Below are 72,089 nucleotides of genomic sequence, written 5' to 3' on the forward strand. Positions count from 1 at the left end.
GCAACAAGAGCTAAACCAATTTAAAAGAAATAATGTATGGACACTAGTTGCTAGACCTAAAATTTATCCCATAATAGGAACTAAATGGGTATATAGGAATAAATTAGATGAAGATGAAAATATAATAAGAAATAAAGTAAGATTAGTTGCTAAAGGATACAATCAACAAGAAGAAATTAATTTTGATGAAATATTTGCTTCTGTTGCTAGACTAGAAGCCATAAGAATGCTGCTTACTTTTATTTTTTTATGAACTTTAAATTGTTTCAAATGGATGTTAAGAGTATTTTTCTAAATGGTTATATTGCTGAAGAAGTATATATAGAATAACCTTCAGATTTTGAAAGTCATAAATTTTCAGATCATGTATTTAAGTTAAATAAAGCATTATATAGTTTAAAACAAGCTCCTAGGGCTTGGTATGAAAGATTAAGTAAGTTCTTATTAGAAAATAATTTTTTAAGAGAAAAATTGATATAACTCTATTTATAAAAAGAAAAGATAAAAAAATTCTAGTTATACAGATATATGTTGATGATATTATATTTGGGTCTACTAATGAAGATTTGTGCCAAGAGTTTACCAAGCTCATGCAGGGGGAGTTCGAGATGAGCATGATAGGAGAACTTACTTTCTTTCTCGGACTCCAGATTAAGCAAATGAAGGAAGGTATCTCCATCATCCAAAGTAAGTATATAAGAGAACTATTAAAGAAATTTGAAATGGAGAGCTCAAAAATTGTAAGTATACCTATGACCCCTTCCTGTAAATTAAAAAAAGACGAGCATGGTAAAAATATTGATTCAAAACTCTATAGAGGCATGATAGGCTCTTTATTGTATCTTATTGCTAGTAGACCTGGTATAATATTCAGTGTATATATGTATGCTAGATATCAGTCAAATCCTAAGAAATCTCACTTAAATGCTGTTAAGAGAATTTTTAAATACTTAAAAGAAATACAAAACCTAAGACTTTAGTTCTCAAAATAATCTTCTATTGACTTAATAGGTTACTCAGATACAAATTTTGCTAGATGTAAACTAGATAAAAAAAGTACTAGTGGAACTTACCAATTTCTTAGAGTAAACTTAATCTTTTGGTTTAGTAAGAAGTAAAATTCAGTAGCATTGTCTACGGTCGAGGTCGAATATATTACAGTCGGAAGTTGCTGTGCTCAAATCCTATGGATTAAGCAACAACTCATAGATTTTGGTATTGAACTTAAAAATATCTCCATAAGATATGATAATACTAGTGCCATTAATTTGATCAAAAATTCAATCCAATACTCTAGATCAAAATACATTGAAATTAGATATCATTTCATAAGAGAACATATTCAAAATAATAATATAACACTTGAATATATAAATACTGAAAAATAACTAAATGATATTTTGACCAAAGCACTAAATAAAAATAAATTTTATGAAATAAGAAGAGAATTGGGTATCTTAGACCCTTCTGCTTGATCTTCAATCATATTTTTACTCTCAAAATCTTTCTAAAATTTTTTGACTTCATTATCTTAATTTTGAGAGCCATCTATCTTTTTTTTGAGATTTTTTCAAGATAATTAAAAATCATCAATGCTATTTAGATACCTTCTCAAATTTTTTTCGTTGAAATATTCAATCAAAAATCATACCAAAATTTATTAGACTTCTCATGATCATCTCAACTCGATATGACCTATTTCAAATTTTTTCTCTTGAATTTTTTTATTTTTAAATTTTTTTCTCATCATTTGAACCTTTCTTAGATGGGACGATCCATGTGGGATGTCCCAATTGATCGGGCAAATGAATTTCATGCGAACCGATCCGTTTAAACTCCTTTCTTAAAAGTTAAGTGGGGCGACTCAATTACTATGCTTCTTCCTCTTCTTCTTATCCCAAACCAAAAACTCTTCCTTTAAATCTCCACCGACCACAAATCCATCCCATTAACCATCCAAAATCTTGGATCTCCATCTCAAACCCTAAAGCAAACTCTCTCTCTCGACATACCCTCTTGCTCTTCATCAAAATCTCAAACCCTAACTTGCAAAATCCATGACAATCAACCCGAAACCCTCTTCTCCTCCTCATTTTCATCCATCTCTCATCCCTCTCTACCCTTTCGATCGATTTTTCTCCTCTCCTTGGGATAATGGCCCCTAAAATGAGGTTGCCACAGAGAAGAAAGTCGGTTAGATCTTTGGAGGCTGAGGAACGGAGGAAGAAGGTAGCATAAGAGTCAACCCAAGCATCTCCATCAGTCACTCCAAGTAAGATTCTTCTATTTGCAAGGAAGGTTGCTTTGGGAAGAAATGTAGATTTCAAGTTTTTGAGGCATGATGGTTTTTCAATTGGAGAAAAATTAATTAAGGATGGAAATTTTTTCTAAGTTTGTCTGAGCCGGTTTATATTGATTTGGTCAAGAAATTTTATTCAAATTTGGTTTTCTCTGATGGTGTTTTGAGGTCTGCTTTGAAGGGAATCCAAATCATTTTAAATGTACCTAGGCTAGGTAAACTCCTTCAGATGCCTTATGAGAGTAGTTGCCTAGATGAGCTACCCAAAAAGAAAATTGGGCTTAAGACTATCCTTGGAAGAGAGGATATAAAAAGATTTCTAACAATTGAAGCTAAGGATCTGAGTGTAGAAATGAGGTTGCTCCACTAAATGGTGTCTAGGATTTTCTTCCCCAAAAGGAAAAGATATGATTTGATGATTGGTAGGGATATTTGCTTGATGCACCATGTTGTTTCTGAAACTCCCCTAAATCTATCTTTCCTGATGATCGATGCCATGAGGGAGGCCTTGAACAGATCCAAGGCTCTCTCGCCATATGGCATGGCTCTCAATGTGATTTTTAGGGAGTCTGGAGTGAGTTTTGAGGAGGAGGTACTATCATACATTGACACCTACAACAACCACTCCCTTCGACGTATGGGGTTTGTCAGAGTTGATGGCCGTTGGGCCAAGGGCCGTGCAGCTGTAGTTGAGAAGGAGAATGATGAGGAGGAGGAGCATGCTGAGGGGGAGGGTTCATCTTCACCTATGCCCAGGCAGAGTCCAGTTGATCATCCTGTATCATTGTCTGAGGCAGGATCCTCGGTCAGAGTACCCCCATCAAGTTGTACCATGCCATCTTTTAGTTTGGGGAACGATGAGATGGGATTGTTAGCTGAGAGAGTGGTAGGCATTCTATCTATTTAGTAGCAGCAATTTTAGGATCAATTTCTTTAGTAGTCTCACCAGTTTCAGTAGCAGATCCTCCAGCTGGTGCAGCAGCAGCAGCAGTATCGCTAGGCTCCATCGAGTTCTTTCTCTAATCCTTCCTTGGATTTTTCTATCATGCCACACATATCTTCATTGATGGAGCTCTTGTCTGATCTGAGTACTAGATTGGAGAGTGTAGAGAGCTCCCTACTCAGGTTCAATGCAGGATTTTTGATATTGAGAGGGAGATTAGATAGATTTTAGTTTCTCTATCGGGAGGAGCGAGCACTTCGACCTTCACTTTACCTCAGCTAGATGATTTAGCTCGAGAGATAGAGAGACTCCACAGCCAGCTTCATTCTTTTCTTGAACTGATTCAGATAGATATCAGAGACCCCAAAGACTTCGTATATGCTGATTTAGATGGGCTCCAACTTACAGTGAGGAGGATCTTGTCCCAGCTTGATGTCATTAGGACTCAACTTCAATCTAGGCCTTTCATATCCAGTGAGCCAGCCTTTGTTCAGTCCATTGCTTTCCATCCTCCGGCATCTTCCTCTCGGACCAGACCTTTCAGTCGAGGATGAGACTAATCATGTTTCACCAATCTTGATCTTAAGCTCGATGTCCATTGTCAGTGATTTCATCATTTCGTATTAGGTTACTTAGTTGTATTTTGTAGATTGGATGTATGAGAGCTTTATGCTTATTTACATATATTATGACTTTTGTAACCTCTCTTTTTGTTGTAATTAATGAATGAGATTATTGTCATGGCTCACTTCTTTTTTCTTGGATAAATGAATGAATGAATGACTATTATATTTGAATGAATATACTATTACTCTGATACCTGATATAAAACCATGAAAAATCTTACTCCTTTTAGTTCATTTTTTTTGATGATGTCAAAAAAGGAGAGAAAGTAGTGTATTATCTATCTGATTTTTTTTAATTTAAATATTTTTTAAATTTTTTGCTCTGATACATTATTTTGCACTGATATGCCTCTGATACGCCTATTTTTTACTCTGATACATCTATTTTTTATCTTCATTTTGATACTATTTAAAACATTACTCTGATACATCTATTTTTTTTTTGAGTGCTCTGGTATTTCTGATAATTTTATTTTTGCATGAATACCAAAATATCTTGATACATTTATTTTTGATTTTACAAAATACTTCAAATTATTCTCTTTTAATTCTTGATTTCATTCTTGCTTTGATATCAAAACGAGAAAAGGGAAAGAAATATATCTTTCATATTTATTGCTCTGATATTAAAAATAAGAAATAGAAGAATAAAATTCTTTTATGAACCATCTTTGCTTCAATAAGAAAAATTTTACAAATTGAACACTGTTTATATAAGAAAGGGGGAGATCTTTTTCAAAATGATCAAAATGATTATTTTTATTTGTTTCATACAAGAACGGAGAGGATTTTAACTGACTAAGAGCAATCCTTAGAAAAATTCTAATACTTTCATAAATGAGTTTCAGCAAAATGAACTAAAATATTAAAATTATTGAAAATATGTATCTCATGATTTTCTATCTTTGGCATATTTCTACAAGTGCTTCAATAACCCAAATTTCTTGAGCTTTAAGGATTTATTTTATGAACACTCAAATATTTTATCATCATAAAAAAAGGGAGAGATTATTGCTTCAAAAATTGATTTTGATAATTGCAAACCATTTGAAGAGACTACTAATGTATTTCTTATCTTTGAAGAATATTTTTGTGATGTTTTAGATAGTCTAAAAGATTAGATTTGAAAAGCTTCATCAAGTTTACTAAAATTAAAGTTTCTATAACTTGAAGAAGTTTTCGAAGCCTTCTGAGAGTGTCCAATTGATTTGAAGCTATTTGAGAGTGTTTGAAAGTTTCTGATAAGTTTTGAACCTTATATATATGAAAAATTGGGTTGCAACAAAATGAGGCAACCCATCTGGGTCATCTCTTTTCATTGAGTAGCCGGCATGCATTGTTTTAACTTGTGGCACACAGTGGGATGACCCACCTAGGACGACCCCTGAGACCTTGAGATCAAACCAAAAAGTCTAGTTTTCAGATTGACCAAATGAGACATCCCATGAGACTTTCTAGTCACAGTGGGATGACCCATATGGGACGTTCCATTCTGGGCGAGTTCGTAATGGCTAGTTTTTAGCTCATTTTTGATGCATTTAATGTAATTAAACACTCTCTAACGGCTCTAAACCAACTCTAAGATATTCTCAAGGGTAAATGGTGACTATAAATACTCTCTTGAAGTAAAAAATCATAAGTTTTGCAAGCATTCAAGTTCATATCCGAGAAAAGCTCAAACAAGATCTAAAGAGAGGAAAAGAAGCATTTAATCACTTTACCAACCACTCTCCAGCTGCAATCAAGTGTGTAATTCATTGAGGGTGTTCAGCAAAAGCTTCTTCTCTTTAAGTATTATATTTCTATTGTATTTATTATATTTATTTAAGGAGATATTGTGTTGAATTTTTGTACCTTATTTTTCTCATATTGTATTTAGATTTTTGAGTTTTCGGAGGGTTCTAAAACTCGGTTGGATTGATCTGAACCTTGAATCAGATTATTGAGGGTTGATTTGTATCCAAAAAATAAGTATTCTTGCTTGGATAGCAACGGTCGGAGTTGTCCGATGTGTTGTAACTTTAGAATCCATTTGATGGATTGAATTCTCAAGTAAGGACTTGGGAAGTGGATGTAGGTGCAAGGTTGGCACCGAACTACTATAAATTTTGATGTTTGTTGTGCTTGCATCTCTTTACTTGCTCTTTCTATTCAATACTTATTTATCTTTCATTTATGTTTGATTTCATCTTTATTGCAAATCAACTCATTCCACTCAATACCTTAGCACATTATTTAAGTGCACTAATCTTGAAAATTTTAAAATGATCCAATTTACCCCCCCTCTTGGGCTCCATATTTGGGCAACACAAGTAATCTCTCATATGGTCATGCTTAGTACTAGTTATCTTCTAACAACTATTCACTCGTCTCTTAGTGTCTCTACACTATAGATCAGAGACTTATCTATCCCGAAGAACGTGATCTGTACGTCAATCTATTGGATCGATCACTATCCTCATGATGATACTATGATCGGGAATATTTTGAAATTAAATTCATATCTCTAATTCTCAACACTTTGAGAATACGTGTCGAAATATTAATTTCATAGATGATTCAAAGACACATCACACTTGAATGAAAAATGAACTTATCCTTTTTTTGATCAAATCAATATATTAAGTATAAAATTATATCCTAGCCTTATTAAATGTATCAGCTATATTGGCTTTCAGGACATATATCTAACAATCTCTCACTTGGATTAAAGCCAATTGGCCACTAATCTAAGTTCCATCCTCTCAAGATGGACTTTCATTTTTGACTGGCTCAATTGCTTTGTCAGTGGGTCTGCTATGTTGTCCGCGGAGTCTACTCTTCACACCTCGACGTATTTCTTTTCGAGGTAGTCGCATATGATATGATATCATCACTCGATGTGCTTTACTTTCTGATGAGATCTCAGCTCGTTAGCAAATGCCATGGCTCTATTGTTGTCATAGTAAAGTGGTATGGCATCCAATGTCATAATCCCAAGTTTCACAATAAATTTTTTGAACCAGAAGCCTTCCTTTGCAGCATTCGAAGCAGCGACATATTCAGCCTCTGTGGTCGAATCCGCTATGATGGATTGCTCGAAACTCTTTCAATTGACTGTACCACCATTGCATATGAATGTATATCCTGATGTAGACTTTCTATCATCAAGATCAGACATGAGGTCTGAATCAGTATACCTCTTGACTCGTAATTCAGAACCTCCTCCAAAGATCAAGAATAAATCCTTAGTTCTTTTCAAGTACTTAAGGATATTCTTCACAGATATCCAATACTTCTCATCTGAATTCGACTGATACCTGCTTGTAACACTCACAGCAAGGGTAATATCAAATCGAGTACACAGTATGGCATACATGAGGCTCTCTATGGCTGAGGCATAAGGAATCCTACTTATGCACTGAACTTTCTCAGATGTGGTCGGACACATCATTTTGGAAAGATTAATATCATGTCTAAGAGGTAAAAGTCATCTTTTAGAATTTTTCATGCTGAACTTCTTCAGCACTTTCTATATGTACAGCTTTTGTGATAGGCCTAGCATCCTTTTAGATCTATCCCTATAGACCTTTATTTTAAGAATATAGGATGCTTTTCTTAGATCTTTCATGGAGAATTTTTGGACAATCATCTTTTGACCGTGGTCAACGTGGGAATATCATTCCCAATGAAGAGAATATCATCCACGTACAATACAAAGAATGTTATTGTGCTTTTACTGATCCTTTTGTATACACAAGATTTTTTTTCATTTTTGATGAAATCAAACGATTTGATCGCATCATCAAATTGATGATTTCAATTTCAAGAAGCTTATTTTATCCATATATGGATCTTTATAGCTTGCAGACTCTGTAATCACCATCATCAGATGTGAAACCCAAAGGCTGCTCGATATAGATATCTTCTTCAAGATATCCATTCAGAAAAGAAGTTTTTACATCCATTTGCCAGATTTCATAATCATAATAAGCAGCAACAGCAAGTAGAGTGTGGATGAATTTTAACATGGCTACAGGCAAAAAGATTTTTTTGATAGTCAATGTCCTCACGCTAGCTATATAATCTTTTGCTACAAGCTTAGCTTTATAGATCTCTACCTTACCATCGGCATCTATTTTTTTTTTGTAGATCTATTTACACCCAATGGATATTATACTCTTAGGTGGATCCACTAAGGTCCATACTTGGATCGAGTGTATTGAGTTATGTTGATGCAAAAATCCACCGGCGTCGGAGAAGCTGGAGTCGAGGGAGCCGCGGTCACCGCCGGGACCTGCAAAGGAAGTTTAAATCGGAGTTGGGGGTACTCCGGCAAGACCCTTCGACGCTCAAGTCAGTTCTCTGCCTCAACAAGAATGGAGTGCTCGAACAAAAATTTTAGTAGAGTTTTGAGATAGAAATTAGAGCTTAGAGAATAATGTATCTGGGGTCCCCTTTTTATAGGCGGAGAGTGCAATAGACTGATAGCAACATTTGTAACCGTCTGGAAGTGGGCCGTTCGGGGCCAGAAAGAGTTTGTTATGAAGAGTAGTGGAGTGGAATCGTGGCCATCACCGTGACCTGCCACATGGGGTGTGTTGCGGGGAGTGGAGCGGCGTCTGTTGTCGTGACTTGCCAGAGAGTGGAGGGGCCGCGCGGTATCCATCGCAGGAAGTGGAGCAGAGTTGTGGCCATTACTGTGAACTGCCAGGGAGTGATGGAGCCACGCGATATCTATCACAGGAAGTGGAGCAGAGTCATGGCCGTTACTGTGGCCTATCAGGGGGTCCAAGCCTGTCGCCGAAGCTCGGTTGAGGTGCCTGGCGGAGAGAGGTAGCTATCCATCTGAGAGGAGCTCGAATGTTGTTGGCGAACCTTCTACCATTGGGTGCCTTGGGTGTTGAGGCTGCAGGCGAGGGCACTTGCGTAAGAGCTCGGTCAGAGGCTTTCCGCAGATGCAGTCTGGTTTCGCACAGAATTCGACAAAGGGTCGATCGACGGTGGATGTCGGATGGCGCTGGAGGGGTTCATCCACTGGAGGGGTCTAGCTGCTGGATTTCGTGAGGCCAAATTTGTCCGCTATAGAAGTTTGATCAGAGTCCGATCTCTGTAGAAGCCCGGATGGGGATCATTCGTCGAGGAATCTCGGTCGAGGCCTGTCTGCAATAGAAATCCAAAAGTAATTCATCCACAATGGAAGCTCGGGTGAAGGCTTACAGTGGGAATTCGGCACGGATCGCTCGTGGTAGAAATTTGAAGTAGATCATTTGTAGCAGAAGCTCGGAGTGGGTCACTTGCAGTAGAAGCTCGGAGTCCGCCCTTGTAGGAGTTTGGGTGAGGTCTACCTGCAACAGGAGTTCAGAGAAGAGGTCCGGCTCCCGTAGGAGTCCGGACGAAGTCTACCTGCAGTTGGAGTTCGGGGAAGAGGTCCGGCTCCCATAGAAGTTCGGACGAAGTCTACCTGCAGTTGGAGTTCAGAGAAGAGGTCTGGCTCTTGTAGGAGTCCGGACGAAGTCTATCTGCAGTTGGAGTTCGGGGAAGAGGTCCGGCTCCCGTAGGAGTCCGGATGAAGTCTACCTGTAGTTGGAGTTCAGGGAAGAGGTCCGGCTCCCATAGGAGTCCGGATGAAGTCTACCTACAGTTGGAGTTTGGAGAAGAGGTCCGGCTCTCGTAGGAGTCCGGACGAAGTTTACCTACAGTTGGAGTTCGGGGAAGAGGTCCGGCTCCCGTAGGAGTCCGAACGAAGTCTACCTGCAGTTGGAACTCGGAGAAGAAGCCCAGCTCCCGTAGGAGTCCGGACGAAGGCTAGAAGGTGGTCGACCATCGTAGACACTTGGATGGGGTCCGTCTGTCGTGGAGAATCCGGTTGACACTGGTAGGGGTTTATCCGTCGGCAGAACTCAGGGGCGTTGCGGAGGCTCGATCGTCGGGGAGGTTCGAAAAGATGTCGCAGAAGGTCGGACGTCGGCGAAATCCCCGGAGGGTCACTCTTGACACGAACTTCGGCTGGGGGGTATTTTATACCCAACACCAGTCCTCCTACTTTCGAGTTCGAGTTTCGAATGAAAGAAGTATAGAGAAATTTTTACAGCCGAAGTTGCTCCCTTGAAGCCCGCACATGACCGCCCTCGAAAATCCTGGCATTTAATGCGCACGTACTGGAGTCTTTTCAAATCGGGGCGATCCTAAGAGACCTTTCAAAATTCTCGTCGGAGCATAATCCCAAGCACCAGCCATAATGGTCCCGCCAGCAGTTAGCCCTACACCACGGTGAGTGGGACACCACGTGGCAGGCATTGGTTGACCTAGGGATATCTGCCACCATAACTGCGCCAGGCCCCGTTGCTTATTTGAGTCCCCTCCTTCCCTCCAGGGACTTCATTTCGCCTGAGAGTCCAGACAATGCCTTTCTTCTGTCTGAGAATTTAGCCACCCATCAGCGCCCCTTTTCGACCCCAAGCATTCTTCGTGCCAATCTTCGCCATCTCCGCCGGCCCCCCGCCGTCTTCAGTCTTTCGAGCCCTTTCGAGGAGTTCTCCCATCGGGGCTTCTGCCCCGAAGGTCAATCTCGAGAGGATGCCACGGATCGAGAGGAGTAGGAGGGGGGAAACGGTGGCCTGTAAGTTCAGCGGCTGTCGAACTGCCACCGAGGGCTCCCACAGCTTCACAGGGGGCTCGAGGGAGAATTTCTTCAACAACAGAGATTTAATAATAGAACCAGCCAGTGAGCGCATCCTGCCCGAGAATTTTGAGGTAGTTGAACGGGGTGGCACCGGTCAAGGGGGTAGAGTTGCCGTCATAAGCTGTGGCGGGTTTCCTGACGTCGTCGGGTTCGAAGGACCAGAGGTGGTCGGCACTGACGGCAGGACAGTAGAACTTGTTGTGGGGGCGGTGGAAGTAGCACATGCCGACCTTGCCGAAGTACCTAGGACGGCGGTTGTCGGGGAGCACAGGTGATGGTGCATGCCTCCGGTGTTATCGCAGCCTCTAGAGTACTTTCGGTTCTTCCCGATACAGGTCATTACCGCCATCACCCCTTGAATTCTATCCCCCCCCTTTTCCCCCTAGGGTTGGGGTTTCGACAGTGGTGCAGAACGAGGCGGGGGCGAGAGCCGATGGATTCATCACACGGCTGGGAGATACTGCTGAGGAAGATGGAACCGGAAGGAGAAGTCGAAAACTTGGAGCGGTTTCTAATGTATTATTTTCAAGTCTTGTAGTAATGTTCTTTTTTCCTCATCCTCAGGGCTTTGTACCGTACCCCTTGATAATCAAGAATGAAAAGAGATTTTTGTTTCCTTGCCCGTACTTTACATCAAATTGTCGCCTGCCAACTTCTTTCATTCACTATTGTTAGTGTGGTATTCTCTCCTCTTTTTTTTCTTTGATGCCGACGTTGTCTGGAGGTTCCTGGTCGTCGCCATGTCGGCCTGCTTTTTTTTGTCATCTTTCTTCTTCAGCCTCAAGGGCTCTGTAATGCTTACTTAGTCAATGACATGAGAAAAAATTTTTCGTTACCTCTTTTACTCACGTGTTGAATTGTCATTTGTCGAGCTTCTTTTGGCTTTTGCCTTGCTTGATATCGATGCCGTTCGGAGATACCCGATCGTCGTCGCATTGACCCATCCTTTTATTTATGGCCGCAGGTTTATCTGGGACCATTCGAGTTTGACGCCTCCTTTCAGAGTTGAGCTCGGAGGTTTGAGTTTCTCATCGCTCGAGGAAGCCGTTTTATCCTTGGCCTGCTTTGAGAGCTCTCTTGGAGACTGGGGATTTTGATAAGAACCCCAATCCTCGCTGAGATGAGGTTTCCTGTATCTTTGATGTAGTTTGTTTTCCATTTATCGCCGATGTGGTTCATCGCTTTCCTTTTTAACCCCCCTCCCCTTTTTCTTTTCTTTTCTCGAGTGAGGGTTTTCCCTCTGCTCTTAGTGGGGTCCGGGAGCGTGGAGGGGCCGTGAGAAAGTTCTATTTTTCCTATCTGGTCTTGAATGATCGGACCTTAGTTGGTGTCAGGATGAGGTTCTTCCCCTATTACCGATGTAATTGGTTTCAGCTCAGGTTAGGATGAGGTTCTCCTTCTGTTCCTAATAGGACTATGGGGGCACACATGGGCGTCGCAGGGCCTCTCCCCCCATCCGATCTAAGAGTAATCGGGCCTTCAACTTTGCTCAGGTTAGGGTGAGGTTCTCCTCCTGTCCCTAACAGGGCTGGGGGGCACATATGGGCATTGCAGGGCCTCTCCTCCCATCCGGTCTAAGTGTAACCGGGCCTTCGACTTTGCTCCCGTTAGGCAAGGTTCTCCTCCTGTCCCTAACAGGCTGTGGGGGCACATATGGGCATTACAAGGCCTCTCCCCCATCCGATCTAAGTGTAATCGGGCCTTCGACTTTGCTCCCGTTAGGGTGAGGTTCTCCTCCTGTCCCTAACAGGGCTGTTGGAGCACATATGGGCATTGCAGGGCCTCTCCCCCCATCCGATCTAAAAATAACCGGGCCTTCGACTTTGCTCATGTTAGGGCGAGGTTCTCCTCCTGTCCCTAACAGGGCTGTGGGGGCGCATATGGGCGCTGTAGGGCCTCTCCCCCATCCGGTCTAAAAATAACCGGGCCTTCGACTTTGCTCCTGTTAGGGCGAGGTTCCCCTCTTGTCCCTAACAGGGTTGTGGGGGCACATATGGGCGTTGCAGGGCCTCTCCCCCATCCGGTCTAAGTGTAACCGGGCCTTCGATTGTGTGAGATGAGGTTCTCCTCCTGCTCCCGACATGGTTTGTTTCGAGTCCTGTCAATATAGGCTCGTGCCAAGAGAGAAGACATGTGGATATAAAACTTTCATTTAAAGTAAAGTTATTGGTAATACATTCGTAAATTTTTTAAGCTCCATGGTCGCGGAAGGTCTGCTCCTCCGAGCTCCTTAAGGTAGTAAGTTTCGGGTCGAACTACCTCCTTGACTTTGTACAGGCCTTCCCAATTTGGGGCAAGCTTTCCTCGATCCTGAGGTTGCGAGACAGCAGCTCGTCGAAGCATCAGGTCCCCTACTCTAAAGACTTTGTTTTTGACCCGGGAGTTGTAATAGCGGGCGACTTTCTGTCTGTAGGCTGCCATCCGAACTTGAGCTGCCTCCCGCTTTTCTTCTAACAAGTCGAGGTTGGCTTTAAGGCCTTGCAGATTGTGATGTTCGCTGAATGCCACGACTCATGCCGACAGGAGTTTGAGCTCAATTGGGATAACGGCCTCCGTTCCGAAGGCTAGAGCAAAGGGGTTTCCCCCGTGGGTAACCTTTGGGTAGTTCGGTACGCCCACAACACATGATAAAGTTCGTCTGCCCAAGTTCCCTTCGCTTTTTTGAGCCTTGTCTTGATTCCTTGCAGCAGAGTTCTGTTGGTCACTTCGGCTTCGCCGTTGGCCTGAGGATGGGCTACCGATGTGAAGTTGTGGGAGATGTTTAGGTCTTCACAAAATTTGGTGAATCTCGATCCCACAAATTGCTGCCCATTATCAGTAATTAGGGTTCTCAGCAGGCCGAACCTACAAACGATGGACTTCTAGATGAAGTCTTGCACTTTAGCTTCTGTGATTTTCGCCAGCGGTTCGGCTTCAACCCACTTGGTGAAATAGTCAATTGCTACCGGGAGGAACTTCCTCTGCCCCGACGCCACGGGAAAGGGTCCAAGGATATCCATTCCCCATTGCGTAAACGGCCATGGGGTGCTCAAGGGTGTAAGCTCGGAGGGGGCTATCTCTGGATGTTGGCATATCTCTGACATTGGTCACACTTTCTGACGTATTCAATGGAGTCACGATATATTGTCGGCCAGTAATACCCTTGGCGGAGCAACTTGTGGGATAAGGATCTAGCCCCCAGATGGCTTCCGCAGATTCCTTCGTGCACCTCCCACAAGGCATAATCAGCTTCCAAAGGCCGAAGATATTTTAAAAGGGACAAGGAGTATGACCTCTTGTACAACTTGTCCTCATAAAGGATGTATTGAGAGGCTTGATTTCTGAGCTTCCGAGCCTCTTTTGCATCATGAGGGAGAACCCCGTCTCTGAGATATGCCACCAATGGGTTGATCCAACTGGGTTCATGGCCAACTTCCATCACGGACTGTGATTCTTCCGTACTTGGGCACTTCAAAACTTCAAAGAGAACACCATTGGGCAATTCAGTCGGAGCCAGCATAGCCAACTTGGAGAGAAGATCGGCCCTTGTATTTTTCGTTCTTGGAATTTGCTTGATATTGAAGCTACTAAAGGTGGAGACGAGCTCCTTTACCTTTTCAAGATATTTAGCCATGCTGTCCTCCCGTGTTTCGTAGTTTTCGCTGACTTGTCCCACCACCAATTGGGAGTCACTGTAAACTTGGAGCCGATCTACTCCTAATTCTTTGGCGATCCTCAATCCCGCGACCAGAGCTTCGTATTTGCTCCATTATTCATTACAGGGAATTCGAAGTGCAGCACGTACTTCGCGACGATCCCCTCCGGACTGTTCAAAATCAGGCCCGCACTTGCACCAACATGTTGGAGGATCCATCCACATAGAGGGCCCAAAAGCAACCAGGGGGGTCTGTTTCTTCTTCAGAGGAGTTCAGTCGGGACTTCAGGCCGTCAGCTTCACCTTGTTCAGGTTCGGCCTCCTCTGAGATAGTGCATTCTACTATAAAATCTGCCAGTATCTGGGCTTTTACTATCGGCCTAGGTTGATAGTTGATGTCGAATTCTGTAAGCTCGATCGTCCATTTCGCTATTCTCCCAGAAGCATCCGCCTGGTGCAAAACTGCCTTAATCGGCTGGTCAGTGAGCAACGTTACGGTGTGCCCTTGAAAGTAAGGTCGGAGCCTTCAGGCTGCAATCAACAGGGCGTAAGTTAGTTTTTTCAATTTAGTATACCTGGTTTCGGTGTCTCTCAACGCGCGACTGATGTAGTAGATCAGCCATTAATTTTTGCTTCTTCCTTGACAAGAACTGCTGCGAGGCATAGGGGAGACCGTCAGGTACAAGAACAACTCCTCCCTAGGCTCGGGCTTCGCCAATAGCGGAGGCGAGCCGAGGTAGCTCCTTAGTTCTTCGAACGCCTACTGACACTCAGTGATCCAACAGAAGTTCTTCGGCCACTTGAGGGTTTGGAAGAAGGGTAAGCACCATTCGACCGACCTCGCAATGAAGCGATTCAGGGCTGCCACCCTCCCTATAAGGAGTTGAACCTCTTTTATCGACTTCGGAGCGGTCATCTCCTGGATGGCATAAATTTTCTCCGGATTGGCTTCAATTCCATGCCCTGATACCATGAAGCCCAGAAACTTCCCCGAGGTCACTCCGAAAGCACACTTAGTCGGGTTTAGCTTCATCTTATATTTCCAGAGGGCACCGAAGGTCTCCTCGAGGTCGGCGACGTGGTTCGTTGAAGATTTACTTTTCACGAGCATGTCGTCCATGTAGACCTCCATGTTGCAGTCGATCTGTTCCTTGAAGATTTTGTTCACGAGCAGCTGATAGGTCGTACCTGCATTTTTGAGGCCGAAAGGCATGACGCTGTAACAGTAAAGACTACGGTTAGAATGAAAGTAGTCTTTTCTTCATCTTCTGGCGCCATTCTAATTTGATTATAGCCGGAGAATGCATCCATAAAGGTGAGAAGTTCATGGCCTGAGGTTGCATCCACCAGTTGATCAATCCTGGGCAGAGGGTAGCTGTCCTTTGGGTAGGCTTTATTCAGCTTTTTGAAATCTATACACATCCTCCACTTGCCGTTTACCTTTTTGACTAGGACAACGTTGGAAATCCAATCAGGATAATTGACCTCTCTAATGAATCTGGCTTTCAGGAGTTTATCCACTTCCTCAGCTATCACTTTTTGCCTCTTCAGTGCATGACCTCGAATTTTTTCTTTCATCGGTCAATGCTTTGGATCAACGGCCAGACGATGTTCCATGACCTCTGCGTCAATCCCCATCATGTTCACTGAAACCCAAGCAAAAATATCCGCATTCTTTCGTAGGAAATCAATGAGCTGCGTCCGCATCTCTTCCCCCAGGTTGGAGCCGATCTTCACCATATGCTTTGTATTCCCATCGTTCAAAGGGATCGAAACCAGATCTTCGATTGGCCCGCCCCTTTCCTCAGCGAGATCGTCGCGGGCATCCAATCCATCGACTGGACAGAGGTCGGGGTGGTCACTTCCTTGCAAAGCTATGCTGTAGCAATGTCTGGCCAGGCTTGGTCCCCCTTGACTTCTCTAACCCCCTGGTTAGTAGGGAATTTCAATTTCAGATGGTAGGTCGACACCACGGCCCGGAGGGCGTTGAGGCCAGGTCGGCCGAGGATTGCGTTGTAGGCTGACGGCGCCTTCACCACCAGGAAATCCACCAAAGCCATGGATTGTCTTGGATATCGATCTACGGCTACAGTCAAAGTTATTACCCCCTCCACCGAGATAGCATCACCGGTAAACCCTACCAGAGGGGAGCTAATTGGCCCCAAACGACCATCAAGGATGGATATTTTTTAGAAGACGTCGTAGAAAAAATGTCGGTCAACTTCCATTGTTGACAAGAATGCGGCGCACATCGTAGTTAGCTATACTTAAAGAAACTACAACCGCATCGTTATGGCGGAATCGAACTCCCCAAGCATCTTCCTCAGTAAAGGTTATGGACTGCTCAATCCTTTGTCGCTTAGGAGGTTCGGCCAATACACCGGTTGTTCCCTATCGGGATTCTCTCGAGATGATGTTAGTGAAATTGATCGGAGGCTGATCATCGGACTGCTCCATGCCGACTGCCGTCGCCGAAGGAAGAGGAGCCTGAAAAATCGGGGACAGGGTCGGGGCTTGCGGAGCCCACTGAGATCTGGCCGCGGAGGCCGTCGACCGCCTGGAGGATGCCCTTCGGGGAGGCATCAAGTGGAGATCAGGCAGAAAACTGGAGGAGAGGATGTCGGAGAAGACGACTGGAGGTGGTCCCGTTGAGCACTCCTTTAAGAACAAGGGTACTGCGAAGACATGCCCCCTTCCTCTAGTGCCAATCCTGTTGATGCAAAAATCCGCCGGCGTCGGAGAAGCTGGAGTCAAGGGAGCCACGGTCACCACCAGGACCTGCAAAGGAAGTCTAAACCAGAGTTGGGGGTGCTTCGGCAAGACCCTCCGATGCTCAAGTCAATTCTTTGCCTCAACAAGAATGGAGTGCTCGAACGAAAATTTTTGCAGAGTTTTGAGATAGAAATTAGAGCTTAGAGAATAACATATCTGGGGTCCCCTTTTTATAGACAGAGAGTGCAATAGACTAATAGCAACGTTTGTAACCGTCTGGCAGTGGGTCGTTCGGGGCCAGGAGGAGTTTGTTATGAAGAGTAGTGGAGTGGAATCGTGGCCATCATCGTGACCTGCCACGTGGGGTCTGTTGCGGAGAGTGGAGCGGCGTTCGTTGTCGCGACTTTTCAGAGAGTGGAGGGGCCGCATGGTATCCATCACAGGAAGTGGAGCAGAGTCGTGGCCATTACTGTGGCCTGCCAGGGAGTGATGGAGCCGCACAGTATCCATCGCAGGAAGTGGAGCAGAGTCGTGGCCGTTACTGTGGCCTGCCAGGGGGTCCAGGCCTGTCGGTCGAAGCTTGATTGAGGTGCCTGGTGGAGAGAGGTAGCTATCCATCTGAGAGGAGCTTGGATGTTGCTGGCGAACCTTCTACCATTGGGTGCCTTGGGCGTTGAGGCTGCAGGCGAGGGCCACTTGCCGTAGGAGCTCGGTCAGAGGCTTTCCACAGATGCAGTCCGATTTCGCACAGAATTCAGCAGAGGGTTGTCCGGCGATGAATGTCGGATGGCGCTGGAGGGGTTCATCCACTGGAGGGGTCCAGCTGCTGGATTCCATGAGGCCAGAATTTGTCCGCTATAGAAGTTCGGTCGGAGTTCGATCTCCGTAGAAGCCCGGATGGGGATCATTCGTCGAGGAATCTCGGCTGAGGCCTGTCTGCAATAGAAATTCGGAAGGAATTCGTCCACAATGGAAGCTCGGGTGAAGGCTTACAGTGGAATCCGGCACGGACCGCTCGTGGTAGAAATTTGAAGTAGATCGTTTGTAGAAGAAGCTCAGAGTGGGTCGCTTGCAGTAGAAGCTCGGAGTCCGGCCCTTGTAGGAGTTTGGGTGAGGTCTACCTGCAACAGGAGTTCAAAGAAGAGGTCCGGCTCCCGTAGGAGCCCGGATGAAGTCTACCTGCAGTTAGAGTTCGAGGAAGAGGTCCGACTCCTGTAGGAGTCCGGACGAAGTCTACCTGCAGTTGGAGTTCGAGAAAGAGGTCCGGCTCCCGTAGGAGTCTGGACGAAGTCTACCTGCAGTTGGAACTCGGGGAAGAAGCCCAGCTCCCGTAGGAGTTCGGACGAAGGCTAGAAGGTGGTCGACCACCGTAGACACTTGGATGGGGTCCGTCCGTCGTGGAGAATCTGGTTGACACTGGTAGGGGTTTATCCGTCGGTAGAACTTAGGGGCGTTGCGAAGGCTCGGTCGCTGAGAAGGTTCGAAAAGATATCGCCGAAGGTCGAACGTCGGCGAAATCCCCGGAGGGTCACTCTTGACACGAACTTCGGCTGGGGGGTATTTTATACCCAACAAGTTAATTTTTGACTTCATTGCATTTAACCATTTTTCGAAATCGATGTTAGACATTACCTCATCAAAGGTATTAGGATCATCACCATAACCTTTATCTCTCATAAGAAATATTTTCTTTATTTCTTTCATAAGCATACCCATGTACCTTTCAGGAGGTCAGGAGACTCTGCTAGATCTACGAGGTGGTAGAGGAACGTCAACTATTGAAACATGAATAATGGGTTCCTGAGGATCTATAGCTCTTTACTCTTCAGAGACCTTCTCTTCGAGCTCAATTAACCTCCCACTGCCACTATCCTGGATAAACTATTTTTTTAGGAATATGACATTCCGACTCACAATCACATTGTGATCTTGTAGAAAGTAGAAGTAGTATCCCATTAATCCTTTTAGATACCTTATGAAATGAGCTATTACAGATCTATCCTCTAATTTATCAACCATCTGTCTCATGACATAGGCTGGACATCTTCAAGTCTTAAGATAACCTAGACTCAGTTTCTTACCATACTATATCTCATATGGTGTGGTAGAAATAGATTTTGATGGAACCCTATTCAATAGGTGAATGGCAGTTAATAAGGCATGTCTCCAAAGATATAAAGGTAGATCAATGAAGCTCATCATGGATCTAACCATATCTAATAAGATCATATTCCTCCTTTCGGATATCCCATTGAACTGAGGTATTTTGAAAAGAGACCATTGAGAGACTATGCTGTTGTCTTTGAGATGTCTCAAAAATTTTTGACTAAGATATTCACCTCCTCAATCAGATCGAAGAACTTTAATAGGCTTGTCTATTTATTTTTCTACTTCATTTCTGAATTCTTAAACTTTTTAAAAGCTTTAGATTTGTGTTTCATCAGATACACAAATCCATACCTAGATAGATCATCGGTAAAGATAATGAAGTAGCTATAATCATCCCTGGTCTGCACATCAAATGGCCCACCCACATCGATGTGTACCAGGGCAAGCAACTCAATGTCTCTTTTCCCAAGTCCTACAAAGGGTAAATTGGCCATTTTTCCTTGAAGATAAGATTCACAGGCTGGATACGACTCTAGATGAAGAGAGCCATGAAAGAATAGTCCCTACAAGCCAATCGCATGGGTGATGTGAAGGAATTTTTCTATATTTTTTCCTACTCATTTACAGGTCATTAGTTATTTTATTTATGAGGTATTGTGTTTTATCATTTACTGCATCATATTTTTATGATTATGATAAACCCCATAGATTAGGATAATAATTTTAAGACCATGATGAGATCATGCCAGTGAGACTTAAAATCTTGATAGCCCTAATCTAAAATATTCTCAGTCGTTGGATCATTGAGTCGGAGATCGATGATGTCAGTAAGACTGGTACATCCTATGTATGCTTGATGGAGAGGGTGGTTGATCTCATAATCACTTATATGGTGATGCTAATACAAGGATGAAGGTGCTTATTAGAGAATGAGTTCACTAAACTGACCTACAGAAAAAATATCTGATGGAGCCTTACAGCATATCGATAGATGATTCTCCAGTGAGAGTAGTGCATGTGATCCTTTGACCTGAGATCACTCTGGTATCTTGTGTATATGGATCTTTACTTTGAATTATTCCTTTGCATGCTACTTTGAGATGTGTTTGGGATATTCTGGGTATGGTGAAGTATGCATGAAGGTTGTGAGTGGTCAACAAGAAATCAGTCACTCCTTATAGGAGGAAAGAACATCCTATGTGATCTCATAGGATGTGACTCTGAGAATCTCTGGTCAGAGCAGGGATGAACAGTAGAAAAAGTTTCTACTGGTTCATGAATTGAGTCATCATCAATTAGATCGAGATATATATGGATAGGTATTTGGGCTTGACATATTTTCATTTTCATGGTCTGTCTGCGATGTTGTGTGATCAAAAGATTGAATTGCACGATAACTCACCACGGAAGGATAATTTTGATATTTTTATCAAATTTCAAATCTTTCAGAGAGTCATGACACGTTGCTAGATGTTAATCTTGACTTATGGACTCGTTAGAATTAAAAAAATTTAATTTAAAAATTAATTAGGAAGAGTCCTAATTGATTGGGACTCTTGAGCTAACCTAATCTAATCAGATTAGAGTTACATCGAGAGTCTAGGTCCACTGCTGGCTATATTTGAAACCCATTGGGTCACACACAATAGGGATAAGATCTTGATCCAATCTATTTGGATTTACTGTAAATCCAATAGGTTAATTAAATTACTAGCACATGAATTGACCAAAGTTCTATTAGGAATTATATCCTAAAGTCAATCATTTGACGATTGTGCTAACTATAAATATATATAATTGATAAATAATAAAAAATATTTGATATTTTTTTATCATAAGATTTTAGCTTCTAACAAACTTCTATGTTGTGATGAAGTCCTTAGGACTACTTTGATCGATAAAGGAGGATTTATCACGTAGTCCTTAAACTGGTTCGTGACCAAACGATACACTATTACTAAGACGATAGTGATATCAAGTGTAGGTCATTGTGTGCCATATGCATTGGTTGTCCTCGTAACAAATGGTATGGAGATACTGGTACAGCATGCAGGTGAGATATAGGAGTACATCGTTATAGAATTTGACCAACTGTGGAGCACTCTGCTGTCAATAGTAGCTCACGAAGGGTATGGGTATAAGTGTCTCTCTGACCTGAGATCACCATGATGACTTGCAAGTAACTCACTGTACTTTAATATCAGACTAACTAAGTTTTTAATTCAGTGATGAAAGATTTTTGGATGCAGTCAAGTACTTGTCAAGTCGGTGCATGAGTCAAGATGGGATTGACCCCTTCGAATTAGTAGGAGATATGCATCAGTGTATTTCAATTTAGCAAAACCTGAGTCCGGATAATCTATGTGATGGATTTGAAAAAGATTAAAATATAATGTGGATGACTTATTTAGGATTGATAGTTAAATCCTAGGTCATCCTCGAGCATTGGAGTCAAAGAGATGAATTATACGATATCCATATATCAATAGGTTCTTGAATGTTGTTTTGTCATCATTCGATCTATCAGGATGTTGGGTCATCATTGCTAGATGGTTACATCGATTGGTTCAAAAGTTGCTCCTATACTATTGATTTAGGTTCGAACCTATGGGGTCACACTCAAAAAAAGTTTCTGACTGATCATGTGGCTGATTAACGATTGAGAATCGTTCAAGGGCTTAATCGTCAATTCGATTGATGATTAACCTTATGCAAAAGTTGTAATAAATTAATTTATCAAGTGTTAGTGAATTAATGAAAGATTAATTAGCAATTAGATTATTAATTATCTCAATTTGATTGGAAAAAAAGAATTAAATAAAATCTAATTGAATTAGATTCAATTAGGTTTGATTCGATTAGATTATGAGATGATCTAATCGCTAAGAAAGAATTATCCCTGATTTGATCAAGATTTTGGTTCAATCAATTTTTAATTTAATTAGAATTTGATTAAAAATTTATGAACTAATTAGATTAGATTTCATATATTTTATTTGGGCTAAACCAGATGTAATTTGGTTTGGATTCAAATAAGAAAACCTAGAGTCGTTATTGGAATAAGACTCTTCTCCCTGTGCCAACCTAGTTTGCATGTCATATATCTCCACGCACAAAATTGTTTTGTGTGAGATCTTTTTACACCAAAGAGCTATTTCTCTTATTTATCTCACATCCAAATGTAATTTGGTTTTGACAAAAGAAAAATTTTAAAATTAGATTTTAAAATATTCCTTATCTGGAAAATCTGTTCTCATCTAGATCAACCTCTCCATGCCAATAAATTTTTTTCTCTTTATTTGTATGATATTTTAAGAAATTTTTTGTGAAAGATTAATTAGAGAACTAATTTACCATAAAAAAATATGAAAGGGGTATCTCATATTTTTTTGGCATATTTTGGGATGTAAAATTGTGAAGGGAGGTAGAATCCTGTAAGAGTCCAGGATCATTAGGACTCTTCACCCCACCTCCTTACATGCCTATAAAAGGGGATTTTATGGTTTTTTTTATGTGTTCAAGATACTAGAAGAGAGCTCTTCATATGGTAGAAGTTTGGGCATGGTTCATGGCATAAAAAATAGAGAGAAGGGTCCTCTCTTTTGGGGTGTGTGCAAAAAAAAATTGAATTTCAGGTTTTTGGTTCTAAGGATTTGGAAAGAGAAAATAAATTAGAAAAAAATTATTTTCTTCTCTATCTTTCTTTCACCTCTTCATCTCCTCTAGAAGTCCATCTTCAATCTCTAAAAAAATTTTAAAGATTTGAAGAAAAGATCCAGATCAGTCAAGAAAAAGGTCTTCGTGCGAGCTAGCACTCTCAAGAAGATCGATCAGATCGGGGCTTCGAGTGGATTTTCTGTAGAGACCGGATGTATGTGCGGCTATAAGCAACTAGCAAGGATCCTCCCCACCATATTCTCAATAGTGATGATCATCAATCCGTGCTCAGGTATCGAGTTCTAAACTCAGATTAGAAGTAGATATGATCTACTGCTCACATGCATGCACGCTGTTTTTATCTTCAGTATTTTTTAGATTTTATATGCAACATAATATGTCATAGATTTTAGAGTAGGTTGATTTGATGATTAGATCATATGCATATTAGATTAATTTGATTAATCTAATTATCTTTCACTGTAATTTATTTTCAAAAAAAATTTAAAATACATGCATGAAATCGCCTACGCATTCCAACAGTGGTATCAGAGCCTAGGTTCGTTATAACATGATTTATGTGCATATTAAATCTAAATTTTAATTTTATTTAGATTTGATATATGATATTTTGATCTAAATTTAATTAATGATTGATCGCACAAACTGATATAAGATTGTCCTACTGTCGGATTTATCCCTTACAATGAAAAAGTTATCCTAGTTTGTGCTGATCATTGATAAAATATAATTTTATGTCATGTATGTGATATTTATGATCTAATTTAGATGTAATCTAAAATTATAATTAAATATAATATAATTTAGTTTAGATCTAAATTCAAGCATATATGATATGTAATTAGATTAGATGAACCGATTAGCAAGTACTTGGATTGAGTTGATCACCAGGTCGTTCGGTCAAAGGAGCAAGAAGGATTTAAAGACCCTTTCATCCTATTTGATGGGCTGCTCTTATGATGTGTAGGGGTGTCATGTGATTAGATCCCATGAAGAAGAATGTGAAAAGAAGAACTTACTTTTCTGTAAAATCCTAGATCTTGAAATCCTAGATTTGTTGTATGTGATACAAAGTTGTATAAAAATAACGTATCTAATCTATATGATTAAAATTATTTTAATCATGACAAAATAAAATTTTGAATCATAAAAGTTTTAGATATGATCTAAAAGTGTTATGATTGATTTTATTTTAGAATTATGCAAGATTTTTTAGATCTAAAACTCTTTGAATCATGCTTACAAAATTACTGAGCCGACTCAATTTTGAACTGAGTTGACCCAATCTCTTTGTGTAGTCAGCTCCATATTGATTGAGTCGATCCAATTTCAAATAAAAAATTTTTATATAATATTTATTATAAATTATTTATAAAATAAAAGATTGAAATTATTTCAAACCATAACCTAAACCCATGTTGATGTTGAACTTAATTGAGAATTAAGGGTAGAATCGATTAGATCTAGAATTATGAATTAAAGATCTAATATCATTCACATAAAAATGGAGGCATGGGTTAGCTTAAATCAAGTCCTCTTAATTGGGTTAAACCTAAGGTTAGAATCAAAGAGTTAATGGACTGACTAGAGAAATTGATTAAATCTAACCAGATATTGAATTAGATTAAATCAGAATTTTTTTAGAACCAATATAATAGTTGTAGATGGCAAGTCTATATCTTTGATTAGACCAAATGAACTTTGATTATGGCTTAGTGGTTGAACCTGAATCATTAGGTTGGTCAAATCAAAACTAATTAATCAATTGATGTCTAAGGTAAGTTTGACATTTCGATCGATAATTTTTAATTGAGAGCGGCTTACCTGGCCATGTCGATGGTGTCTAAGGCAAGCTTAGCAAACCATCCCTCCGATCTCACTTACCTGACCAATTTAGTGAATTATATCTTGATTAAATTACTAAGTGATTCGAGTTGACCCATATCATTAAGGTTGATCGGTGTGACTGATCTATGTGCCATTTCAACCAGCATGATCCTGATCCAATTCAATGACTTAGTGAAATCAGTGGGAGGATTGTGATTTACTGGTTGATCTCTTTTCATCTCTTCTCTAAACTGATTCTTAAATTTTAAATTATTAGGTCCATAAAATGAGCTAGTTATGAGGATCACTAGATCATAACCTCCTATTAAGATAAATGATAATGGGTCCATTATTTCTGATTGATATTGTAGGCACCATCCGTCTGGTGTTCTCTCTGAATGATGGAATTATCATTCATTATATGTTGACTCTATTGTACTATCTGATGATGGTCGGGTTGACCGAGCCATCCTCGAACCTATCATTCATTAGTTAGAAATACTGAGTAAGTTAATGTTAATGGTTTGACCTAATCGAAACTTTTAATGGAGGCTCGTCACCTACTGAAATAAAATCTGGAGCAAAATTAATTACTAAAAATTATTTTAAAAAATAATTGATTGAGAATCTACCCATAGATGTATATGGATTGATCGAGCCATCTTCAGACTTGTATGCAGTCTATATGGATTCTAGTACCTGCTAAGAAATTAAGGTAATTCTTCAGATTAGAGATAGAGGCTATCAATTCGACTAAAATAGTGGGAGAACTTTTAAACTAAAGTCCAAATCTTTTGGCTCAATCAATTCATGAATATAGAGGTCTTGTATTTTTCTTTTAGTTATGGCTAGATGTATGTTGCTCCATTCACTGTTTGACAGTGACTGATTTATAGGACCTAACTTCGATAATTGGTATCGAAAATTATGAATAGTTCTAGAGCACGAATAGATCTTACATATGATTATGCATCCAGCACCTAAAGTTTTCACATCCAACTCATATGATGTGATCAAAGATACTTATTAGAAGTGGCCAAATAATCATATCACTATGTGGTATTATTGAGAGCAGCAAAGAACACGAATTTAGTTGTAAATTCGATGATGCTTAGTGGAAGAAAATTCTTCAAATATTGAAGGAGTTCTTTCATACCTCTGAAGATGTATCTTCAGTGGGATAATAAATCTTTGAGAAAGAAAAAGAAAAAGAAGGTGCAAAAGAGTCATGCTTAGGCTAATGAGTCTAAACTGACAAAAGAGTCTAAGGTTAACTAAGTTTGGCAGAGTTCTTTAATCCGAACAGACAAAGAAAGAGAAATCAACAAAGGATTGCTGGACAAGATACTTATATGATAATATCTTGTGATTTCTCTATCTTTGACACTACTACCTAGATATTAGATATCGAAAGTCCATGCAAATTGTTACAACGACTTCAGCTTAATAGAAAGATTGGAAACAATAAGAGATTTCTGAACGTTGGAGATAGAAGTTATATTCCAATCTTGGTTTTAAAAATCATCTAGTTTATTTTCAATTTCAAAAATATCATTTTAGTGATTGTCACTACTATCTAATAATTTTGTGATATCATTATGAATGATGTCAAAATCTTGGGGATAACTGAGAAATGATATTTATGAATAGTCATAGCCTGTTAGTGTATTGTACACAATCAAACAAACTCTCTAAAGTAGATAATGTCATAAAAGCCTACCTTTGATAATTAGGCTCAGTCATATAAATAAGAATAGGATCAACAGGCAATAATTCTTGAGGTTAATGATTGTGAATCATTGTCAACCTATCAATCCTATCTCCTTAGTAAGATGATCAAGTTACCTTTTGCTGGAAAAGATGAATGAGCCAATGATATTCTGAATCTGATATATACTGATGTATTAGATCTACGAACATGTTTGCCATAAATTTAGATAATTTAAAATGTTCAAAAAATTCCATAATAAGGTAGAGAAACAAACTAGAAGAGTATTGAAACTCTTTGGTCAGACCAAGAGGAGTATATCTTTTCGATAAGTTTTGACATATCTAGAAGAGAATAAGATTCTCTCCTATTGGAATCAATTTTGTTAAATATAGTTCAATCCATGATGGGGTTTATAAGTCTGCCAATCTCTTTTTAGGATTATGTTCTTAAGACTACTTGTTATATTCTGAACTGGATTCCAAATTAATCAGTTGCAAAGACTCCATATGAGATATGGACTAGGTATAAATTGATACTTTCTTACCTTGAGATTGGGAGTGTTTGTTTTATGTCGAGCATTTGCAGATCGATTAGTTTGAATTTTGATCCTATATATATTATTTTATAAGGTAACCAAAGAATCTAGGGGATATAACTTCTACCATACTAAAGAACAAGAGTTGTTCAGCATTTCTTTCAGAAAAAAGAGTACCTTGGTGAAGGTACTAATGCATTTAATATGAAACTTATGAAGTTCGACAGATAGAAAAACCGACATAATCTAATGAACCCATAGAATCAGATTTGATTAGATCAAACTCGAAACTCATTGTAGAGGCACCATTAAGAAGATTCAGTAGAGTACCACATTCATCGGATAGATACTTTGGTATCTAGATTCTAAAATATGATCCTATTAAATTTGATGAGAACAACAAAGATTTGGTCACCTACATGGATGTCATGCAGAGGTTTGACTCTGATTAATGGCTTGGGCTATAGATCCGAAATGGAGTCCATGAAGGTCAACGGTGTATGGACCCTCGTTGATTCACTCAAAGGGTAAAGTCTATAGAGTGTAAGTGGATCTCTAATAGGATTAGAGTAGCGCAAACGAGAAGGTGGAGACCTACAAAGCTCATCTAGTTGCCTAAGAATATTATCAACATTATGATATTGACCATAACGAGATATTTTCTCTTGCGGTAATGCTAAATATTTCAGAGTTGGAACGTGCATTTTGATAAGTGATCAAAATACATGGCTTCGTTGAGAACGAAAAAAAATCCTACAAATATAAATGGGTTAATAGTTCTATGAGTGTATTTCTTGTCTTGTATGTGAATAAAATTTTTTTAATTAGAAATGATATTCCTTATATTACAAAAAATAAAGGTTTCACTATTATTATTATTCTCCATAAAGGACTTTAGAAAAAATATCTCTCATCCTAGTGATGAAGATCTATAGAGATAGATCAAGAGGCTGCTTGGGTTTTTCCAGTCCAACGTACATAGAGTGTTTATGAGTAGAATTTGTTCTATCATATACACCATGTATGAGATCGGATATGATATACTCACTATGGTAGTGAGTGGATACTTGCAAGATTTAGGTGAGAATTACTGGAAGGTCATCCTTAAGTATTTGAGAAATACTAAGGATTGGTGATTCGGTTATGGAGAATCTGACTTAAAACTTGTGGAGTATGACTTCAGTTTTCAGTTGGACATAATAATAGCAAAAATATATCGGAATACATTCTTACTTTAAATTATGGAGCAATCTGCTGGAAAGGTTCCAAGCAGAAAAATATAGCCAAATTCAAATTGTGAGGCAGAATGCATTGCAGCATTCGATGCTTGTAAGAAAGCTATGTGATTATACAGATTCACTGGCAAACTAGGAGTGGCATCCTCCAATAATAGTCCTACTGTAACATACAGCATCAGAGCCATAGCTCATGCCAAGGAGCCGAAGTCCCATTAGCTTACCAGGCATTTTGCATCACTACCACCTTATTCGAAAAATCTATTAAGGTGATGTCAATCTTTAGAAGATCGATAGAAAGGAGAACTTGACCAACTAATTTACTAAAGCCTCAGTATTTAGGAGTTCTAAGATGATAAATTGAAGATGGGTATATGATACTATACTGATTGGCTTTAATCCAAGTGGGAGTTGTTAGGAATTGTATCCTAAAGCCAATCGTTTGATGATTGTGCTAACTATAAATATATATGAATTGATAAATAATAAAAATTATTCGATATTTTTTCATCATAAGATTACATCTTTTAACGAACTCCTATGTTGTGATAAAGTCCTTAAGACTACTTTGATCGATAAAAAAAGATTTATCGCATAGTCCTTAAATTAGTTTGCGATCAAAGGATATGCTATTACTAGACGATAGTGATATCAAGTGTAGGTTGTTGTGTGCCATATGTATTGGTTGTCCTTGTAATCAAATGGTATGGAGATATTTATATGGCATGCAAGTGAGATATAAGATTACATCGTCACTGAACGTGACCAACTACGGAGCACTCTGTTGTCAAGAGTAGCTCGCAAAGGGTATGGGTATAAGTGTCCTTCTGACCTGAGATCACCTCGAAGACTTGCAAGCAACTCACTGTACTTTGGTGTCAGACAAACTAAGTTTCTAATTCAGTGATGAAAGATTTTTGAGTGCAGTCAAGTACTTGTCAAGTCAGTGTGTGAGTCAAGATGGGATTGACCCTTTCGAATTAGTAGGAGATATGCATCAGTGTATTTCAATTTAGCAAAATCTGGGCCCGGATAATCCATGTGATAGATTTAAGAAAGATTGAAATATAATGTGAATGACTTATTTAGGATTGACAGTTAAATCCTAGGTTATCCTCGAGCGTTAGGATCAAAGGGATGAATTATATAGTAACTATATGCCAATAAGTTCTTGAATGATGCTTCGTCATCTTTCAACGTATCCGGACGTCGGATCATCATTGCTAGATGGTTACATTGATTGATTCAGAAAGTTATTCCTATGCTACCAGCTTAAGTTCAAAACTATGGGGTCACACTCAAAAAAAATTTCTGACTGATCATGTGGCTGATCAATAATTGAGAATCGTTCAAGGGCTTAATCATCAATTCGATTGATGATTAATCTTATACAAAAGTTGTAATAAATTAATTTATTGAGTATTAGTAATTAATAGAGAATTAATTAATAATTAAATTATTAATTAACTCAATTTGATTGAACAAAAATGATTAAATAAAATCTAATTGAATTAGATTCAATTAGGTTTGATCCGATTAGGTTATAAGATGATCTAATCGTTAAGAGAGAATTATACCTGATTTGATTAGGATTTGGTTCAATCAATTTTTATTTGATTAAGATTTGATTAAAAATTTATAATTTAATTAGATTAAATTTTATATATTTTATTTGGGCTAAACCAGATGTGATTTGGTTTGGATTCAAATAAGGAAACTTAGTCCTTATTGGAATGGGACTCTTCTCCCTGCACCAATCTAGTTTGCACATAATATATCTCTACACACAAAATTATTTTGTATGAGATTTTTTTACACCAAAGAGTCCTTTCCCTTATCTATCTCACATCCAAATCTGATTTAGTTTTGATAAAAGAAAGGTTCTAAAATTAGATTTTAAAATATTCCTAATCAGAAAAATCTGTTCTCATCCAGATCAACCTCTCCATGTCAATAATTTTTTTTCTCCTTATATGTGAGATATTTTGAGGAGATTTTTCATGGGAGATTAGTATGGGAAAGGGTATCCTATATTTTTTTGATATATTTTTGGATGTAAAATTGTGAAGGGAGGCAGAATCCTGTAAGAGTCCAGAATCATTAGGACTCTTCACCCCATCTCCTTACATACCTATAAAAGGGCTTTTATGGTTTCTTTTGTGTGTGCAAGATACCAGAAGAGAGCTCTTCACATGGTAGAAGTTTGGGCATGGTTTATGGTGTAAAAAATAAAGAGAAGGTTCTTTTCTCTTGGGGTGTGTGCAAAAAAAATCTGAATTTCAAGTTTTTGGTTCTAAGGGTTTGGGAAGAGAGAATAAATTAGAAAAAAAATATTTTCTTCTCTATCTTTCTTTCACCTCTTCATCATCTCCATAAGTTTATCTTCAATCTTTAGAAAAATTTTAAAAATTTTAAAAAAAAATTAGATTAGCCAAGAAGAAGGTCTTCACGCGAGCTAGCACTCTTGAGAAGACTGATCAGATCGGGGCTTCGTGTGGATTTCTCATAGAGGCCGGACGCATGTGCGACTATGAGCAACCACCAAAGATCCTCTTCACCATATTCTCAATAGCAGTGATCATCAATTTGTACTCAGATATCGAGTTCTAAACTCAGATTAGAAGTAGATTGATCTACTGCTCACATGCGTGCATGCTGATTTTATCTTCAGTATTTTTTAGATTTTATATACAACATAACATATCATAGATCCTAGAGTAGGTTGATTTGATGATTTGATCATATGCATGTTATATTTATTTGATTAATCTAATTATCTTTCACTATAATATTTTTTCAAAAAAATTTGAAATACATGCATGAAATCGCTTACGCATTCCAACAAGTTCTCAATTTGGTTCAATGCAAAGGTGTTTGTGCTAAACCCAAGCTTGTTGCTTTGACCTAATGTGATTAGGTTTAAACTATCTAATTGTTAGGTAGTTTATCTGGTTTTTAAACCTCTTCCATGTCAAAACCACATGCCATATGTTTGTCATGCCCCATTTATTTTTGGCATTCAAGAGGAGAAGTCCTTCTTACTTACTTCTCTTAAATTCCTTACCATATTCCATGCATTTCTTTTATTATCTCGTGTCATGTGATGACTCTTGGATTTATGGGTGTAGAAGAGAAGGAAGAGTCCATCTCTGGCAAGGAGTTTGAACACCAAAATTAAAGGGACGCCACCTTCTTTTGTGCGTTGAATGGAAGAGTCCATCTTATCTTGGACTTGAATTCTCATGCGTTCCCTTAATTCCAGGCACCACAAGATGGTATTTTATTTTTTCTATGCAGAGGAGGAGTCCTTCTACTGTTAAAACACCTCTTATTCCACACCTTGCTCTTGAGATTCCATGCTAAAAATTTATGTTGTGGCGTGTAAGAATTAAGGAACGCCAAGAGTTGGCACCCCTTAGGAAATTATGTGGCGCCCCTTCATTCCTTATTAAGGGGCACCCCATAAGGGATAAAATTTAATCCAAGATGGCTTTACTTGTGGGATTAGATGAGGAAAAGATAGAAAAAATCTGAAAAGAAAAAGACAAGGAAAAGGGAGAAAAAAATAGAAAGAAAGGGAGAAGAAAAATAGAAGCATCAGATGCTTGTTCTAAAATCAGATTGTTTATGTGTTAAATATTTAATCTGATTTTGTGTGGTGTATAATTGTAAGAAAAGGTTCTTATAGTGGTTCTAGTAGAGATCTTGAAGGCATACAAGTGGTGGTGAAATCCATTCTTGCAAAGGATGATCAGCAGTGTATTTGCGAAGAAGGTTGCAGCACTACAACGAATTAAGAAGGGCCCTGATCAGTCTCGTGTGGATCACCATTGGAGAACTTCTACTTTAAAGTCTTATGGAGATCTCACGATTACCAGATAATCATCTTCATATTGGTATATGGCTTCTGATCTTTTCTTGTTATACATGCTTATGTTGTTTGATTGTAATCATCAAGGTATTTCTAAGGTTTTGTGTTTTGATAGTTTAGTTTAACTGTTAAATATGTTTTCAATTATTGAATGCATATAAAAGTTTTTAAAATTTATATTTTGCTACATCACTGAAATCCAATAGTGGTATCAGAGCCACTCTTGATTGATTCAATCAAATATCATATTATTATTGTGATATGGATTAGATCCAGTTCATATTATATCAAAATCAGATTTTTTGATTGATATTTAGTTGATATTTTTAATATATTTTTATTAATAATAAATGTTATCAATCTATGATCGAACTTGGATATCAAATTTCATGATCTTTAGACTTGTGAGACAAGTTTAAATTAGATCCTATGATTTGATGGAATTATAAATCCAGTACATGTGATGTGTGAAGCTTTGGAATGATCCATTGGATGTACATTATCAAGACATAGAATTTTTGGATTTGATGCATTCACCAAAGATCCAAGGGCTGACTACCATGTTATTGGGAACTCACCATTGTGGGTCTTCCATCTTGGTTGTTGTCCAAAGCATGTGTGGAGTCAAAAAATTATGATCATGGAAAGGATGCCTTAGACATGCATTAGGATTTTTGCCGATGGTTTTGATTTAACTATAATTCATTGATCTAATGTGATTAGAATTTATGATTGTAGATTAAATCAAATTTATAGTTCTAATTTGATTAGAAGTTATATTTATTTTAGGTTGATCAAATTGTCATTTACCTAATTTGATTAGGATATGAGTCATGGTTGACTGAATCTACAGTAACCTAATTGATTTAGGTTAATCTAAGAATTAGTCAACCCAACTCAAAAATGATGACATATGATTGATTTAAAATTATAAATTGGGTAAAGTGTTGAATCTGAATAAAAAATCCTAGATGGGTCCTATGCCCATATATTTAAACATTTTCATTGACATATTTATGAATGATATCACAATTAAGATAACATGAGATGTTAATTATCATATTTTATAATTATTATAAAATACATATTGAGTGGTTATGGACTATGGTACATCCATGTGATGGATGTATGCATGAATGCTCCTCTATTGGCTGATTAAATAAATACATCTGTAAGAGTTGCAATAGGGGCTGAGTGCCCCTGATGCATTGAATAATCAGTCATATCTTTCTTTTGTATGTTCTCAACTGTGAATTGAGATTTTTACATATTGATATAAAATTATAAAAAAAATATTTAAAAATAGATAAAAATTATTTTTTTTTATCTTTAGATAAAGATAAAGTATTCATAAAAGTCTTCATGGGGATAAAGACTGGACTACCAGATATTTGTAAAGCAGAGATGCATTAAGATTGATCATGAGATGATTCAATCTAGAATGCACCTAGGATTCGACCCATAAATCATCTTATGGCTCAGATGATTTTTCAAAAATCCATAACTATTAGATTTTCTTTATTTGCTCTTACATGCTGGTAGTTATTATTAAATTTGTATATGATGCATTTATATATATATATATATATATATATTTTGGATATACATAAGACCTAAGTTCCTTATTTAAATTATATTAAGTCATAATAGTGAAGTATTAAGAACACTACCCATGCCTTCATGCTAAGCCAATATTATATTAAGAACCATAGTAGGCTTATTGTGCTATCCACAAGGCTTGTTGTGGGGACTAATTTGATACTGTCTTGATGGCTAATGGTACTTAGCTCATACTAAATCAATAAAATATATCAAAAAACTATAGTGAGTTTGTTGTGTTATCCACAAGGCTTACTATAGAAATTAATATGATGTTGACTAAGTGATGCTCATAGCATATTCTGGTAGTGCTGTCTTGTTATGCTATCCACAAGGGTAGTATTATTCAGATATGATCATATAAGTTGAAAGGTATGATTTAACTAAAATACTATAGTTTGTTGTGCTATCTACAAGACTATAAGTATTTTAGAGGCAAAAGTTATGTTGAGTGTTGCATAAGATGCAATTGGTAAACAGTTACTTATCTTTGACTCATAGGAGCTTGTTGTGCTATCCATAAGATTTTTTATAAGAAATTAGGATCTCAACCCTACTAAAAAACTAGATGATAAGTTTTTTCATTTTTTATACTTGAGGGCTATGAAGTTCGTTAAAATAGTGGGAGACACATTTAGATAAAAATCTCATCTAAATTGTGCATGTCATCATGAGTAATCCTTGTATGTTCTTATATATTAATCTGGATCTTCACTATCACTGTATGGCATATTTGATATTTTTAAATTGATCGAACTTCATGGAATGGTTGAGGAACCAGAGAATAGATCTCACATAGGAGATAGTCTCCTATTCTCTTGATTTCGATTTGATCGGAGATGATATTATAAAGAAAAAAAAATTGCATATATGATATGGTGGAGATGACAGTATGACTGTCAAATATATTCTGATTAACTTAATCATGCGATTAAGTCAATATCATAGATGGTGAGATAATTCAGGATTAGATCCTGCTAACTCTCCCAAGTTCCTTCTTTAGCATCTCCCAGGAGAAGAAAGGTTAAGATTGTCTTTGCCATGGGTGTCTATTATCATTACAGTAATAATGAGCATTAGAGATAAATTATAAGAGTTGTCTTGCAAATGTGAAGCAGTAGTAGGATGCATAAGTTACATCTACTAATAGTTTGTATATGATACAAACTAATTTTATCGTTTAGTGCTTTAGAATTTTGGGTATGTGATACCTTATATAGGTTTCATTTATACAAACCAGTTGTTGGACCTATAAAGCTGAAGAGAGGTGACTACATGCTTTTTGGCAATGATGGACAGTCTATTCATGCTAAGGCTGTAGGAGCCTACTAGCAAATTTAGAAACTAATAGACCATTATTATATGCCTAAATTTATCAGAAACATTATTTCAATTCTTTTATTATTGTAATATGATTTTGAAATTAATGTAAAGAGTAAAAGATGCTTTTCTTCTGGTAAATTTTATGAGTACGGATTTATGATAATGGTTTTATATTTCTGACACTCAATGATATTATTTTTTATATTGATGAGAATAAGAAAAGAATATGTGATGGTTACATATCTCTGGCATTGCTAACTTAGTCATTTTTGTGAGTTAAAGATACATAAGTAATACAAAGAAGAGTTCTTAGTCTGTATGATTTTGAATCATATAGAACTTGTAAATCTTGTCTCATAGATAAAATGATCAAGATCTCATTTACTGGATATAGAAAAAGGTAAGCAAGGTATTAGGCCTTGTACATATAGATGTTCAAAGGCTAGTAATATCTCGACCCAAAGATGGACACTTCATATGAGATATGGTGTGTTTCTTAATTTACTTCACAAACCTTATAATCTTATTCTAGAGATATGCCCTAGAAATTGCTGCATATGTTTTGAATTAGATACCGTAAAAATCTATTTCTAGCAATTCATATGAGATATGGAAAGAGGTAGGTTGCCTAACTTATGTGAAAAGAGTTAATGTACATTAATTTTATGCTAGATCAGGTTTATATAAGTTTATAGGTTATCCTAAGAGTAGTATGTGATACTATTTCTACCACTCTACTAACAAAAGGTATTTTGTCATAGGTATGCTAGCTTTTGAAATTTTTTTTTTTAAAAAAGTGGATAGTGGGAGGATAATTGAATTTGAAAAGTTCAAGATCTATGAACTATCCTATAATAATTTGTGGAGTATCCACAAGTTAATCCTTGATCAGATTACCCATTGATGAGGCACAACCATGAAATACAACTCCTCATCGAAAGGTCAATCTGAGTGCATAATGCACCACTCAAAATATAAGTTTTATCATTGAAAATGACGATACACCATACATCATTGTGAATGATATTTTTTGACCTATTCGGAGATAGTCATAAGTAAAGACTCTGACAGTTGGCTTGAAACCATGATATCCAAAATGAACTCCCTGTACATCAATCAAGTATGGACTATGGTTGAAGCACCTATGAGTATGACCCAATAAGTTGCTAACATGAATGTCAATCTGGATTTTTTGCTTGCTATTGCCACATACCATCTAGAGAGTTTGTCTCTAGTGGAAGGGCAAATCCATTTATGGATTAAAGTAGGCATTGAGGAGTTTGTACTTTTATTTTTGATGAGATAGTCAAAATATTTGATTTTATCAAAATATGGATGAACTGTGTATGTGCGAGAAGATAAGTGGGAGTCCCATTAACTTCTTATGTATGTGGAAGACATACAACATATTGAGAAGGTAGTCTCAATATTATACTCGATCAATGACATGCTTATCACAAAAATTTTCATGAAAAGACTTAGGTGTAGCATCCAATATACTTGGCATCTATAATGATAGATGTAAGTGGATGCTAGGCTTGTCTCAGTCTAAGTACATGGATTTTATGTTGAAGGGGTTCAGCATGAATGGGTGTAAAAGTATTTACTTATCCATATATTCAATGTATCAAGCCTGATGTGATTTATACCTTGTGCATAATTATTGATTTCAGGCAGATCCATGATAAGATCTTTTGAAAACTATGAAAAATATTCTCAAAGTACTTGAGAAGTACTAGAGGAGCAGTTATTTGGAAGAATTCCAAACAGCAATCTGGGTTTGACTCAATTATTTACTGTGAGTGAAGATTGCTAAAGAAAGTCACCTGATGAAGGGTTCATCATTGAGTTGGGTGTGATCTCACTAAGAACCCATGCACATCCTATGGCACTTTCGCCTCATTTATGATTTGATCATAAAATCAGTTAATATAAAGAACAGCATAATGGACCAGTTCACTAAGTCTTTACACAGTAGCAGTGTGTTCGTCACCTTGATTGCGTGGGAAACAAGTATAGGGGTGATTGATTTTAGTGCAAGTGAGAGATTGAAAGAATAATGTCCTACAAGCCAATCACATGGGTGATGCAAAGAGAGTTTTCTGTATTTTTTTCTACTCATTTGTATGACATTAGTTATTTTATTTATGAGATATTGTGTTTTATCATTTGCTGCATCATATTTTTATGATTATGATAAATTTCATAGATTAGGACAATGATTTTAGGACCATAATGAGGTCATGCTAGTAAGACATAAAATCTTGATAGCTCTAATTTAAAATATTTTCAGTCGTTGGATCATCGAGTCGGAGATCGATGATCCCGGTAAGATTGGTACATCCTATATATGCTTGATGGAGAGGGTGGTTGATCTTACAATCATTTGTGTGGTGATACTAATATAAGGATGTAGGTGCTCATTAGAGAATGAGTTCACTGAACTGACCTGTAGGAAGAATATCTGATGGAGCCCTACAGCATGTCGACAGATGATTCTCCGGTGGGAGTAATGCATATGATCCTTTGAACTGAGATCACCATGGTACCTTGTGTATACGGATTCTTACTTTGATTTTTTTCTAGCATGCCACTTTAAGATGTGTCTAAGATATTTTGGGTATGGTAAAGTATGATGGAGGTAGTGAGTGGTCAATAAGAAATCAGTCACTCCTTGTAGGAGGAGAGAACATCCTATGTGATCTCATTGGATGATCACTCTGAGAGTCTCTGGACAGAGCAGAGATGAACAGTAGAAAAAATTTTTACTGATTCATCAATCGAGTCATCATCAATTAGATCAAGATACATATGGATAGGTATTTGGACTTGACATGTTTCCTTGCCATGGCCTGTCTGGGATATTGTGTGATCGAAGGATTGAATTGCACTGTAACTCGCTATGGAAAGATAATTTTAGTATTTCTATCAAATTTTAAATCTTTTGAATAGTCATAACACATTGCTAGACGTTAATCTTGATTTATGGACTTATCAGAATTAAAAAAGTTTAATTCAAAAATTAATTAGGAAGAGTCTTAGTTGATTGGGACTCTTGAGCTAACCTAATCTAATCAGATTAGGGTTATGTTGAGAGTTTGGATCCACTGTTGGCTAGATTTGAAATCCAATGGGTCACACACAATAAGAATTTAATCTTGATCCAATCTATTTGAATTTATTATAAATCCAATGGGTTAATTAAATTGCTAGCACATTAATTGACCCAAGTTTCCAATTTGGTTCAGTGCAAAGGTATTTGTGCTAACCTAAGCTTGTTGCCTTGACCTAATATGATTAGGTTTAAACCATCTAATTGTTAGGTGGTTTATCTAGTTTTTAAACCTCCTTCATGCCAAAACCACATGCCATATATTTGTCATGCCCCATTTATTTTTGGCATTCAAGAGGAGAAGTCCTTTTCTCTTACTCCTCTTAAATTCCTTACCATATTCCATGCATTTTTTTTATTTCCTCATGTCATGTGATGACTCTTGGATTTGTGGGTGCAGAAGACAAGGAAGAGACCTTCTTTGGTAAGGAGTTTGAATGCCAAAATTAAATGGGATGCCATCTTCTTTTGTGCATTGAATGGAAGAGTCCATCTTATCTTGGACTCTTGAATTCTCACGAGTTCCCTTAATTCCACACACCATAAGATGGCATTTTATTTTTTCTACACAAAGGAGGAGTGTTTCTACTAATAAAACACCTCTTATTCTATACATTGCTTTTGAGATTCCATGCTAAAAATTTATGTTGTGGTGTGTAAGAATTAAGGGATGCCAAGAGTTGGCACCCCATAGGAAATTATGTGGCACCCCTTCATACCTTATACAAGGGGCACCCCATAAGGGATAAAATTCAATCCAAGATGACTTTAGGCATGGGATTAGATGAGGAAAAGATAGAAAAAAATTGAAAAGAAAAAGACAAGAAAAAGGGAGAGAAAAATAGGAAGGAAGGGAGAAGGAAAATGGAAAGCATGAGATGCTTGTCCTAAAATTAGATTGTTCATGTGTTGAACATTTAATCAGATTTTGTGTGGTATGTAATTGTAAGGAAAGGTTCCTGTAGTGATCCTAGTGGAGGTCTCGAAGGCATACAAGTGGTGGTGCAATCCATTCTTACGAAGGATGATTGCAGCGTACTTACGAAAAGGCTGCAGCACTACATCAAATTAGGAAGGGCCCTGATCAGTCCCATGTAGATCACCATTGGAGGGCTTCTACATTGGAGTTTTGTGGAGATCTTACGATTACCAAATCATCATCTTCATATTGGTATATGGCTTCTAATCTCTTCTTGTTATACATGCTTATGTTGTTTGATTGTAATCATCAAGGTGTTTCTAGGACTTTGTATTTCGGTAGTCTAGTTTAACTGTTAAACATATTTTCAATTGTTGAATGCATAAAAAAAATTTTAAAATTTACATTCTGCTGCATCACCAAAATCAAACAAGCAAGGATCCCATCTTTTTCTAATTTGTTTATCCTGTCCTCTCCAATATGGCCTAGTTTATGATGCCACAAATAATTCTAGTTAATTTCTTCTCTGGATCTCTTTTGACCTATGACACTCACTATTTGCTCATTCAAATTTACATTCGCATCAACATGTAAGTGATATAGACTATCAATTAAAAGACCTCGTACAATCAATTTATTTCATAAATAAATAGAATAAAAATTTTTATTGAAATTAAATTCAAAGTCTTCCTATGCTAGCACAGACACGAAAATCAAATTTTGACTTGCTACAGAAATAAAATAACAGTCTTTTAAATCTAATCTAAATCCTGACAGTAATCAAAGAGGATAAGTGCTAACAGCTTCTATAGCAATTTTTGCTTTATTGCCGACCCGAAGGATTATGTTACCATCCCTCAACCTCCTACTTTCTATTAGATCATGCATTGAGGTGCATATAGGAGCACTCGAACCAGAGTCTAATATCCAACTAGAAGTAGAAGAAATCATAAGGTTAGATTCAATTACGAGCATACCTTCTGAAGGTTTATCACCCTTCTTGGTCTTTAGGTTTTCTAGATAAAGTGGATAGTTCCTCCTCCAGTGGCCTTCAGCATCACAGTAGAAATACTTTTTCTTTGCTTTAGCATTCTTTGGAACATCCTTCTTTAGCTTGCACTCTTTCTTCTGCTTCTTAGCGGATTTAGTCTTATTCTTTCAACTAATTTTTTTCTTGGAAGAAGTCTGCTCCACAGCGAGAACAGTGTCCTTTGAACTCTTCAAGGTTCCTTCCATAGTGACCAACATGTTGACTAGTTTGGGTATAGTGCAATCAAGTTTGTTTATATAAAAAATTATAATAAATTGACTATATGAACTTATAAGAGATTGAAGGATCAAATCCATTGATAATTTCTTTTGCATATCAAGCTCGAGCTTCCCAAACTTCTCAATGTCCTTGATCACTGTCATACAGTGCTCATGGACTGACTATCCTTTACACATCTTCAAATTGAAGAGTCTCTTGGACACTTCGAAGCATGCTGTATGGCTCTAATCATCATACAGCTATTGTAGATGAGTTATCATAGCCCTAGCAGTAGGTATATGCTCATGCTAGCTTTGTAACTCATTTGACATAAAAGCTAGTATATAGTACTTAACTTGACTGTCCTCATCCATCCACTTTTCATAAGTAGCTCTTTGCTCAGTAGTAGGATGGTTTGATAATGTTGGGTATAAAATACCCTCAGTCGAAGTTCTTAACAGGATTGACCCTCGCAAGATTCCTCCGGCTTTCGGCTGCTGATGGCGAACTCCCGTTACACCGCCCGGACTCCTACGGGAGCCAGATCTCGTCTCCAACTCCGACTGCAGGCAGACCTCGCCCGGACTCCTATGGGAGCCGGACTCCGTCCATGACTCCAACTGCAGGTAGACTCCACCTGGACTCCTACGGGAGTCGGGCTCCGTCCCCGACCTCAACTGCTGGTAAGCTTCGTCCGGACTCCTACGAAAGCCGGACTTCGCCCCTGACTTTAATTGCAGGAAGACCTTGTTCGGACTCCTACGGGAGCCAGACTTCGTCCCCAACTCCGACTGCAGGTGAACTCCGCCCAGACTCCTACGGGAGCCGGACTCCTAAGGGAGCCAAATCTCATCTCCAACTCCGACTGCAGCCAGACCTCGCCCGGACTCCTATGGGAGCTGGACTCCGTCCATGACTCCAACTGTAGGTAGACTCCGCCCGGACTCCTACGGGAGCCGGGCTCCGTCCCCGACTTCAACTGCTGGTAAGCTTCGTCCAGACTCCTACGGGAGCCGGACTTCGCCCCTGACTTTAATTGCAGGAAGACCTTGTCTGGACTCCTACGGGAGCCGAACTTCGTCCCCAACTCCGACTGCAGGTGAACTCCGCCCGGACTCCTACGGGAGCCGGACTCCTACGAGAGCCAGATCTCATCTCGAACTCCGACTGCAGGCAGACCTCGCCCGGACTCCTATGGGAGCCGGACTCCGCCCATGACTCCAACTGCAGGTAGACTCCGCCCGGACTCCTACGGGAGCCGGGCTCCGTCCCCGACTTCAACTGCTGGTAAGCTTCATCCGGACTCCTACGGGAGCCAAACTTTGCCCCTGACTTTAATTGTAGGAAGACCTTGTCCGGACTCCTACGGGAGCCAGACTTCGTCCCCAACTTCGATGCTAGTGAACTCCACCCGGACTCCTACGGGAGTTGGACTCCTACGGGAGCCAGATCTCGTCTCCAACTCCGGCTGCAGGCAGACCTCGTCCGGACTCCTATGGGAGCCGGACTCCGCCCATGACTCCAACTGCAGGTAGACTCCGCCCGGACTCCTACAGGAGCCGGGCTCCATCCCTGACTTCGACTACTGGTAAGTTTTGTCCGGACTCCTATGGGAGCCAGACTTCGCTCTGATTTAATTACAGGAAGACTCTGTCCAGACTTCATCCCCGACCTCAACTGCTGGAAGGCTTCGGCCGGACTCCTACGGGAGCCGGGCTCCGCCCTCGACCTTGACTGCTGGTAAACTCCGTCCGGACTCCTAAGGGAGCTGGACTTCGCCTCTGACTTTGATTGCAGGTAGACTTCGCCCGGGCTCCTACGGGAGCTAGATCTTGTCTCCGACTTCGACTGCGGGAAGACTCCGTCCGGACTCTCATGGGAGCCGGACCTCATCCCCGACTTTCGCTGAAGGAAGACTTCATCCGGACTCCTACAGGAGCCAGACTCTGGCTCCTCTCAGATGGGTAGCTAACCACCTCTCTCCGCCAGACACTCCAGCCGAACTTCAGCCGACAGGCCTGCACTCCCTGGCGGGCCGCAGTAACGGCCATGACTCTGCTCCACTTCCTGCGACGGATTCTGTGCGGCTCCATTACTCCCTGGTAGACCGCAGTAATAGCCACGACTCTTTTCCACTTCCTGCGACAGATTTCGTACGGCTCCATTACTCCCTGGCAGACCGCAATGATGCCCACGATCCTGCTCCACTTCCTGCGACGGATACCGCGTGATTCTTCCATCCTCTGGTAAGTCGCGACAACGGACGTCGCTCCACTCCCCGCGACAGACTCCACGTGGCATGTCCCGGTGATAGCCACGATTCCACTCCACTACTCTTTGCAACAAACTCCTCCTGACTCTGGGCAGCCCACTGCCAGACGGTTACAGACGTCGCTATCAGTCTGTTGCTCCCTCCGCCTATAAAAGGGGATCCCAAATACATTATTCTCTAAGCTCTATTTTTCTATCTCAAAACTCTGCTAAAATTTTTATTCGAGCACTCCATTCTTGTTGAGGCAGAGAACTGACTTGAGCGTCGGAGGATCTTGCTGGAGCAACCCCACCTCCAGTTTAGACTTCTTTTGCAGGTCTCGGTGGCGACCGCGACTCCCTCGACTCTAGCTTCTCCGATGCAAGTGGATTTTTGCACCAACAGGATTGGCGCTAGAGGAAGGGCCTGTATCTTCGCAGTACCCTTGTTCTTAAAGGAGCGCTCAACGAGACCGCCTCTGGTCATCTTCTCTGACATCTACTCCTCCTTCCCCCACTTGATCTTCGCCCGATGCCTCCCCGCAAAGCATCCACACGACGATCCATGGCCTCCGCGGCCAGGTCTTAGGCTCCAGCCTCACCTTGATCTCCCAGCCTCTACCTCCTCCTCCGGCAATGGTGGTTGGCACGAAGCAATTCGACCTACTGGTGCAGCAGGTCAGGGGCCTCACTGAAGCTGTGCAGGCCATGCAACAGCAGCAGCAGCCGCAGGTGTCAGTGCGACTGAAAAGAGTGTCGCCAGAACTCCAAAATCCGATGGTGGGACGGGCCACTTAGGCCAGCCGCCCAGTCTTTCTCGAAAAGATGAATCCAAGGGTGGAAAACCCCCAATCAGACCACGATTCCACCCCCAGAAGATCTCTACCTCCATCTTGCCAGAAGACCCTCGAGACTTGTAGTCGAGAGGATTTTCTAGATCGGAGACTTCAGGAGATGAACCGGTGGATCGAAGAACTCCACCACGCTCCCCCGCTTACGGTGAGGACATTTGTACTGACCCTCCCTTTTCTCAAATGATCATGCAGGAGCCAATCCCACCAAACTTCAAGCTCCCTCGATTCGAAAGCTACGATGGGACTTCGGACCTGGTTGACCACTTAGAGGCCTTCCGGACAATGATGCTGCTTCATGGCATGCCCGACGTCATCTTATGCTGAGCCTTCCCATCCACTTTGAAGGGAGCAGCGAGAAACTGGTACTCGATGCTGAAGCCGGGTACCATCTTTTCCTTCGATCAGATGAGCCATCAATTCGTGGCTCATTTTGTCAGTAGCTGGCACCCCCGGAAGGGTTCAGAGTCCCTCATCAACATCAAGCAGAGGGGGGGGAGTCCATTCGGGCCTACATCAACCGCTTCAATGTCACCGTGTTGGAGGTCCGAAACTTGGACCAGTCGGTAGCAATGGCTGCTTTGAAAGGCAGCCTTCAGAAGAACGACCTTTTGTTCTCCCTGGAGAAGAAGTACCCCAAGGATTTTGCTGACCTGTTGGCTCGGGCCGAAAGGTATGCCCGAGCGGAAGAAGCCTTCAAGATGAAGGATGAGGAGACCGCGAGAGAGCGACAGGTGGGAGACTCGAGTAAGCCCGCAGTCAAAAAAAGGGCGAGAGAAGCTCGGCCCCATTCTCGAACTCCTCTCGGGCACAAGCGCGCCCAGACTCCTCCACGAGCGTGCGGGCAGGGAAGCCCAGAGCGTCGAGCTCGATGGGGCTCTCCCCCAGGAAGGTTCCGTAACTATGCCCCCCTCAACGCATCGAAAGCTCAGGTATTGATGGAGGTCAGAGAGTAGCTCCCTAGGCCAGAGAGGATGCGCACACATCCCAGGAAGTGCAATCCCAATAAGTTCTGCCTTTACCATCACGACCACAGCCACGACACGGAGGAATGCATCCAGCTCCGAGATGAGATCGAGGAGCTCATCCGACGAGGTCGACTCGATAGGTTCATTTGGCACCGGCCTAAGGGTAGAGAAGATCGGCCAAGGGCCCTGCCGCAGCCTGAGCCGTCGAGGAGGGAAGAGCAATCCGGAGATCGACCTCCAATCGGGATCATCAACTCCATCGCTGGAGGACCCCAAGGGGGAGCAGACCTTCCACGACCATGGGACTCGAAAAGCCTGTAAATGTATTACTAACGACTTTGCTTTAAATTGAAATTCTTTTGACTTTGCATGGGCTTGTCACGACTGGGGATAGCCCCTTCAAATAATTAAAATAAGGTCATGTTAGGAACAGGAGGAGAACCTCATCCTAACATGAATAAAATAAAAGTTCGATTATTTTAAGATCAGATTGGGGGAGAGGCCCATATAACGGCCCTTAGGTGCCCCCATGACTATGTTAGAAACAGGAGGAGAACCTCATCCTAACATAAATAAAATGAAAATCCGATTATTTTAAGATCGAACTGGGGGAGAGGCCATATAACGCCCTTAGGTGCCCCCATGACTATGTTAGGAACAGGAGGAGAACCTCGTCTAACATAAATAAAATGAAAGTTCGATTATTTTAAGGTCGGATGGGGGGAGAGGCCCTGCAATGCCCTAATGTGCCTCTACAGCCATGTTAGGAACAGGAGGAGAACCTCATCCTAACATGAGCAAAGTCAAAGGCCCGATTCTTCTAGACCGGATGGGGGGAGAGGCCCTACAATGCCCTAATGTGCCCCTACAGCCATGTTAGGAACAGGAGGAGAACCTCGTCCTAACATGAGCAAAGTCAAAGGCCCGGTTCTTTTAGACCGGATGGGGGGAGAGGCCCTACAACACCCTAATGTGCCCCCACAGCCATGTTAGGAACAGGAGGAGAACCTCATCCTAACATGAGCAAAGTCAAAGGCCCGATTCTTTTAGACCGGATGGGGGGAGAGGCCCTACAACGTCCTTATGCGCCCCCACAGCCATGTTGGGAACAGGAGGAGAACCTCATCCTGACATGAGCAAAGTCGAAGACTCGGTTCTTCTAGACCGGATGGGGGAGAGGTCCTTGCAATGACCCTTATGTGCCCCCACAGCCCCGTTGGGAACAGGAGGAGAACCTCATCCTAACCTGAGCTGAGATCGACTACGTCAGGAACAGAAGGAGAACCTCATCCTGACGATGACAAAAATCCAGCTGCCCAACAAGATCGGATGAAGGGGAAAGGCCCCTCAGTGGCACCTCTACACTTCTACGCAACCCCACAAAAAGCAAGGGGAGGACCCTCACTCCGAAAAGAGGAGGGAAATTAAAAAGGAAAGTAATGAACTACATCGGCAACAGATGAAAGACAAACTACGCCAAAGACATAGGGGACCTCATCTCCACAAAGATGGGAGTTCCTACCGGACACCCCTGGTCTTCAGAAGGGCTCTCGACACAGGTCAAGAAAATAATGACTCCTTCAAGGTAATACGAAGTTCGGACCATCGAGCTCGAGCCTACAGCCATGGACGACAAGAAAAGCAAATCAGCGTGGCGACGATTGGGCACCTCCAAACAACATCGACGTCGAACAAGTCAAAAGACAAGAGAAGTTTGACGGACGATAATTTAATACAATACGTGGACGAGGTAATACAAAATTTCTTTTCATTTCATTCGCAAAATATATACTACAAAGCCCAGAAGGCTAAAGGAACAAAAATAAAACAACAAAAACAACAACGACAGCAACGACGACGACAAACAGACGAGCGACAAAAGAAGACACTTAGAGGAATAAAGGACAAAAAGAGCCCTAAGGGGACCCGGCTTCCTCCGACCTCGGACTTTCGGCTTCGACCCTCGCCAGGGAACCCCTTAAACATTCGACTTCTACTTCCAATTCCCTCTCTCTTATTAATATCTCCATGTATCTTCGATGAAATCACTGGCTTTCGTTCTCCACCTCTCGATGCCTTTTTCTCAGGACCTCGGATTCTGCCTCCGCATCCTTGACGGCCTACTGCTCACATACCAGCTGGATCTTCAATTACTGAGCTCGGCCTTCCCCTCCCCAAGAGCGACGGATAGTTCTTCCGCGGTCCTCCTTAGGGATTGGAGTTCGTCGGAATCCCGAGTGGAGGTAGATTGAGCCCCCTCAGCTAGCTGCCTTCGAAGGTGGGCAACCTCATCGGTCGCCATCCGGAGCCTCCCCTTGTATTCGTCCACCTGCTTGCGCCAGCCGGCCCGGTACGCATCATAGCTCACCTCGACATCCTGGAGCTGTTGCTGAAGGTCGGAGACCTTCTTCGACCACTCCCGGTCACTGTCAGCCCGAGTCAAAAGCTAGGATGAACTTCCCTCCAGCTGGCCAATCCTCTCCTGGGCAGCCGACAGTTTCACCCTGAGAGAACTGATCTTGGTAGCTTGAGCCCAAATTTGGTCGCTGGCGCACTTTTTGTATTCCTCAAGCTTCTTCTCAAAGTTTGCCTTCCTTCGGCTGTACTCCATGATCCCCTTCACGTGGAGATTCTGAAAGTGGGTGGCCTCTGCGGTGGCTTCAGAGTGGCTCTCCCTCAACCTGCAGAGTTCGCCATCCATCTTCTTTGACCTCTTCGTTAAGTGATGAACTTCCTTCTCCAGATGCTGGATTGTGGACTTCAGCGGGATCCCCCGTGGTAGGGGAAGCGCTACGGTAGGACACTGCCATCGGGAGAAAAAGCATCAAGGCGCGTCTCAGAAAAAAAAATAAAAAGAAGGAAGGAAGAGAGGAGAAGCCATCCACGATGAGAAATTCAACTTTATTGATTGAATGATTCTTAAAGATAAAAAGGAAAAGAAAAATTACAGTAAAAGAAAAATACAAGGTCGGAGGTCTCAGACCTCTGCAGTAGGAGTTGGGGAGCTCGGGATCCCTGGAAGGGGGGCTGCGGCAGCAGTGGTAGCAGGAGAGAGACCGGCCTCATCTTCAGACTCCTCACATAAGAAGCTGAGATCAAGCTCGAGAAATTTCATGGCCACCTTCTCCTGGCAGAGCTCGAACCCCTTGATGAACGCTTCTTGACGAACTTGACGTTCAGGTCCCTCATCTCTGCAGAGGCTTTGAACTCCTCCACTGCAAGAACCCTGACCTCCGAGACTAGGACCGGAATCTACTCCGCCAAATTGACGACCTCAACCTCTGCCTTCCTCACCGTCTCCTCCGATGTTTGCTTCTCTTCCTCCCGAGCCTATTTTTCTCTCTCCAGGGCCTCTTGGAGGGCGACTACCTCGGCTGCCTTCTCCTCAAGATGAGCGATTTCAGCCCGGTGACTCTCCTCCGCCTGGATGGCATCCCTCCTCGCCCGGTTCGTCGTCTCGATATTAGCAAGGAGCTGGTGCCCGATCTGCAAGGTCGATTGGGAGGTCAGAACGAAAGAACAAGAAGCTAGTAAAACGAAGGGAAGGGGGAGGGTGAATCTATTTACCTCGAGGAAGGACCCCAGGGAGTCCCAAACCCACTGTTCGGGATCGGCACAATCGATCCTCTCGATGACCTTGGGCAGGATGCAGCCGTCAATCAGCCGCTTTATCAGATCCTTGTCATTAAAGGGATTCTCCCCCGGCTCTCCCTCGGAACCAAGGGACTCTTCAACGGCGGTTCGGTGGCTACTTACCCTGCGGGCCACTGACTTCCTTCTCCTCCCCCTCTCAATACCGGGCACCACCTCGATGCGGTCCCCTGAGGCGGGAACCTCAGCGGGAGAGCTCCTTGAAGGGACCCGGGGAGCCAGTGGTTCGGCGTCCGAAGGAACGTCGACGTGGGGGCCACCTGGATGGGCGCGACCAAGCTCGTCTCCTCCACCCTGGCTTTCTTCATTGATCCGGAGGCCGCGGCGCCTTTTCTTTTATGGGCCTTAAGGCCCCGGGTGAGCATCCGTGCTGCCTCGACGTCCATTCCTGAAGAAAAATCAAATCAAAAATCAGCGATGGGGTGGAAAAGGAAGAAGTGACACACAAAAAAAAAAAAAAAAAGAAGAGAAAAGAAAAGATGGAATACTCGCGGGATCCTGAGGGCTCAGGCCGATGTTGAACAAAAATTACTCCTTCAGAAGGTTGGGAAGGGAAGGAGCGGAATAGGAAGGAGCTTCCGGGCGGCCTAGAGGTCATCCTCCCCCAGGCTGGGAGCCCGACGGACAGAGTCCCTCAGAGAGCCCCAAGGGGGCAGTCCAAGCCTCAAGATCGGGCAGTGGACGAAGAGGTACTTCCCCTTCCAGTTGTGGATTGAAGAGGGAGCACCTTTCAGTAACCCCTTCTTGCCAAACTGGGGGGAGAAATACCACCAGTCCTTCGTCGAAGGGTGACACTTGAAGGTGTAAAAATGCCTAAACAAAGAAAGAGATGGCTGAACTTCGACTACATGGCAAAGGGAGAGGAACCCTATCAAAAACCTAAAGGAATTCAGAGCAACTGAAGCTAAAGAGATATCTAAGAAGCGGAAAAGGGCGACGACAAAGGGCGAAAGTGGAAGCCGGAGTCCAGCACGAAAGGTCTCCTAGTATAGGCAGAAATGACTGGGTGGGGGAGTGCTAGCCCGGTCGGAGGGGTCAGAAAGCTCCAGATCGTACTCTGGAGGAACTCCATACTGAACCCTTATCAGTAGGAGTTCATCCGAGTCAAGAGCAGGGAATGGTACCCGATGCAAAAATGAGCGAAGCTCAGTCCCAGATGTGGGTTCGTCTACAGAGTGGGGGTCCTGGGGGGCTGAGGCGGAAGAACTCCCGAACCGCTGGAAGCGGAGATGTCGGAAGACATTTCAAATGATTTCAAACGAAGACCCTAAAGATCCTAGAGAAATCAGGCAGGACAAGGAACGAGGGATTGCGGGAGACCAAATCAGAGGAATGCGACAGAAGAAAATGGAGGAGAAAAGGCCCCTAAATGGCAAGAAGAAAGACAAAGGTTTCGGGACTAACCTAGATTGCTCGAAGGATGCAGAGGGATGAGGACAGGGATGACTCGAAGGATGCCTAGGGCCAAGGAAGATGCCAAGGAGGTCAGGGCTCTCGAAGAAAAAGCGGACACCGATAGAACTATCAGGCGGAATAGGGCTCCTAAAGGCGGAAAGACGGATTTAAATAGACCCTGAGATCCGGTGCCATAATGATCCGAATCCTCCCAGGCTGACCCGCGCTCGACACGTGTCCCACTCACCACAGCAGGCGGCTAAAAGTGGCTGACAGCTGACAGAGCCATTACTGCACCGTGCCTGGGCCAGTGTACCAGCGGAAATTCCAAAAGATCCCTTCGAATCTCCCCAATTCGAAAAGACTCCAGGACGCGGCATTTAATGCCAAAATATCTGGGGGGCGATTGTGCACAGGATTCAAGAGGACAACTTCGACTGCGAAAATTTCTCTGTACTTCCTTCATTCGAAATTCGAACTTGGAAGTAGGGGACTGGTGTTGGGTATAAAATACCCTCAGCCGAAGTTCTTAACAGGATTGACCCTCGCAAGATTCCTCCGGCTTTCGACTGCTGATGGCGAACTCCCATTGCACCGCCCGGACTCCTACGGGAGCCAGATCTCGTCTCCAACTCTGGCTGCAGGCAGACCTCGCCCGGACTCCTACGAGAGCCGGACTCCACCCATGACTCCAACTGCAGGTAGACTCTGCCCGGACTCCTACGGGAGCCGGGCTCCATCCCCGACCTCAACTGCTGGTAAGCTTCGTCCGGACTCCTACGGGGGCCGGACTTCGCCCTTGACTTTAATTACAGGAAGACTTTGTTCGGACTCCTACGGGAGCCAAACTTCGTCCCCAAATCTGACTGCAGGTGAACTCCACCCGGACTCCTACGGGAGCCCGATCTCGTCTCCAACTCCGGCTGCAGGCAGACCTCACCCGGACTCCTACGGGAGTCGGACTCCGCCCATGACTCCAACTGCAGGTAGACTCCACCCGGACTCCTACGGAAGCCGGACTCCATCCCCGACTTCAACTGCTGGTAAGCTTTGTCTGGACTCCTACGGGAGTCGGACTTCGCCCCTGACTTTAATTACAGGAAGACCTTGTCCGGACTCCTACAGGAGCCGGACTTCGTCCCCAACTCCGATTGCAGGTGAACTCCGCCCGGACTCCTACGGGAGCCAGATCTCGTCTCCAACTCTGGTTGTAGGCAGACCTCGCCCGGACTCCTACGGAGCCAGACTCCGCCCATGACTCCAACTGTTGGTAGACTCCGCCCGGACTCCTACGGGAGCCGGGCTCCATCCCTGACTTCAACTGCTGGTAAGCTTCGTCCGGACTCCTACGGGAGCTGGACTTCGCTCCTGACTTTAATTGCAGGAAGACCTTGTCTGGACTCCTACGGGAGCTAGATTTCGTCCCCAACTCCGACTGCAGGTGAACTCCATCCGGACTCTTACGGGAGCCGGACTCCTACGGGAGCCAGATCTCGTCTCCAACTCCGACTGCGGGCAGACCTCGCCCGGACTCCTACGGGAGCCAGACTTCGCCCATGACTCCAATTGCAGGTAGACTCCACCCGGACTCCTACGGGAGCCGGGCTCCATCCCCGACTTCAACTACTGGTAAGTTTCGTTCGGACTCCTATGGGAGCCAGACTTTGCCCTGATTTAATTACAGGAAGACTCCGTCCGGACTTCGTCCCCGACCTCAACTGCTGGAAGGCTTCACCCAGACTCCTACGGGAGTCGGGCTCCGCCCTCGACCTTGACTGCTGGTAAACTCCATCCGGACTCCTAAGGGAGCCGGACTTCGCCTCTGACTTTGATTGCAGGTAGACTTCACCCGGACTACTACGGGAGCTAGATCTCATCTCCGACTCTGGCTGTGGGAAGGCTCTGTCTGGACTCTCACGAGAGTCGGACCTCGTCTCTGACTTCGGCTGAAGGAAGACTTCGTCCGGACTCCTACGGGAGCCAAACTCTGGGCTCCTCTCAAACGGGTAGCTAACCACCTCTCTCCACCAGACACTCCAGCCGAACTTCAGCCGACAGGCCTGCACTCCCTGGCGGGCCGCAGTAATGGCCATGACTCTGCTCCACTTCCTGCGATGGATTCCGCACGGCTCCATTATTCCCTGGCTGACCGCAGTAACGGCCACGACTCTACTCCACTTCCTGCGATGGATTTCGCATGGCTTCATTACTCCCTGGCAGACCGCAATGATGCCCACGATCCTGCTCCACTTCCTGCGATAGATACCGCGTGATTCTTCCATCCTCTGGCAAGTCGCGACAACAGACGCCGCTCCACTCCCCGCGACAGACTCCACGTGGCATGTCCCGATGATAGCCACGATTCCACTCCACTACTCTTCACAACAAACTCCTCCTGACTCTGGGCAGCCCACTGCCAGACGGTTACAGACGTCGCTATCAGTCTGTTGCTCCCTCCGCCTATAAAATGGGGACCCCAGATACATTATTCTCTAAACTCTATTTTTCTATCTCAAAACTCTGCTAAAATTTTTGTTCGAGCACTCCATTCTTGTTGAGGCAGAGAACTGACTTGAGCATCGGAGGGTCTTGCCGGAGCAACCCCACCTTCGGTTTAGACTTCTTTTGCAGGTCCCGGCGGCGACCGCGACTCCCTCGACTCCAGCTTCTCCGACGCAAGCGGATTTTTGCACCAACAGATAACATTATGGGTTCTTGATCGAGTACATGACCTAATTTTTCTGAGGTTAGGACAATCTTGAGGTTTCTTAGCCAGTCTTTATAATTTGTTCCGATCAAATGATTGGTTTCAAGGATGCAGACTAGAGGATTTGAGGCGACATTGTTTAACTGTGAGAGTAGAGATTTAAGTTAGACTTTTATGCTTTAAAGTTATATTTGCTTCTAGAGATTTTAAGATGCAAACAATGACTCCCATTAATTTTTTGGATCCCTCCACTCTCCGAGTAAAAAATGAAAATTCTAACGCGATAATTGGATTCTTAGTGGGTGCTGCTGTCCCACCGATGCCATATACCTTACCTAATAGTTATTGGCAGTATGTACATCGATGCATGGATAACTCTTTGCCTAGATGCTTCTCTAAGCATGTTGCAGTGACTTGGTCTCTAAGTCATGTGGGCTTACCTAACAGTTATTGACCACACTCCTTAGTTAAGCCCAACCCACCATTCACAAGCAGGTGTAAGGCCATCATTGGGTCCCTCACCTAACAGTTATTGGGCCAAACCCATCTTTACCTTGGAACTACTCTTTGCTAATAGAGTGGTTGCATATTTTTTGTGCAATTGAACCACTGTAACCAGTCGAGAACAATCAACACCAGTAGTATGCCTACACATTTACAATGGTGGATGACCTATGGACTTAATATTTGTAGGAAGGTTTAGATTTAGGTCTCATCTAATCTGTTATCATATGACTGATCTAATTGGTATGGACTAAATCAAAATGCCAAGCAACCTTATTCAGGACTTAATCTTCCAAATTGGTCAGGTAAGTCGAGATCGATGGGGGTCCCCCATTATTTTCCTTAGATACTAATAAATTGATCAGATTAGCTAACGAAATTAATTAAATAATCATTTTTCAATTACTTACCATAGACACTAATAGGTCAATTGATCCAAATAGATTAACTCAAGCGAATCAGACTCAAATCATTGAGCCGAATTAGGTCCTTAGATTAATTGATTCTACATATGGGATTCAATCGATTTGATTAATAATAATTGTATGATTATATATCTTAATTGGTCTAATCATAATCAATACTTGACTTGGTTTGATTAATTACTAAATCAAATTAAACTCAAAATGTTCAAATCAAAAATTCTAGATGCAATCTAATTATATGACCTAATTTTTGATTTTTTCATAACTAAAATTTTCATGCAAAAATAAAAATTTTAGATTTTAAAATTAAATTTTAGATCTAAATTTTTTACATGAAAGGTAAGTTTTAAATTATCAAACTAACTTTCAGATTTAACATACAAACATATATCTCATATATGTGTATAAAATTCAGATCGAAACAAAATTCAGATCATAACATAATGTCATATATCTCATATACAAATCATGAATCATATTGAAAATAATTTTATAATCTAAATATACAATCATATGTCTCATATATGAATCATAAATTAGATCAAATAAAATTTCAGATTTATGCATACATCTACATAACATATAATTATGAACTAGAAACTGTTCTAGAATAAAATTCAGATCTATGCATGCTTTCACATATCAACTATATATTTTATAATTAAATTTAAAATAAATTTTAAATTTAAATATTCATCTATACATCTCATGTATTAAAAAAAAAAATAGATTTTAAAATTTTTTTCAAAATATATATATCAATTTCATACATATGAAACCCGTGGCTCTGATACCACTATTGAAATTTCTATATTGGGGCATGTATGTATGTTTTAATTTTTTTTTTCTAAATATGATAGTAGAATAGAAGATTAAAACTCTTATTAATGTATATCATATATGTATAAAACATAAACCACAAGGATCTACTTCATATATTAAAATTGAACATATGCTGAAATTAAATATGTGATCGAATCACATACCTGTTTTGTAATTTTTTCTTCAAATCTGGATCTGAAAGAGAAGAGGCTCTCTCTTAGTGGTACAAGTACCTAATCTCTATAGATATCTACTCAGATCAGTCTGGAACAGCCTTCTTAATATTGATTTTTCTTCTCCAAGAAAAATTAGCCTACAAATTTGAACGAAGCCTGGATCGCGATCAACTCTTTGATCCTTTTCTTGAACTTCTTTTTCTCTTCTTCACTTGCTTTTTTTCTATAGATTATAGAGCAATCAAAGACTATAAAGCAGCAAATAAGAGGGATGCCCAACAGCCCTTGGGCGTGGAAGAAAGAAGACGCCCAAGCTTGGGGCGTTGATGCTCCAAGGGAGAAGAGAGGGAGAAGAGAAAAGGGGGCGTGGGACTTTCCAAGAGGGGGTGTGGGCTGCTGGTTGAAGTGCCTAGGGATCTTAGGGGAGGCTCCTTTAAATAGGCATAAGGTTTAAATCCTATTCAAAACCAAGCAAATGCTTAATACAAGTCCAACTTGCATTATGTTTTCTTATTCATTTACTTATTTGACTTCCTTTAGGAAATCAATTAGGTGCCAACTATTGAAGCCTTTGCACCCACAAAATCACACCCCACTTTGCACCCATGGGATGCCCCATAAAGGATCTACACGTCCTCTAATAGATGGGCACGTCCAACTTGATCAAATCAAGTGGCACCGAATCAAAACTATCAAAAAAATTAATTAAGGACTTGCACCCTTAATTCATTTGATCCAAAACCTTAGGCATTCAACAATTGAAGCCCAATAAATTTTATTCATTTAGATTATTAGCAGGTAACTAAATTTAAATTAATCTTATCAAATAAAAAATTCAAACATAAAGAAAAAATTGGATCCAACCATGTGCTAACAAAGTTACCCTAAACTCAATAGGATTTCTCTAAACCCAATTGAGACTTCATAAGTCCAATTACTTATTTCAGGTCTAATCTCTTTGTTGTGTAATCCTATAGGTTCAATTCTATCTGGTAGTAAGATATATAATGATCTCTATCATTGTATCATTAAAACTCTTTTCAATGAGTTGAAATAATTTTACTCTAACTCATCAAGGATTGTCGATCCTGAGCAATCCTAGTGAGCTCTCACAATCTATCAGTGACACCTAGCAGTATGTAGTGGTGATCCAGTAGAACTGAAAATGAATTTCAATGTGTAGTTAACGTTTGATTCAGTCTCTCTATCATGAGTCCTGACTAAATGGCAGGTCATGGATAAATCGTCAAATCTCATCATCAGCCATATAATAAATTCAATCAGTTCAAGTCCAATTATGATCTTTGTGAAAATTTTTTTTCCATCAATCACATTGCTGTGGCCACAGACTCTTGGACTTAGCCTCTCAAATCTCATAGGACTATTCTTTTCTATCAAGATTGATAGATTCCATCTTGATACGCACCCTACTTCTACAGTGGACCAACTGTCACCAACATCCACTACAAGGATTCATTGAGATCATGTTTATGTGTTAATCAAACTCCAGCAGCCATACTGCGAGTAATCATACCATCGCAGATCAAACGACCATTCACACAACTACAACATCGAGACAATCACTGATTATCAAGTAGAAATTCAAGTGATCTCTCGTATAGTCACGCTCAGTACTAGTTATTCTCTAACAACTATCCACACTCGTCGATCAGTGTCTTTACACTGTAGATCAAAGACTCATCTATCTCGAAAGAAGTGATCTGTGCACTAGTCTGTCTGGATCGATCACCATCCTCATGATGATACTATGATCAAGAGCATTTAAAAATTAAATACATGTCTCTAATTCTCAACACTTTAAGAATATGTATCGAAATGTTAATTCTATGGACGATTCAAGGACACATCATACTTGAATGAAAAATAAACTTATCCTTTTATTGATCAAATCAATATATTAAGTATAAAATTATATCCTAGCTTTATTACAATGTGTTAGCCATATTGACTTCTAGGATATACATCTAACATTAGGTTGTATGTTTATCCATGAATCGTGCTAGTAGATGTCAGTCAGCTCTGCATCGAAAGATTCGATCTTGCTCTTTTGACCAATATTGAAGATTATCGACATAATCTGCCAAAGTGTAGGCTGAACGTTGAAAAATGCTTATATATATATATTCACTCTATTAATGAGGAGCTCATGTTGAGAGAGACATACAAGAGAAATACAAAATTGAAAGGCCATGTTATTTTTTTTAGATTTTCCTAATACAATTACATAAGCATAAGCACAAGATCAAATGGGTGAATACTCTTATAGCGCTCACTTGTCTCTTCATTTTGGCTAATAAGTCATTCACCTTTATTAGTACGCCAGAGCTTCAAGATGATCTGACATTCTACCCACTACATTTGTTCATTAATTACATCAATAGATCAAGTGCAGTAGTCTACAAGTTTGGGAGCAGGCATAGTCAATAAGAGTGAAAACATGAAAGGATCTATCCAAACTAACCTAAGAAAGATGAGAAAACAGGGTTAGCTGAAGGTCTGCTAACAAAATATTAGCTTACTGATTTGGAATCCTTGAACCAAATGGCAATGGAATTTTAATTCAGCAATGCTATTCATTAGTAATGATGCCTTGATTTGTGATGATATTCCAATTAGGCAAACAAGTCAAAAGTCAGTGGATCAAAATACATGGGCTCTCCTAACCAATACTCATCTTCACTCTCCATGAAAAGTAAAAGAATATCAGGAGGTTGCATAATATTAGTTAGGAGGAAGAAGAAGAATGAGCATCGAGAAAAGGGATACAAGGCCTACTTATAGAGAAGAGGCATGCCTTACCAAAAAGATAAATTAAAATCCCCATTAATATGGAAGATCACACTAGATCCCCATGGATATGGAAGACCCTTTGAATAATGTGCAGGCCGTTCTTGCACAAAGAAGTATTCCATGGAAGAAAACATGTGGTAGAAGTAGAAGTCTCCAAGAAATTAAAAGAGATACAAGATAGAAGTGATGCTTAGATATAAGGGTAGCACTCCATTAGTAAATTGAAGCCATAATCATGAGATTTTTATTCTACAAGTATTGAAGAGGTGATGGCATATATCTCATCAGTCTCTTGATCATTGACTAATAAGATATGGGGGGCAATATTTACACCCCATCTCAACAATATAGCTAGCAGTTAAGAGCAAGCGCCATGTGGACCAGGGGCAAGTGAGAATCAACTAACCCTTGATTAGAAAGAGTTTGATTATGATAAATTTTATTAAGCATGGAGTACAAATCGAAGGAGGAGAGTCTGGTCAAACGCATGCTGAAAGCCTAGAACTTGGCTATGACCAACCATGATATATGAAAATAGACCAAGGTGGCTAAAGCGATCTCAAGGATAGTATCAAAATAGAATAGTATTTTGGATTAAAAAAATATGATTATTAGCCTGATGTTGCAAAAAAGATATTTATTCATTGAATTCCAATGACAGGTCGATAGGTCATTGGGATGCCATGAAAACCTTTGATCGTTCATTGACTTGTTATTCTGTTTTCAACCATTAAACCTAGAAAACAAATTTCTAGCATGCTCAATGGGATCCATCATATAAAGTGCTATTAAAGAAGAAAATTTATCCTCAATCTTTCAGCTTGCTATAGCCCAAGAATCCCGTAGAAGATGCATCTATTTTGGAGAAACAACAGGTATCTTGGGTGGAGCCAACCAAGAATTCCCTACCAATACAACATCTTCAAACTATTATCGATGGGATTCAACAAGGGACGACACTCCAAAAGGATCTTGGCTAGTAGAAAAGCCAACTTCTTATCGTAAGGTCCTTCCAATAGGTAGTTGGGCATATGTATAATGTTGTTACATAGTTCAAATGCCATTTGGATGAGAGTCAGAAAAATATCCTTGAAGTTGTGGCTAGGCAGCTTACGATGGTCCTAAGGCCATTTATTAGTCAACAGAATGATTTCTCCACCTAGATGGCTATGCAAACCGACAAATTAGTTGTAGTGGTGACCGAACAGAATTGGTCATTATATTTATCTTACAAAACATCCCCATCGCTGCAAGTATTTGAAAATAGCCCTCAAGCTGTTAGTAGATCACGAGCACAAGATTTACAATATGGCAATTTAAAGATTTTAGAATGCCTGACCTTGGAAAGCTCGTGTCATACGGTAAAGGGAAGGCTGGGTAGTATGAAGGTGAATCTTCAGGATTGAAGGTGCCTATACAAAATAATGGGGTATACCTATGAAATCTATTAATCAAGCTCCTTCTTAGATAGTCATTTTGGCCAATCATGAGACAAATTTAATGTCCTGGAATGAATCAGTTGTTTAGCAAGGAAACAAAAAAATAGGGAAATAATCGAAAAGGTTATCAATGCTAGGGGGCACTCTGATATACTGCTTGGGGTAAATATTAGTATGAATGTGGTGGGACAAGCTGCTCTACCAGATAACACAATAGTGAATTATGGATCTATAAGATAATTTGTACCTATAAATAATATAGCCTTCAATGTCAATAAAGCTAGAGGCAACCTTCTCAAAGGGTGCTTCTAGAGTTTTTTTATGTGATGTGTGATTTAGGTTTGTTGCGGCCAATCGCCTCGTCGTCTGGTCGCCGGGAACGAGCACCTGCAAAAAGGGAAGTCCACACTGACCGGAGGCGGCTCCGGCGGGGACCCTCCGACGGTCAAGTCAGAGAGGTGACTGGGCAACAGTGAAATGAAGACAGAGAGCTCAATCGAGAGAGAGAGAGAGGAGTGAGCCTGTGGATTCAAAGTCGAGAAGTGGAGGGATCCTTTGCACTGTTGCCTTCCCCGAATTATATAGTGGAGCACGGTATGGCGCCATCATTAATGGCGCAGACAATTGAGGAATTGTCAACTCACTGTAGACTGTCAGAGTCACCGTAAAAGTGTCATGTCGCCGTGGGGCTATCAAATCACTAGGGTTGACAATGCCCTAGGCAGGACAATGCCCCTAGGTGGTAGTGCCGCATGTTGCTGTCAGAACTAACAAGCTCTGGCGGCTGTACGGTGATCGGAGGAGTCGACCGACCCTAGGTCGGTGGCCAGCTGAGTGGCGTCGGGTGGAGATTCGGGCCCCTCTGCTGGTCGGTGAGCCTTACGTGAGTCGGCCATCAGACTTTCGGGTTCAGTCGGTCGGGAAAAGTATGCCCGACCGACACATCCTCAGTCGGTTGTGGGCCGTTAATTGGCCGGTGATGGCGTTCGTCGGTCGGTCGCTCCGGCTGTCGGTCGGTCGGTCGGTCCCTCCGACCGTCAGTCAGTCGGTCGGTCGATCCCTCCGACAGTCAGTCGGTCGGTCGGTCCCTCCGGCCGTCAGTCGGTCGGTCGGTCGGTCTGCCTGTCGGTCGGTCGGTCGGTCCCTCCGACCGTCAGTCGGTCGGTCGGTCCCTCCGGCCACCGGTCGGACGGTCGGTGGGTATTCCCCAACAGTTGCCCCCCTCCACTCCTGAGTCGGATGGTGAGCTGGCCGATGCCTTTATTTGGGTAGCAACCCCGGGCAAAAAGGAGTGGATTCGTCGTAGGCCAAATTTCGACCGTACCGCAGGTTGATACGATGTCAGGCGTCTCATGAATGTCGAGCGATTTGCTGGCGTCAGACGTCTAGTCAGTGTCAGATGTCACATCGGCGTCAGGTGTCAGACGTCCCGTCTTGTCGTCGTCAGATGTCCCATCTGCGTCAGGAGGTCGGGTGCCGGATGATTCGATGTCAGACGACCGGATATCCGGCACCTTCTGGGGAACGCAGACCGTCGCGATGCGCTGTCAGGCATCCCATCAGGAACGCGAATCGCCGCAGGCGCTTTAATTCGGAACTGCGGCCCCGTTCGCCACATGTCGGAGGTGGTTGGGCCGGCGCCCCTCGCATTTAATGCGGGCGGTCCGGCCGTCCCGGGATGGGCGCACCGAATCATCAGGCCGAAAGGAGGGCCCGGAAGCCGCCACGTGTCGCACATCCGTGAGGCTTCGATCGGCGCAGAGGCATCTCGGCCGTCGGATGGCCCTATATATATAGGGCCATCCGGACCCAGGACCTCATTGTTGACGTTTTGCTGCAGAAACTCTGCCCGGGCGATTTCTCAGTCGTCATTGGCAGTCGCCTTCCCTCCTGCTTCCAAAAGGGTTCATTGCCGGTTCGTGGACTTCCCTTCCTCTTCTTCTTCTTCCTCTTTGCTTCTTCTTCCTCTTTGCTTCTTCCTCTCTTGTTCGGTTCTGGTGCAATGGTCAGAAATCCGACTCGGAGAGCTCGATCGGGAAATCCGACCGATGACTCCCGGTCGACTCCGAAAGTTGAGGTTTCCTCGCTTTCGGGGCCGAACGTTGATCGGCTTCGGGAGCAGTATCGCATCCCGGAGCAGTTTCAACTCTCCGCCTCAGGGGCCGGCGGTCGAGTTAACAACCCTCCATCGGGCCAACTGGCGCTGTATGTCGAAGATCTTCGCATGGGTCTTCGGCTCCCGATTTCGGAGTTCGTCCGAAATCTGCTGAATTATTACGGACTTTGTCCGGCGCAACTGGCGCCGAACTCTGTCCGACTGATAATCAGCTTCGCACTGTTGTGTCAGCTTTTAACGACCAACCCTCGTATTTCGCTCTTCCGGGCATTCTTTGTGCTCCGACCCCACCCTAAGGCCCGAGGGTGGTGGCTCTTCAACCCCCGAAAGGGTCTTTCCTTCATCACTGGTCTTTCATCGTCCATCCATGGGTGGAAGAACCAGTTTTTCTTCGTCTCATCTCCATCCTCTTGGGGCTTCCCTTCCCACTGGGGCGTGCCCCGAACCGAAGCAAATGACAACAATCGGGTGGAGGCGGACGACCGGGAGGACTTCCACCGACTGAAAGATATGTCGGTCCCGAAGCAGAGGGAGCTTGTTACCGAACAAGCTCTCTATGACGCCGGCCTGAGCTTGGTCCCCCGACTAGGTATCGCCCGATCCCCCGGTCTTCTTTTCATTCGGCCCTTTGTCCGGCTCTTTGATTAACATATCTATCGGTATCGCAGGGACGCCTCCGAGGATGCGGCCGACCGACGTCGAGATCCGGCAGTACGCAGTAAGGAAGAGGCCGGCATCGGGGGCAGGACCTTCGCATCCTCCGAAGAAGCCTACTCCAGCGGCGCCGACCGTCGAAGCATCGGCGACCGACCAATCGGAGCCAGTGATAGCGCTCGCGGCTCCGGCAGCGCATGCGGAGGAGAGGCCGGTGGAAGAAGCGACCGAAGGAACATCGACGGCCTCACCGGCGGCGGTGGAGCCGGATGACGTTCGGGAAACCGAACATCATCCGGCGGCGTCTGTGGCCGCAACGGAGGGTGCCGGTTCAACCTCGAGCATCCCCTCGCTGTCGGTTCCGTCGGTCGGGGTGGCCGATCGGGGAAAGGCCCCGATGGACCCCACGGACGAAACAAGGTCGGGGAGTCGCACTGTGCCACCCAGCGCACAGTTCCCCGATGGTGCATCGGTATTGGCCGACCACAACCTGGCGAGGAGGCTGTGCCAGGGAATCCTCCTCCCGGCCGACGTGGAGGCACTAAGGTCTCAGCAAGTGACCGAGATGTTGTCTTCGTTCTACCCGACCATGGTCGAGGTAAGTCCTGTTCCGCCTCCGCCTCCTTTTCCCTTAGTGTATTCGTCACTTTGTTTTCCTGACGAAACACTTGCGTCGGCAGCTGATCTACACCATGTCGGAGCTTGAAGCCGGATACCGAAGGTTCGAAAATGTCCGGGCGGCTTGGAAGGAAAGGTCGGCGGCGGCCGAAGCTGACCGGGCAATGCTGGTCGACCACTTGAAGCAGTCGGCCGACCGGGAGGCCAAGTTGGTGGATGAAGTCTCCAGGCTCGGGTCCGAGCTAAGGTCGGCCAAAAAAGAAGCCAAATGCAAGGGCCAGACCGTGTATCGTCTGCGGAACGAGCGGGATGGTGTTGCCGCCGAACTTGAAGGCGAGCGCGAGCAGCTTCGGGTCAGCTTGGAGAAGCTCGCCAAAGCTGAGGAGGATCTATCGATCGCCCAGGCCGACGCCGACATAGCGAAGGCAGAAGCAGAATCGGCAAAGGACTCGCTCGGCCGGGTGGAGGAGGAAGCAAGGTCGGCGCAGGAGTCGGCAAGCCGGGTGGTGGAGGACTTCCGTGCCACCGACCAGTATCGGGAAGAAATGCTGGAGTCGAGCTTCGCATCGTACCGGGTGGGGTACGAGGATGGTTGGGATGCGGTCCAGGCCCTATACCCGGAGCTGGACCTCAGCAGTATCGTCCCGCCAGGGCTGAGGAGCAAGCCACCGAGGAGATGGCCGACCAGCCATCGGGAGGCGTCGTCGTGGCGGAGGAAGCCGTCCCGGAGCAAGTGGCGCCGACTGCCAGTCCCCCGCCGACCGACGATCCTGCTTCGGCCGTCGACCTAGCGTCGATCGTGGTCGATACACCAGTTATCCCCGATCTTCCATCGGTCGAGGAGATCGACTCAGAGGGATGATCGCGGCCTTGCCGACTTTAGTTTCTTTTGTCTTTTCCTTCTTTAGAGCACTTGTAATCGAGCTTCGACCCGACTTTGTAAACTTCCTTTTGACTTTGAATGAAAATTTTCTGTTGGGGAATACCCGCCGACCGACCGACTGACAGTCGGAGGGACCGACCGACCGACCGACAGGCGGACCGACCGACCGACCGACTGACGGTCGGAGGGACCGACCGACCGACTGACTGTCGGAGGGACCGACCGACCGACCGACTAACAGTCGGAGGGACCGACCGACCGACCGACAGCCGGAGCGATCAACCGACGGACGCCATCACCGACCAATTAACGGCCCACAACCGACTGAGGATGTGTCGGTCGGGCATACTTTTCCCGACCGACTGAACCCTGAGTCTGATGGCCGACTCACGTAAGGCTCGCCGACCAACAAATCTCCACCCGACGCCACTCAGCTGGCCATCGACCTAGGGTCGGTCGACTCCTCCGATCGCCGTACAGCCGCCAGAGCTTGTCAGTTCTGACAGCAACATGCGGCACTGCCACCTAGGGGCATTGTCCCGCCTAGGGCATTGTCAACCCTAGTGATTTGACAGCCCCACGGTGACATGACACTTTTACGGTGACTCTGACAGTCTACAGTGAGTTGACAATTCCTCAATTGTCCGCGCCATTAATGACGGTGCCATACCGTGCTCCACTATATAAATCGGGGAAGGCAACAGTGCAAAGGATCCCTCCACTTCTCGACTTTGAATCCACAGGCTCGCTCCTCTCTCTCTCTCTCTCTCGATTGAGCTCTCTGTCTTCATTTCACTGTTGCCCAGTCACCTCTCTGACTTGACCATCGGAGGATCTCCGTCGGAGCCGCCTCCGGTCAGTGTGGACTTCCCTTTTTGCAGGTGCTCGTTCCCGACGACCAGACGATGAGGCGGTTGCGGCCCGAACATCATCCGACTCCACCACCATCGGTGAGGCCGTCGATGTTCCTTCGGCCGCTTCTTCCACCGACCTGTCCTCCGCATGCACTGCCGGAGCCGCGAGCGCTATCACTGGCTCCGATTGGTCGGTCGCCGACACTTAGATGGTCAGCGCCGCTGGAGTAGGCTTCTTAGGAGGACGTGAAGGTCCTGCCCCCGATGCCGGCCTCTTCCTTACTGCGTACTGTCGGATCTCGGCGTCGGTCGGCCACATCCTCGGAGGCATCCCTGCGATACCGACAGATATGTTAATCAAAGAGCCGGACAAAGGGCTGAATGAAAAGAAGACCGGGGGATCGGGCGATACCTAGTCTGGGGACCAAGCTCAGGCCGGCGTCATAGAGAGCTTGTTCGGTAACAAGCTCCCTCTACTTCGGGACCGACATATCTTTAAGTCAGTGGAAGTCCTCTCGGTCATCCGCCTCCACCCGGTTGTTGTCATTTGCTTCGGTTCGGGGCACGCCCCAGTGGGAAGGGAAGCCCCAAGAGGATGGAGATGAGACGAAGAAAAACTGGTCCTTCCACCCATAGATGGACGATGGAAGACCAGTGATGAAGGAAAGATCCTTCCGGGGGTTGAAGAGCCACCACCCTCGGGCCTTAGGGTGGGGTCGGAGCACAAAGAATACCCAGAAGAGCGAAATACGAGGGTTGGTCGGCAAAAGCTGACACAACAGCGCGAAGCTGATTATCAGTCGGACAGAGTTCGGCGCCAGTTGCGTCGGACAAAGTCCGTAATAATTCAACAGATTTCGGACGAACTCCGAATCGAGAGCCGAAGACCCGTGCGAAGATCTTCGACATACAGCGCCAGTTGGCCCGGTGGAGGGTTGTTAACCCGACCGCCGGCCCCTGGGGCGGAGAGTTGAAACTGCTCCGGGATGCGATACTGCTCCTGAAGCCGATCAACGTTCGGCCCCGAAAGCGAGGAAACCTCAACTTTCGGAGTTGACCGGGAGTCATCGGTCGGATTTCCCGACCGAGCTCCCCGAGTCGGATTTCGGCCATTGCACCAGAACCGAACAAGAAGAGGAAGAAGCAAAGAGAAGAAGAAGCAAAGAGGAAGAAGAAGAAGAGGAAGGGAAGTCCACGAACCGACAATGAACCCTTTTGGAAGCAGGAGGGAAGGCGACTGCCGACGACGACTGAGAAATCGCCCGGGCAGAGTTTCTGCAGCAAAACGTCAACAATGAGGTCCTGGGTCCGGATGGCCCTATATATATGGGCCGTCCGACGGTCGAGATGCCTCGCGCCGACCGAAGCCTCACGGATGTGCGACACGTGGCGGCTTTCGGGCCCTCCTTTCGCCTGATGATTCGGCGTGCCCATCCCGGGACGGCCGCACCGCCCCATTAAATGCGAGGGGCGCCGGCCCAACCACCTCTGACATGTGGCGAACGGGGCCGCGGTTTGAATTAAAGCGCCCGTGACGATTCGCGTTCCCGATGGGATGCCTGACAGCACACCACGACAGTCTGCGTTCCCCAGAAGGCACGGATATCCGATCGTCTGACACCGAATCATCCGCACCCGACCTCCTGACGCAGATGGGACGTCTGACGATGATAAGATGGGACGTCTGACACCTGACACCGACGTGACATCTGACACCGACTAGACGTCTGACGCCAGCAAATCGCTCGACATTCATGAGACACCTGACATCGTATCAACCCGCGGTACGGTCGAAATTTGGCCTACGATGAATCCACTTTTTTTCGCCCGGGGTTGCTGCCCAAATAAAGGCATCGGCCAGCTCACCGTCCGACTCAGGAGTGGAGGGGGGCAATTGTTGGGGAATACCCGCCGACCGACCGACTGACGGCCGGAGGGACCGACCGACCGACTGACGTCGAGGGACCGACGACTGCCGGAGGGACGACCGACGACCGACCGACCGACTGACGGTCGGAGGGACCGACCGACCGACCGACAGCCGGAGCGACCGACCGGCGGACGCTATCACCGGCCAATTAACGGCCCACAACCGACTGAGGATGTGTCGGTCGGGCATACTTTTCCTGACCGACTGAACCCGGAAGTCTGATGGTCGACTCATGTAAGGCTCGCCGACCAATAGAGGGGCCCGAATCTCCACCCGACGCCACTCAGCTGGCCACCGACCTAGGGTCGGTCGACTCCTCCGATCACCGTACAGCCGCCAGAGCTTGTCAGTTCTGATAGCAACATGCGGCACTGCCACCTAGGGGCATTGTCCCGCCTAGGGCATTGTCAACCCTAGTGATTTGACAGCCCCACGACGACATGATACTTTTACGGTGACTCTGACAGTCTACAGTGAGTTGACAATTCCTTAATTGTCCGCGCCATTATTGACGGTGCCATACCATGCTCCACTATATAAATCGGGGAAGGCAACAGTGCAAAGGATCCCTCCACTTCTCGACTTTGAATCCACAGGCTCGCTCCTCTCTCTCTCTCTCTCGATTGAGCTCTCTGTCTTCATTTCACTGTTGCCCAGTCACCTCTCTGACTTGACCATAAGAGGGTCCCTGCCGGAACTGCCTCCGGTCAGTATGGACTTCCCTTTTTGCAGGTGCTCGTTCCCGGCGACCAGACGATGAGGCGATTGGCCGCAACACTTCCTTTACTTTTTCCTCTGCTCGGTCTTCTTCTTGTGTATGGTTGAATGTCTTCGTAAGTCGCTAACTCATGTAAGTTGCTAACTCATATAGGTCGGTTAGGACGTTCGGCAACTCGTGCCACCACGAAGGTAGAGTAAGTCCCGACTTTGGATTGGCCTTTGATAGTCAAGGTCGTCAGTCGGGCGCGTCTGTTGAGTCGGGAGCCGACCGACCGTGGTAAAGGTTCAGTAGTCAGGTCCCCTCTGACGTGTTCAGTCGAATGTCGTCCGGTGTATTCGGTCGAGGGAGCATCGATAAGTCGGACCCCGATACCCTTGTGTCGGGTATACTTACTGCACCTCGCGATATACGGTGGTAAGCCGAATATCTTCCAGCCGACCGTAGCCCGATCGGTGAATCATGAATGCGTCTGAGGTCGTATTGTGCGATAGACGGTGGTAAGCCGAATATCCTTCGATCGGCCGTAGCTCGGTCGGGAGTCGCGACGTCGGTCGCAAAGGCATTTCGCCCTTCTTTGGTCGGGGCTCGACCGGCATGTCAGCCGATGGTCTGGCCCAGAAGTTTGACCGTAGAAGGAGTGTCAACTCCTGCCAATATGGTGTATCGGTCCTGGTAAGGGTCCGATGTATCATCGACCGTCGAAGGAGCATCAACTCCCGTCAGTATAAATATATCGGTCCTCATAAGGGTCCGATGTATCATCGACCATCGAAGGAGTGTCAACTCCCGTAAATATATCGGCCCTCGTAAGGATCCGATGTATCGTCGACCGTCGAAGGAGTGTCAACTCCCGTAAATATATCGGTCCTCGTAAGGATCCGATGTATCGTCGACCGTCGAAGGAGTGTCAACTCCTGTAATTATATCGGTCCTCGTAAGGATCCGATGTATCGTCGACCATGGAGCCGTCGGTTTCGCACGGATACCAAGTCTGAGTTGGCACGCTGGTGCTCGACCTTGGCGGGCGCCGATCGTCAGTCGAAGAGATAAACTCTGAGATTTCAAACTGGATTTGTATTCCAACTGGACAAATACAGAGTTCATTGGTAGTACAATTTCAGGTTATCGACGTTCCACGTTCAGGGGATGGGTTTCCCTTCAAGGGTCTCCAGTCGGTAGTCTCTCGGACCATAGGTGTCCGCTACCTTGTAGGGCCCTTCCCAGTTCGGAGCCAGCTTCCCTTGGTCCAGGGGCTTCGAGACCTCTGCCTTCCTCAGGACCAAGTCACCAGGCCTGAAGAGCTTTGGTCTGACCTTGGCATTGTAATACCGAGCAACCTTCTGTCGGTATGAAGCCATGCGAATTTGAGCCTCGTATCGCAGTTCGGGAACGAGGTCTAGGTCGGCCCTCTGACAATCGGAGTTGTCCAGCTCTTGATACCGCTCGACCCTTGAAGACGACAGTCCAATCTCGAGCGGGATCATTGCCTCCGTCCCGTAAGCCAAGCCGAAAGGCGACTCCCCGGTCGGAATGCGGGGGGTCGTTCGGTAAGCCCACAGGACGGAGCCTAGCTCGTCGACCCAGAGGCCTTTGGCTTCATTCAGTCGGGTTTCGAGTCCGTGGAGTAAGGTCCGGTTGGTCACCACGACTTCGCCGTTGGACTGTGGGTGCCCGACTGAAGTCAATCGGTGTGTGATGTGGAACCTGACGCAGAAGTCTTTGAAGTCTTGGTTGTCGAATTGCCACCCATTGTCGGTGATGATAGTATGCGGCAACCCAAACCTGAAGATGATGGATTTTTGGATAAAGTCCTCCATCTTCCGCTTGGTGATCTGCGCCAAGGGTTCGGCCTCCACCCACTTGGTGAAGTAGTCGATGGCGACAACTATGAACTTTCTTTGACCCGATGCTGGAGGAAAAGGGCCGAGAATATCGACCCCCCACTGAGCGAAGGGCCATGGAGCAACAATAGGAGCGATTTGGCTGGCCGGTTGGTGTTGAATGTTGGCGTACTTCTGACAAGGTTCGCACCTCCGAACCAACTCGGCTGCGTCCTTCCTCATGGTGGGCTAGTAGTAACCCTGTCGCAGGACTTTGTAGGCCAGAGACTTGCCCCCCAAGTGATTCCCGCAGATCCCTTCGTGCACTTCTCGGAAAGCATAGTCGGCGTCGGTCGGTCCCACGCACCTAAGCAATGGGAGGGAGAACGACCTCTTGTAGAGTCGGCCGTCCATGATCACATATTGGGAGGCCGACCATCGGTCAAATACCGTCCTCGGGGCCGATCCCGTCGGTCAAATACCGAACGATCGGGTCCATCCAGCTTGGTTCGATCGTTAATTACTGTACTTCTTCGACCCGGTCGATGCTCGATCGCTCGAGGTTCTCCACAAACGTCTGACCTAAAGAGTCGAAGGCCAAGTCGCCAGTCTGGAGAGTGCATCAGCACGGGCGTTCTCCGACCTAGGGATGTGGGAAATTTCAAAATACCTGAGGCGTGCCATGAGGTCCTTCACTTTCTGAAGGTATTTGACCATGGTCGGATCTCGTGCCTCGAATTCGCCCTTGACCTGCCCCACGATCAGCTGAGAATCGAAGAATGCCCGGAGGCTGTCGACGCCCAGTTCCCTCGCCATCCTCAAGCCAGCGAGGAGTGCTTCGTACTCGGCTTGGTTGTTGGAGGCCTTGAAGTCGAATCGGAGGGCGTACTCGATGACCACCCCATCCGAATTTGTGAGCAGGAGCCCAGCCCCGCTCCCCTGAGCATTTGAAGCTTCGTCGATGTGCAGTACCCAAGTAGAGACCGGGTCTGGCTCGGAGACCGCATCTCGTCCCGAGTCCGCAGCTCCCGACCCTTGGTCGGTTGTCGGGCACTCGGCGATGAAGTCGGCCAAGACCTGAGCCTTCAAGGCAGGCCGCGGTCGGTACTGAATGTCGAACTCACTGAGCTTCATCGTCCACTTTGCCAGTCGTCCAGATGTATCCGGTCGGTGCAATATCGCCCTCAGGGGCTGGTTGGTGAGAACCATTATGGCATGAGCCTGGAAGTATGGACGGAGTCGTTGTGCAGAGACGGTCAGGGTGAAAATTATCTTTTCTGTCTCCGAATATCTGGCCTCAGCGCCGTGGAGCACCTTGCTGGTATAGTAGATAGGCTGATGGGTTCAGTTCTCATTTTCTCGAACGAGGACCAAACTGACCGCCTCAGAAGATGTGGCCAAGTAGAGATACAAGGTCTCCCCGACCTGCGGCTTTACGAGCAGCGGTGGGGAAGCCAAGTACTTCTTCAGGTCTTCGAAGGCCCATTGGCACTCATCCGACCAAGAAAAACCATTTGCCTGGCGCAAAGTTTTGAAAAATGAGAGGCACCTTTCAGCTGATCGAGAAATGAATCAGCTAAGAGCGATGATTTTTTCGTTCAGCTGTTGGACCTCCTTCTTGGTGTTCGGATGACGCATGTCGAGGATCGCCTTTATCTTCTCAGGGTTGGCCTCAATCCCTCTCTGAGAAAAGAGGAATTCGAGGAACTTTCCTGAGGTCACCCCAAAAGCGCACTTGGTCAGATTGAGCTTCATTCGATGTCGTCGTATGGTGTGGAAGGTCTCCTCGAGATCCCGAACATGATCCAGGATCTGCGCACTTTTCACCAGCATGTCGTCCATGTACATCTCCATGTTGCACCCAATCTGGTCTTTAAAGACCTTATTGACAAGTCGCTGGTAGGTGGCGCCGACGTTCTTCAGTCCGAAGGGCATCACCCGATAACAGTAGAGGCCCTTGGGAGTCACGAAGGCGGTATGCTCCTCGTCTTCAGGCGCCATCCGGATCTGGTTGTATCCGGCGAAGGCATCCATGAAGCTGAGCAGTCGAAATCCGGACGTCGCATCCACCAGCTGGTCGATCTTTGGAAGTGGAAAGCTATCCTTTGGGCAGGCTCGGTTCAAGTCGGTATAGTCGATGCAAATCCTCCACTTCCTGTTGGCTTTTTTGACCATGACAACATTGGCGAGCTAATCGGGATACGTGGATTCTGGATGAAGCCCGCTTCGAGTAGCTTGTCCACTTCTTCGTCGATGGCCCTTTGTCTCTCTGGAGCGAAGGACCTTTTCTTTTGCCTCACCGGCCTCATCGTCGGGTTGATGTTGAGTCGGTGGGTTATTGTCTCTGGAGGGATGCCCGACATATCTGCTGCCGACCAAGCAAATATGTCGGCATTGGCCGTCAGTAGCTCCGTCAATCATCGTCGTTCGGGGTCGGGCAATTGAGACCCGACCCAAACCTTTCGGTCAGGATTTTCTGCTATCGGGATCGACACGAGCTGCTCGACCGGCGAACCCCGTTCTTCCTCCTCCCGTTGGTCCAGTTTGTCGATTGTCAGGGAACCCCTCAACTCATCGTTTTGAGCGGAGATCTGGAAGCATCGTCGAGCGAGCTGTTGATCCCCGCGCATCTCCCCGACCCCATTTCTGGTCGAAAACCGAATGAGGAGATGGTACGTTGAGACAATCACCTTGAGGGTGTTCAGTCCGGGTCGTCCAAGTATGGCGTTGTAGGCCGAAGGCACTTGGATGACCGCAAAAGTTAAGTGGACCGTGCTTTGTCGTGGTTCGATGCCGGCCGTCACAGGCAGGGTAATTTCTCCTTCCGTCGTGACAGCATCCCCGACAAAGCCGATCAAGGGCATAGAGACCCTCTTAAGTCGGTCGGTTGACAGTTGCATCCGGGAGAAGATCGAGTAAAACAAAACATTTGTCGAGCTTCCATTATCAACAAAAATTCTTTTTACATCATAGTTTGCTATTGTTGCCGAAACAACGACAGCATCGTCGTGGGGAGTTTGGATGCCCCGAACATCTTCCTCTGTAAAAGTGATTACGTCATCCGGGAGCGGCTTTTTCGTCGGCTCCCCTCCCGCAGACGTCCCCGGGCCCAACCGCTTGGAGATCATATTGATGATTCCGACCGTCGGCTGATTAGTCACCGCTTCTTCAGTCGGCCGGGGTCGTCGATCAGCAACTGGTTGGGTCGGCGGGTTCTTCCAAATTTGCCGAGATACCTCCGACGGATGAGGGCTTCAATCTCATCCTTAAGCTGGATGCACTGCTCGGTGTTGTGGTCGTGGCCTCGGTGAAATCGGCAGTACTTCCGACGGTCGAGGCCTTTTGCCTTCAGAGGCGGGGGCCATCGCAGGTATTCTTCCCCCTCGATCTCCATTAGAATCTGCGCATGAGGAGCGGAGAGAGGAGTGTAGGAGTCATACCTGGGGTGTGTCGGCCTTGGAGTCTGCTGCCGGGGTGACTTTTGGATTCATCGAGGTGGCGAGACCCGACTATCGGTCGGGGGCCTGCTGGGTTCGACGGGTTCCCGACCCTTCCTCCGCTTCTCCTTCGGGCCTCTGGGGTCGGCCAAGCGTCGGTCGGAAGCTCCTTCATCCGGCGCATGTACTTGTATGCGCGCTCCAGCAGCTCGGCGTACGTTCGGGGGAGGGTCTTGTCCAGAGAGTAGGTAAATCGGGATGCCCTCAGCCCCCGCTTCATGGCTGAGATAGCCATGTCTTCGTTGAGGTCCCGGACCTCAAGCATGGCCGTGTTGAATCGCGCCACGAAGTATCGGAGCGTCTAATTCTCTCCCTGTTTGAGGGAGAAAAGGCTGTCCGACGTTCGCGGCGGCTTCCGGCTGGTGCTGAAGTGGGCCACGAAGGAGTGCTAGAGTTGTCCGAAGGAGTGGATACTTCCCGATCGGAGACCGGAGTACCAGGCCCTGGCAGCCTTGTAGAGTGTGGCGGGGAAGCCGATGCAGAAGAGAGCGTCGGATGCCCCTTGGATCGTCATGAGAGCTTTGTAGCTCTCAAGGTGGTCGATCGGGTCGGTGGAGCCGTCGTATGGCTCCACATGCGGCATCTTGAACCGACTGAAAATTGGTTCGTCGAGAACTAGTCGGGAGAGAGGTTAGGCGGTCTGAAAGTCGACGTCATTCGAAGACTTCTGGCCGTCCACCTGCAACTGCGCAAGCCGACGGTCGATTTCCTCGAACTGGCGCTCGTAGTCGTCCGTCCGTCGGTGCTGGGAGACCCCAGGGGTGGAGTCTCCGGAAGATTCTGAGAGGGAGGCGGACGGCGTTCGCGGTCGCTTCTCCTTCCTCGCCCGTTCCAGCAGGGAAGGAGAGGGCTGCTGGGACCGTCGGTCATCGCGCCATGGCCGTCCCTCCTCCTCTCTGTGGGAGCGCTGTTGCGGGCGCTCGCGCGGAGGCGACGGGGATCGGCGCGGGC

The sequence above is a fragment of the Elaeis guineensis genome, chromosome 11 (assembly GCF_000442705.2).
Source record: "Elaeis guineensis isolate ETL-2024a chromosome 11, EG11, whole genome shotgun sequence".
In the NCBI taxonomy this organism is placed as follows: domain Eukaryota; kingdom Viridiplantae; phylum Streptophyta; class Magnoliopsida; order Arecales; family Arecaceae; genus Elaeis; species Elaeis guineensis.